The sequence below is a fragment of the Phocoena sinus genome, chromosome 2 (genome assembly GCF_008692025.1).
Source record: "Phocoena sinus isolate mPhoSin1 chromosome 2, mPhoSin1.pri, whole genome shotgun sequence".
NCBI classification, from domain to species: domain Eukaryota; kingdom Metazoa; phylum Chordata; class Mammalia; order Artiodactyla; family Phocoenidae; genus Phocoena; species Phocoena sinus.
In genome coordinates, this window is record NC_045764.1 from 168,238,659 (window position 1) to 168,310,105 (window position 71,447).

The following is a 71,447-nucleotide window of genomic DNA, read 5'->3' on the forward strand; positions in this document are numbered from 1 at the left end:
TGGTCCAGTTCATCTTTCTGAGCTCAGCCACAACTCATGGGCAGCCAACCAATGGACGGGTTACCCTTGAATCAAGTCCCATCCCTCGCTCAGCGGGCCCTGTTCAAGGGCCTTCAGGGATGTCAGATTCCTTGAGATGGGGACATGAGCAGGTACCTCAAAACCTGCCACTTCAGTCCTTGGGGAGGGGGTGGGGTGGACCTACAGAACTTGGGCACTCAGGCACCACAACTCATCATATTGTCTTCTTGGTCTGGAATTCCCAAGGTCCATCCCCACACCCATTCTCCCCTTTGTATCAGTTACCTATACTTCATGACAAACCACTCCAGAAGTTGGCTCATAAATCTTTAGGTCAGCTGAGCAGTTCTGGCCTGGCCCAGGCTTGGCTGGTCTTGGCTGGGCTTGCTTAGCATCTGTGGTCAGCTGGCAGGTCAGCTGGGCCACTGGTTTAGGTTGGCCTCACTCACGGTTTTGCAAGAGATTGGATGTCAGCCACGGTGATGGAGGATCCTGAGCCATGTGTCTCTTATCCTTCAGCAGGCCAGCCTGGATTTGCTCACATGCAAGGGTCCGGAGCTGGCTCTGCCTCACAGATGTCTCTTCTGAGTTCTCTTTTAATCATATTCACTGCTCTTTCTACCCAGACGCCCAGCCAGCCTGCCCTCCAGCTTAATAGACCTTTCCTTTCTTCTGACCCCGTCACAAATATTGAGCATTTATACCCCTCCCTGGATCGCCAGATTTAGCAAATAAAAATATGACAATATTAATTTGAATATTGTATAAACAACAACAACCTTTTTTTTTAAAAAGTATAAGTATGTCCCAAACATAGCATGGGATATACTTAAACTAAAAGATTACTTGTTGAATTTTTTTTTTTTTTCGGTACGTGGGCCTCTCACTGCTGTGGCCTCTCCCGTTGCGGAGCACAGGCTCCGGACGTGCAGGCTCAGCAGCCATGGCTCACAGGCCTACCCACTCCGTGGCATGTGGGATCTTCCCGGACCAGGGCACGAAACCCGTGTCCCCTGCATCAGCAGGCAGACTCTCAACCACGATGCCACCAGGGAAGCCCCTACTTGTTGAAATTTAAGTTTAATTAGGTGTTCTTATTTTGTCTGACAACCCTCCCCTCCCACAAGTCCTCCTTGGCCCAGCCTCAAGGGAGAGGAGAGGGTGCTGGGCTGCTTCTAGGATGCATCAATGATCCTCTATAACCAGCAGGGGGCAGGGCTAGCCTTCGATAATAGGGCAGTGGGTATGGGATCAACATCTTCTCATTCTCTCTCTCCTTGTAAATGGTGGGTGATAAAATGTAGGCTGAGGGGGCTTCCCTGGTGGCGCAGTGGTTGAGAGTCCACCTGCCGATGCAGGGGACGCGGGTTCGTGCCCCGGTCCGGGAAGATCCCACATGCCGCGGAGCGGCTGGGCCCGTGAGCCATGGCCACTGAGCCTGCGCGTCCGGAGGCTGTGCTCCGCAACGGGAGAGGCCACAGCAGTGAGAGGCCCGCGTACCACAGGAAAAAAAAAAAAAAAAAAAAAAAAAATGTAGGCTGAGGGTACCCATTATTTGAGAGATCTCAATTACTTTGAGAATCATTTCCCTCTCAAACATGAAGCCGATCAAGGCATCACCATAGATACACAAGATTCGGTATTGCCTCACTAATCTCACTCTATTTGGTGCTGAAGTCCATGGGCTTCTGGGCCCAGGCTATCCTGATATTATTTAAACATTTAGCAACCTGGATGCTTTATAGGTATTTCAAACTGGTGGCCCACAAGCTGAATTCAGGATTTGGATTTGGGCCTATGGGTGCAGACCCAATCTTATGTCCAGCCCTCTCTCCACATAGGAGAAGGCTCTGCTATGACACTCACTTTCTAACATCTCTGTATAACTACAGTAGCCAGTCCAGGCCAGAGCCCTTCAGGCAGGCTTTCAAGAGGGTCATCCTTTCCTCTAACTTGGGTGGGGAGGGCTTTCTTTCTTGAATGGACCCCTCCCCCATCACACTTGCAGCATGAGGCATTGGGGCAAACATATCCCCTCTCGGTCTGCTCTTTGAGTACATTCTCATCCCACACTCCCTCATCCCACCGTCTACCACAGGCTTTCTATCTTGAACCGTCTTAATGGTAGGATTCCAGGTTTGGGTTTGGGCTTTGGAGGAAACAGTTCTTGTGGGTCTGAGGCAGATGTCACTGGGTCCAGCTCAGCTGACCAGGGTTTTGTGGATGATATTTGTTCAAAGCCATTGCCAACAGTGAAACGAACCTTGGATTTCCATTTGCCTTTTGCGTCTTGTTCAAGCAACACTATCAGGAAACTCTTGGAGAGGTGGGACCGTGAATTGGAGTAGACCATGGGGGTTTCCAGATCCCTGCCCTTTTACAATTTTAATAGCACACTGGTTTCTAACACATTAGTGAACAAAATAAATACAAACCCGCTTCTACAATGTTGAGAGATCCAGAGAAGAGGTAACAAGATTTCTCATTACCAAGGGTCTTCTCACACAGTGGAGTTGTCATTGGATATTGCAGGTGAGTGTGGGGTGGTGTGGTCAAGGTTCCCTAGAGACAAAAGAATCTGAAAAAGAATAGATACATGTATATGTATAACTGAATCACTTTGCTGTACACCTGAAACCAACACCATATTGTTAATCAACTATACGCCAATATAAAATAAAAAGTTAAAAAAATTTAAAACCAGTAAAAAAAAAAAGAAAAGAAACAAATGCCTAGATGCAGTTGCATCTGTTACATGTCTTATGTACTGGTTCGCCGATCTGTCTCTTTTGGCATCAGTGCAATTTTGCTTTAATTAATAAAATAAGATCAAGTTAAAAATCGATCGGTCCATCAGTAAATAGTCTGTATATAATCAGCTACTGTGTTTTTGGCAAATACAAGTTTATTACTATTCTTTTCCATAAAGAATTGCATTTTATTCTTGTTTATTATTACACAATGGTCTTTTCTAAAAAGAAAGAAAAAGTTTCCCTATAGAGAACCAATAAGAGAGATTATTTCTATGTATGTATGTATGTATGTATCTATCATTTTGTTTATTGGAATTGGCTCAAGTGACTATGGAGGCTGGCAAGTCCCAGATCTGCAGAGCTGATGTCCTAGCGTGAGGGCCATCAAGCAAGTGAATTCTCCCTTCCTCAGGGGAGGGTCAGGTTTTTGTTCTATTCAGGCCATCAATGAATTGAATGAGGCCCACTCACATTATGGAGGACAATCTGCTTTACTTAGTTTATTGATTTAAATGTTAATCTCACCCCAAAAACACACAAACACTCAGAATAATGTCTGGACACCAAATGTCTGGGCACTCCATGGACCAGCCAAGTTGACACCTCATATGAGGTTATTTCAGTGGGCATGGAATCGTAGCACGGGCTTCTCTTTGTCAGAATACATCTGGCTTCTGATTATGGGAGAGAGTCTAATATCAGACTCATCCTTCCTCAACTATAAATGCTGAATAAAATTAAAAAATAGATGGTTAAAGGTACTAGAGAACAATGGAGAAGGATGAGATAAGGATGGGGAGAAGATTCCAGAGAGAAAGGAATTGTGTTATAGTGAAGCTAACATTTGCTGCTGCCTTTTCCCTCTGGGACTTTGGCTGATTTGCAATCTGGGGCACAGGACACAGTGGCCTAGAGCCTATAATAGTGTCACTAGGCTGGGGAAACCAAAATGGGAGTTCAGAAGCAACAAGAAGTTAGGACTCGAGGGACCAAGTTCCTAGAGAATAGAGAACCACAAGGAAGTGCATCCAGTGTTCTGCATACAATTTCCCTTCAAAGAGTTTTCTGACTCCTGAGTAGTGAATGTATGGGACGAGATGCTGAAGAGTCATGACAAAGTCACCGGCTGAAATAACACAGATTTTAGTAGGCTCCTAGTACTCAGGGAACAAAAATTGGTGCATGAACATGTGAAGGGGCCAGGGCTCTGGAAAACAGCCACACTTTCAGTGGATACCTCCTCACTGCTACATTACGGGGGAGGCCAAATAAACCTGACCCCAAAAGAGACTGAAACCCAGTCTGTACTCTATCTGCCTGAGAGAAGAAAATCAAATCTCCTCTTGAGGAAGGAAATAGCCACAGCTACATAATTTTTGATATACATTGTTCGGCATCTAATAAAAAATGACCAGGCATAACAAATAACAGAAAAAATAACTGAAAATGAAAAGCAGAGAATAAACACTCACAGGTATCTAGATATTGGAGTCATCAAACACAGACTTTAAAGAGAGCAGAAGTGAGAGATGGGCAAGTAGAAAGTATCCAGATTAAGCCCAGAGGAAAAAAAGAATAGAAAATGCAGGAAAGCACATAAGAGACATATGGGACGTGCCTGGAACATCTAATATATGCATGACTGTGGTCCCAGAAAAAGAAAAAATGGGAAGAGAAGCAATTTTTAAAGAGACAGTTTCTGAGAATTTTTCAAAACAGACATCAAATTGCATTTTCAAGAAGTTATATGAACCCCAAGCCGGATTAATACATGAAAAACTGTACCTAGGGACATCATTTTAAAGCAGTTGAAAGACCAAAAGAAAAGAGAGGAGAGAGAGAATGTAAAGACGCCAGAGGGGGAAAACTTCATTACCTTCAAAGGATTCTAAAAATTATAGATAACTTTTTCAACTAAAAATGTGAAGGTCAAATATAATGGAGTGACATATTTCCAGCACTGAAAGAAAACATCTGCCTACTTAAAGTTCCATACCCAGTAAAATTATCCTTCAAGAATGAAGGCAAAACAAAGGTGCTTTTATCTGAATCCGTCTGGTTCCTTGAACAGGAAAACAGAGGCACTGCAAGTAGTTTTTGTAATAAAGGGTTTTATTATAGGAACTGGGGATCCCATGAGTGTGGGTGGATTGGGGCCGGTATGAAGTTCTGGAAGGCTGCAGCTGGGGGAGCAGAGAAAGTCACCAACTACTTTAGCCTGAACTACTGGAGTGGACAGGATGGCAAACAAACATTGAAAGCAAAACAAATGAAAACAAGCTAACAAGGACTTCTGAAAAACAAAGCTGGAGGGCTTGGCTTAATATCAAGACTTACAGAGCTGCGATAATTAAGATGGTGTAGTACTGACGCAAGAAAAGACAAATAGTTCAACAGAAGAGTAAATAGGAGTCTAGAAAACACCCTCTCATACTTGGACAACTTTAAAGCTCTCAGCTCTGTTCCTGGCTGGAATGAAGGGAGAACATTTATGCCCATTTTCGTGGACTCTGTGATACTCATGGAAACTTGAGGTAGGGTGACAGTGGCTTTAATGCTATTTTCCCCACAGGGTCCTGTGTATTCGTGTAGGTTGTACCTGTTCAGGGGCTTAGTTGAACGTTCAAAGCCTATTTACCTGCTTTGACCCAGGGGCAAAATCAGTGTAGCTGGGACTCTATGGCATGGCAGAAATGGTTCAAGACCCACCAAAGAGAATCACAAGATCTTTAAAAATATACATTTTAGGTAGCTGTTGACTTACCTTGAAAATGATCAGGTTCTTCAGGAACTTAGGTTACCAGGGAGGAAGTGTTGGTGGAGGGGATAGATTGGGAGTTTGGGATTGACATGTATACACTGTTATACTTAAAATAGATAACCAACAAGGACCTACTGTATAGCACAGGGAACTCTGCTCAATATTCTTTTTTTTATTTTTATTTTTTTAAAGAGATGAGGTGGATTTATAACTTTCTTTTTTTTTAGATGTTGGGGATAGGAGTTTATTAATTAATTTATTTATTTTTGCTGTGTTGGGTCTTCGTTTCTGTGCGTAGGGCTTTCTCTAGTTGTGGCAAGCAGGGGCCACTCTTCATCGCGGTGCGCGGGCCTCTCACTATCGCGGCCTCTCTTGTTGCGGAGCACAGGCTCCGGACGCGCAGGCTCAGTAGTCGTGGCTCACGGGCCCAGTTGCTCCGCGGCATGTGGGATCCTCCCAGACCAGGGCTCAAACCCGTGTCCCCTGCGTTAGCAGGCAGATTCTCAACCACTGCGCCACCAGGGAAGCCCCTCAGTATTCTTTAATAACCAACATGGGAAAAGAATTTGAAAAAGAGTAGATACATGCATATGTATAGCTGAATCACTTTGCTGTACACCTGAAACTAACACTACATTTTTAATCAATTATACTCCAATATAAAGTGAAAATTAAAAAAAGAAAATGATCGAGTTCTTCTAGATGGTTAAAAGTTCAGTTTGAAGTATAAATACATATGGAATCTCCACTTGGGGAGAAATTTACTCAATTCACAGATGACTGAAAGTGACAGCTTAAGACGGGAAGGAAGAAACAACTCAGTGAATGATCACTAACAATAATGTTTCTAGAGAAAACCTGCAGGCTGTCATCCGCGTGTGCCTCTGCAGTCTCAGCCCTGATCCCTGGGCCAGCGGCTCCCTCTGGGCGCCACAGTGCTGTTACAGTGAATGTCCCTGTCACAGCAAATGTCCCTCCAGATGGAATCTTTCATGCCTGGGCAAAGTCCCTGAAGGCTCTCCATCTACACCTTTGGGTTCTGAGGATGTGCTACCTATATGGTTTCACCGGGAGGGTTCACATCTGGCACCTGGACCAGTGGCCACTTGGGGGATTTGGACATTCCCTAGAGCTGAGCTATGCTCCGTGAGAATAAAGGACAGCCTTGAGGGCTGGGGCAGCCAAAAGAACAGGGTGGAGATGAACAAATGTTCATTGAGCACCTACGGTTTACCAGGCGATTAATGCTTCACATTCGTGACCTCATTTGATTTTCACAATTCTGTAACTTAGGTTTTATGTTTTCCATTCTTCAGAAGAGACTGAGGCACAGTGGGATCAAGCATCACGTCAGGTTGGCTGACCAGTGGGAGGTGGCAAGAATTCACTAGTGTCCGGAAGTCTGCCTCAACGCCGGCATCCAAAGCCTCCAACCCTTTACCTCCAAATCCCTCTCCAGCATGACCTTCCACTGTGACCCTACATGAACTTTCTGTTGCTGCAAAACTGGTTTTCTCTTCTTAGAACATACATTTTTCTTTCTTTCCCCCGGTGGCCTTTGCCCATAGTGTGTCTCTTCCACCCTCTCTGGGACTATCTTACCCTCTTTCCCTTTATTTAAGGCTTCCCTTGTTTTCAAGACCCAACTTGAGTCTTGCCTCCTTTGGGTGGGCGTGGGGGAGTTCTACCACTTGCAATTTTTGGTACAGCTTCTTCCTAGACATGTACCACACACAGCCACCCTCTAGGCCTCGACACTGACTTCATTGTGGGGATGTATTGTCACATGTATGGTACATACATGCAGTTAAGATGGCACTTCTGAGTTTCCCCACCATTTCCAGATTGATGCCTTTTTACGACTGGAGGGCACACTTGTGGGAGTAGGACTTCTGACCTCTAAACAATGCATCATTGCCTCTGAATATTACCCCAGCATTCATCCCACTGACCAAGATTGTGCCTTAAGCCCACTGTCCTCACCAGGCCATGTCAACCCTTCCACTTTCTTTGATCTTGTCCTTGGGCGTTTTGACCTCCGTTCTGGATTGGCCCATTATTGCATTGGCCTATCCTCACATCCCTTCTTTTCATAGAACATGTGTCTTAGAGCCCCTGCCCCGGCTTCAATCTCCTCTCAAGGTGAACTAACTCCTGACAGCGAGGCAACGACGTTCAGGACGACCTCACTTTGCTGCATAGCCAAGATCGGCCACTATGAAGTGAGAGACTCGCTTATTCCTCCTGATATCCTTTGTGCCTTTTCCTAGGACCCAAAATACACTCAGGAAGGACCAGCAGTGGCGGCAGAAGTGGTGGACGTCTCTGAGGAGACCATAATCGGAGGCTGTCCTCCAATTTGATACTATATTGGAGGAGATTGTAGAGTGAATGACTGACCGCTGCTCTGGTGCTCACCCCCCCACCCCTTGTAAGCATCGCCCCTCACTGTTCACAAAAACCCAGGGCCAACTTTATTAATCATCTTTGCACACTGATTCAATGGTCCTCAGAGCAACCCTGAGATGCAGGCTGGTGCTGGCCTTCCTGTTTTTCAGGGAGGGGACAGGACATCCCCTGGCCTCCTACCACCATCACCCCGCAGCTGGGTTGACGACTTTTCCCAGGAAGAGTAGGCTCTGGGTGGTCACCTCCCAAAACAGCACCAGGAAAGGTCGGTTGAAATGGGCGTGTGGGGCTGACGTTGCATCAGAGACTGGGGCTGGAGAGGAGGCCGGAGGCCACACCTGCCTCCGTTCCCCGCTCACTCACGTCCACTGCCGCCTTGTGTGACACCTAGAAGGAGAGAAGAGGGGCAGAGACAGCATCGGGGCAGGGCGTTTCCAGGGGCTGATGCCACCTCACAAGGCACGAGGGAGATGGAGGCGGAGTCAGCCCGTTCAGGTCCCGCCTTCCCAGGCAGCACTCCAACCTTTATTTCATTTCCCGCCTCGTCCAGGTTTCTCTGCCTCCATCATTTCCTGGGGAGTCACCCTGACCGTGCTGTTTGTTCTTTGAAGGGGAGACAGATGGGCCTGAACAGGGCTGAAGGCTACCTGAGCATGCACCAGGCTGCAAAAACCCAACAGCGACTTTTAGGGGCATTTCCCAAGCACCTGGGTGCACGTGGCACAGACCCAAGTGTCATTTTCTGCTACGAGCTGCATTTGCCCTCTCTCAGCCTCAGTTTTCTCATCTTTAAAATAGCTTGCTCATCTAATTGGCTTATTTATTATTTTTTATTGGAGTATAGTTGCTTTACAATATTGTGTTAGTTTATACCATACAGCAAAGTGAATCAGCCATACGTATACATAGATCCCAATTAGATTAGGAGCTCCAAAACAAAAAGCACTCACATATTAGAGATATGATGAAAGGTGCTCCCAGCTTAAAAAAGATTTGCATTTTAGAATGTTGCAATTGATGGATCAAGGTCCTGATTTGATAGGGCAAGTATGATTATAAATTAAAGAATCTTTTTAAAAATGGTTCTGAAGAACCTAGGGGCAGGACAGGAATAAAGATGCAGACGTAGAGAATGGACTTGAGGACACGGGGAGGGGGGAAGGGTAAGCTGGGATGAAGTGAGAGAGTGGCATGGACATATATACACTACCAAATGTAAAATAGATAGCTAGTGGGAAGCAGCCGCATAGCACAGGGAGATCAGCTCGGTGCTTTGTGACCACCTAGAGGGGTGGGATAGGGAGGGTGGGAGGGAGGGAGATGCAAGAGGGAGGAGATATGGGGCCATGTGTATATGTATAGCTGATTCACTTTGTTACACAGCAGAAACTAACACACCATTGTAAAGCAGTTATACTCCAATAAATATGCTAAAAAATAAAATAAAAAAAAAGAATTTTTTTTAAAAAAACATGAAAAGAAAAATGGACTGCTCAGCCTGAGTCAGTGGTTTTCAAAATAAGCTCAGTGAAACCAGGTTGTCTCATGTGCCAAGCCCTCCACTGGGCTCCATGAAAAGAATTCTGTTTTTTTAAAACCTCATTTTCACACAACTCCTTAGGAAGGATTCTGAGGCTTTAACTAAAAATGTTGAAAAACATTGGTGTTCACAGTCTCTTTCATTTCCATAAAGGTCTATGAAGAGATAAATCTAACATCTGAGGTCACTGTGGAAGAAATTCTGTAAAAAACGAAGCTATTTCTTTTCCTTTTTGTTTACCTTCTCCACAGAGGGCGCACACACACACACACACACACACACACACAAGACCACATCCCTGTTCCTTGGTTTCACATTCCAAATCTCAGCTGGTCTTTCCCAAATAAAAGAGAGTAAACTTTCCTTATGAAATTTCGAATAAAGACCCAACTGATAATGACTCTATCTTAGGAAGATGATGGAAGAACAGAGAAGCGTCTTTTATTGCCTTCCCTCCTGTGGAAAATAGCATTATTATTCTCAAGTATGAACTCTTCCTTCCTGTAGGATCTCATCAGCCCTCGCCCATGCCTTATGGCTTACAGTATCTCCTGCAGGAGAACACGAGCCCACCCCATTGACGGTGGTCTTGACTGTGGGACTTGCTTTAGCCAATGACTTGTGAGTGGCCTTGACAGAGACCACACGTAAGGAGAAGTGTTAAGAGATATAGCACATTATCTCTGCTTTTTTCCCACTGCTATAAGAATGGTATGTCCCAAATAGGAGCTTCTCCTTTGACCTACATTCTAGAAGGAAGAGAACACGAGAAGTAGATCTGTAGCCAGATGGTAGTGACACACCTCTGACATGTCATATGGCCAGGTAATAAATCTCTGTGATGATAAGGCACTGAGATTTGGGGATCATTTGTTACTGCAGCAAAACTGATGGATATACTTCCTGTTCATGCCCACTACTCTCTACAGCTATAACAAAGGCAGATAGAGTCTCACTACCTGCCCTCGGAGGAAGTTTAAGGGATAAAAACAAGGCTAGTCCCACACCTGGGGAAACTCTGGCTCTGTGGATGACCCTGAATGTGTGTCTACTCTATTCAAGACTCTATCCCTGCTTTGAAGAATATAAAGGTCTAGAAGAAGGGGGTGGGGATGGAAAGGGGGATGCTTATGAAAAGAAGCCTCAAAGATTGTGACATTAAAAAGCCAGAATAGAAAAAAGGGGGAACTTGACTTTCAAATGCACCTCATGTCAGAGGAGAAGACACCCCACCTCTGCCAACACACATCCACACTCACCGCCTTACCCTGGAGATAGTTCTGTTGAGTTGCCCAGTGATTCCTGAGAAGTCAGCTTCTAAGTTGAATAAGCTGGTGAGACCAATATGGGGGAGTATCTCTTCCAGGTTATATGTTCCAGAAATGGAAAACCTTGGCAAATGCAAATCCAACAGGCTGGGGAGAGAATCAGACGGAGAAGCACTGCTGTCTCGTTATCTGTGCTGCTTTTGACCTGTCTGGGGGCAGCCTGAGCTTTGGGAAGGAGATGTGCTTCTCAGAGTGTGGGAACCAGTCTTCTCATGACACTACCTGCTATGCCAGAACATTCCACAACCCAGAGCTTCCTTCTCTTCAGACCTCACAGAGAGTCTGTGTCTGGGTCTGAGAAGACTCCTGGCATAGCCATAGGTCTTCATCTTTGTCACATTTCTGGAGGGCTTTCTAGGTGCCAGACATTGGATTACAAGGCTTCACTGATCGAAGCCATGTAATAACCATGGAAGTTAAGTACTGTTAACATTATCCCACCTCCATATCTAAGTCATCAGCAAGCTCTGTTGGCTCAGATTCTGAACTATATCCTAAATCCATCTACTGGCAACCCCCTAATAGAAGGTACACCATCTCTCACCTGCCTGAGCTTCACGGCCTGTTGAAGATCTGATGAGAGATCATGCATGTACAGTGTGGGCACAGATCAATGGAATAACTCTCCCTCCTGTTATTGTCATGCCTTTGCCATCAGATTGCCATATTCCTTGTGCTACATTCACAAGTTTCTTGTGACCCATAGAAAAGCTGTCCCTTTCTTCCTGAGATTATTCTCCTCTGGAATTATTGTCTGACAGTTGCCATGACACCCGCAAGCTTGCTTATTTAATAGCCAGCTTGGAAACTTCTGCCTCAAATGAATTCAGATTAGACATGCTAATTCAGGTTAGAGCATCTTTACCGGTTTAACTCCGGGGCCAATATGAGGGTCCTGATGTCTAACTGAAATGGGAGGTAGTTGGAAGTCAGGGGTTGAATGGTGAAAAAAAGGAAACAAATGTGGACAACAGAAAACAGGGCTTACTTGACATAATTTTTTCACAGGTAGAACTTGGAGAGTAGGCCCTACCATGGAGGGGGCTTTGAGTACAGTCTAGCTGAGGGGTGTCTGTTAGAGGGCCCAACGCAGAGTAGGTGTTCAATCAGTGTAAATGAAGAAATGGAGTTACCAGGAAGCATGATTCCTCTGAAAAAACTAACCTTTCTCACAGCTGAATGGAGAGAAACCTGGCAGCCTGAATTTTCCATGTCTGAAAGCCCATTCAAATGTTGCCATGATATTGTAACTCTCGGGCACAAGAAATGGTATCAGGGAGCAGCATCTAAGTTTAGAAAAATAACTTGGATTGGTTTTGATTTTTGAAGGTCTAAGTGGGAGGTCAAAAGAGACCCTTCCTAAGGGAAAACCTACTGGTCTAGAAGATCCTATAGTATTTCCTCCTGTGATGGGGGAAGGGGCAGGTTCACTCCAAGGGCGCTTAGGAATATGGGGCTGGAATCAGAAACTGACCAGAGCTATGTAGATTCACAGACAACAGGAATAATACTTTAAATCCTGGCTTCTGTTCTTGACCTGTATCTCTTTTATTTGGTACTTGAATCTCTACCCCAAAACAAAACACCCTTTCTCTATCTTTGATACCTCAATGTCACTGGGGTGCTGAGAGAAGGCTCCCGTGGACATGCAGGTGACTGATGCCTACCAGTCGGTGATGGTGGATTAAAGATGGACATCAAGATGTTTAGTCTATACGCCCCGCGTCCCTTGAATCTGGTGGGTTCTGTGAATGATCTGACCAATAGAATATGGCAGAAATGACACTGGCAAATTTCCGAGCCCAGGCCTTAGGAGAGTGGGAGCCTTCACTTCCTGCCTTTTAGAACGCTCCTTCTTGGGGCCCTGAGCTGTCATGTAACAACATCAACTGTGCTGAGCTGCAGAAGCCCAGGCTAGCCTCATGGACGTGCTGCATGGAGAGAGAGAGAGGTGCCTGCTCGGCCCTTAGCTCAGCCAGCCGGCCAGCCCAGCCTCCAGATATCTGAGTGGAGGAGTCTTCAATATTCCCCCCCTGGCCACCATCTGACTCCATCCTTGAGAGACCCAAGTGAGAACCACCCAGCTGAGCCCCGTCCACCACAGAATTGAGAGAGATACCAGATGGGTTTTTCTTCAAGCCATTCCATCTTGGGGTGGTTTGTTATCCAGCAAGAAGTAATTAGAACTTGAGGCCAGATTTTATCCCAGAGTGCCCCATAAAGGAAGATACACTTCAAGAATGGGTAGCTGGAGTATGAAGTCTAGGGAAACCAGAAAAGGCTAAAACCACTGTGAGAAAAACCACAAACCAAAAAGCAAGTGAGATGGAAAGGGGTAGCTAGAGATTCCCCCAAAGTGGCAATTGGCATTTTGATTTTTACAATGTTTTTCTTGGTATTTAATTTTTTAAAGAAATGTTTTAATTAAAACAGAGGCACTCTTAAGAAATACCCACTGTTCTGTAGGGGTCATAATTATTCTTAATAATTGTCCTTGATCTGATTTGTTGCCTACACTTAACTACCTTCTGGTAGTAAATTATTATTTGGAGAAAAAGAGAAGAGCAAAGGCAGAAAGATGTCTGGGAGGGGATAAGAATGATTAATGCCTGGTGAGCACTTCTCCTGCACCAGGTACCAATTTCATATTCTATACATATTAACTCAATTAATCCTCCAACCAACCAATGTGGTGGTTATCATGGCCCTATTTTACATGTGAGGAAATTCAAGGCCTGAAGAGCAAGAATTGCCCAAGACCACACAGTTGGTTAGCTGGTAGGGCAGTGAGCCAAGCCAGGGCTTAGGGTCTTGCAACTGGAGTTGATCAAGGCCTGCTCGAGCTCTTGAACAAAGTCCTTGCACTCTGGCACTTACCTGGGGAGGAGCAGTTGATCCCATTTCCTCAGGGTCTCTGGCTGCAGGGCAGCCTCTACCTGAGCCATCTTTCCCGGGTCAGGGAGGATCAGCAGGGCCAGGGCGTTTCCACTGTATTCCATCTGGAGGATGGTGCAGGCCACCTCCTGGTCGTAGAGGAACCTGTGCATTTCCTTTTGGTGCATCATGGGGATGCGGAGAGAGGTCCTCTCATCCACAAAGAAGCTCTCTTGCTTTGGGGTCTGGTAGCAATTCAAAGGATGCTTCCACTTGGCTTAGAACACAAAACCATGAGAACACACTCTAAGAGAGCAAGTCTAGGCAGACATGCACTAAGCCACGCTGGTTAGAGATGCAGAATCTGTCACAGTCTTGTCCCCGTGTGTAGTATCTCGTCTCTTTCTACTTATAATCTCCACTGCCAACCACCTCCTGACAGCACCGATCTTGGTGACAGGGAGAGGGGGCTGGCTCATCCTGTCCCGCACGCCCACTTCCAAGTGACCAAATACTGCTGATTCTGCCTCCAAAGCCACACTTTGATTTGAGACCGCCGTCTTACCTTGAACCATCTCACTAAGCTAACTTGTCTCTGTTCTTCCACCCTTATTCTCATTTCCCAAATTGTAGCCAGACTGAACTTTCTACAACAGGTATGTCACTGCACTGCTTTGAACGTTTTGGTGATTTGGGGATCCTAAGATAAAGTCTAGGGTTCTCAACACAGCCCCTGATTACTTTTTTTATTACAACTCTCAGCACTCCCACCTAGGCATTCCACTGTTGTGTTCTATGCTCCAGTCCAACTAAATTTGTTTCTTGAAAGTCAACGGTTGCTCTTTTCCTTGGAACTTTCCTCACCTTTGGAGAATCAAAGATGATTCAGACTCAGACCGTAATGGTTGAACCCATGGATGTGAGGGATACACACCAACCCTAGGATAGCGGTTGCCTCTGGGGAGGGATGGAAGGAGGAAAATGGGACCAAGGGATGATTAAAAAGGACTTGAATTGTATCTGCAATATTACATTTTTTTTTAAAAAATAAAAATCTGAAGTAAATAGTAAAAATGTTAATATTTGCTAATTCTTGGTGGGGGGGAGCACATGGTGGATTCTATGTCATTCTCTGCATATTTCTGTAGGTTTGAAATAGGCAATAATATAAAAAATAAAATATTTCTCTAAAAAATGAAGTATTAATAGAAAAGTGAGATTGAGTGTCAGTGGTATTAAAAATCAAGATAAAAGTAGAATAGGAAAAACATGGCAAGAGAAATCAAATATTGATAAATTACGAAGTAGCCCTATAAGAACATTATTTAAATATACAGAGGCAACTTTCAGAAGAAACGGCTACAGGCTTCTGGATAGGTGCCTTTTAGGGGCAGGGCTGGGGATGGAGGAGCCGGAGGCAGCCCTCACCTTTGAAGAACATGTAATTCAAGAGAACCATAAGCGTGTCTTGGGTGAGCTCCTCCAGGAAGTCCACAACCTGCCCATACGTTTGCTTCTTCACGAAGTCATTTATCTGCCTCCTAGTTGTATTAGAGTCCGTGAAATTGACAGAAAAAGCGAAAGCCCGGTACAGCTCCCTGATGTTGCCCAAAAAGTGCTGCTGTGGCTTCAGCTGCTTGTCCAGGAACAGGGAGTTGCCTACTTTCAGTTCAAGTTTGGGGCTGGGCAGGTCAAGGGTGTGGATGAGGCTCTGGAAGCCCCGATGGATGTCAGCTTCTGGGGTCTCCGTGAGGTTGAAGCCGAGGCCTTCCAGGATCTGAGCTGGAGTGTCAGCTTGCGCCGCCAGAGAGAGCAGGGCCAGGGTGCTGGAGATGCTCACCGGGGAGAAGAAGATGTTTCCTGAGGTTTCTGCTGCCAGCTGCTTATATAGACGCAAAGCGAAGTTGGTAATGGTGGGTGTGATTTTGCGGTAGGCCGGGAGGGCTTCCGAGAGCTGGCCACGGGGAGCTTCAGGCACCCCCAGGCTCTTATCTCCGCGGGCAGGAAAAGGTTGCCAGTAGACAGAGGCCAGGATCCCCGCTCCCAGCAGCCACTGCCACGCTGGCCCCATCCTCTAAAAACAAGATGGTGAACACATCATTCTCCTTCATAAGTAGCTTCCCAGTGCTTCACATTTACATTCGTCAGGGAATTTACATTTACATTTACATTCGGCAAACCTCCCATCCAAACTGGATCCCACAGAGGTGTCAGGCGGGGTATTGTAGAGCAGGGGTCCCCAACCCCTGGGCCGCACAGCAAGAGGGGAGCGGCGGACAAGCAAGCAAAACTTCATCTGCCGCTCCCCATTGCCTGCGTTACCGCCTGGACCATCACTCCGCAGCTCCGTCCATGGAAAAATTGTCTTCCACGTAACAGGTACCTGATGCCAAAAAGTTTGGGGACCGCTGCTACGGAGGGTGAGGCGGCGATGAGCCAGCGGGCTCCAGACGCTTTCCCCCAGGCTAGAGTCAGAGCAGCGGCCTCTTGTCTGCTTTACATATTGATTTGCCTGTAAGATTTTGCTGAGAAAAGGACTCTGAGCTATTAAAAAAAGAACTTCTGTGGTCTTTTCTGCCTGCATTCCTCCCTGCATCTATCTTTCCTCCCTCTCTTCCTTCCTTCCTTCCTTCTTTTTCTTTTATCTTTCTCCTTTCCAGTCATTCTTTCAATCACTCGTTAACTTTCAAAGACTGGGGCAACCCTCAATACTAGGGAACAAATGGTCAGGACACTATGACACAAGTGATGTTGGGCTTCCCCTGCACCTAGGTGTTGCCAGTAACTAGAATCTTGCTGACTGGAGGGGAGAGGATGATGTGTGGAACTCCTGGGCCAGGCTCTCCAAGAAAGAGGAGTGCCCTCTACTTTTCTGGTCTCCATTCGCTGGAGTGTGGATGCAACGATCAGCCCTGGGGACCTTGTGGGTGGGCACAGCTCATGAGGAATGAGGGGTGGCAAAGCCACAGGATGGATGGAGCCTGAGGGTGGGGAAGAGACAAGAAAGATCTACTCTGTCTCCATCAAACCTGTTATTTAGATTACCTCTTGTCATGCGCAAGGGCTGAAACCTGTATCTTAGTTGTGGAGAGTTTAAGGAAAGATATCTGTTAAATTGTACCCCCCGCCCCACAAATTCATATGTTGAAGTCCTAATCCCCAGCATGTCAGAATGTGATCTTGTTTGGAAATAGTGTCATTGAGATGTAACTAGTTAATATGAGGTTAATATGGGCCCTAATCTAATATGACTGGTGTTTTTATAAAAAGGGGAAATTGGACACAGACATACACACAGGGAGAAGGAGATGTAAAGATGAAGGCAGAAATCAATCAGGGTGATGCTCTACAAGCCACGGGACACCAAAGATTGCCAGCAAACCCCCAGCAGCCAAGAGAGAGGCCTGGAACAGACTGTCCCTCAGAGCCTCAGAAGGAACCAGCCCTGCCAACGCCTTGATCTTGGACTTCTAGTCCTCAGAGCTGTGAGAATCCGTTCCTGTTGTTTAAGCTGGGTGGAAGTTTGTTATGGCAGCCCCAGGAAACAAATGCAGTAACTCCTGTGCTTTAAGTGATAAAATGTGCCACAAGAGCCTTCGTGTCACCCGAGGGGTTCAAAGTGCTTCAGGGTTGGGAGCGAAGCCCCAGCTCAAGGTGAAGCTGCAGTGTAGACAATGTGCTTGTCACACACACATCCCCACGTGCACACACTCGGACCCCCCCATCCCCCGCCTTGCTGTCCTCCATAAGGAGTCTCGTCCCCTCGCTACCTTCAAAACTGACCCTTCTGTTGTCCCACTTTGAACCCCTCGGGTGACACGAAGGCTCTTGTGGCACATTTTATCACTTAAAGCACAGGAGTTACTGCATTTGTTTCCTGGGGCTGCCATAACAAACTTCCACCCAGCTTAAACAACAGGAACGGATTCTCACAGCTCTGAGGACTAGAAGTCCAAGATCCAGGCGTTGGCAGGGCTGGTTCCTTCTGAGGCTCTGAGGGACAGTCTGTTCCAGGCCTCTCTCTTGGCTGCTGGGGGTTTGCTGGCAATCTTTGGTGTCCCGTGGCTTGTAGAGCATCACCCTGATTGATTTCTGCCTTCATCTTTGCATCTCCTTCTCCCTGTGTGTATGTCTGTGTCCAATTTCCCCTTTTTATAAAAACACCAGTCATATTAGATTAGGGCCCATATTAACCTCATATTAACTAGTTACATCTCAGCGGCTGCCCACAGCTAATCACCCCATCCTTGTTGCTCATCTGTCCTGATAAATTTTGTGTCTTAATCAGCACCTTTAATACCTTTTGCCCAAACCAATGATCTCTGGGTCGCTTACATATTTTTGTAGATGATTTATAGCGCCTGGTGCTCTAAATACCCAACCAAACCCCCAAGGCCAGTTGTCAGGAGGGACGAATCTAGCCGCGTTATCGATTACGTCGAAACACATTTGCTGGTCAAAGTACTGCAGGTAGTTTCCCAACGCCACGTCCCACCCCCTCCAGCACAGCTTGCTGTAGGCCCGCTTAATTTCTGTTCATATTGGGAAGGAGAACAACTTAAAGATTGGTCTGCTCCTGGGGAAAATTAGAAGTACAGCTGTAATAAAACTATTTCCAGTTTATTCTTTTTACCCCAATGAACTCACCACCATTTCTACTTACCGAACCCCCAGGATACCCAAACTTGCAGAGGATCTATTTCCCAGAGGACTGAATTGTAAGTCAGGGGGTCCGGGTTTGAATCAAGCCTCTGCAGTTAAATCACTGGGTGATACTATGTAAAGGAAGCTCTCTGAACTGCAGTGTGTTATTTGTAAAATGCAAATGACAATGCCTACCTCCTGGGGGTGGGGTTGCTTGTGGATTATAAGACGTAATATCATGTATATAGCACGTGGCACATAGGAAGTATGCAGTGTTAATTTTTCACTCCTTTCTACTGAGGCTGGATATAGTTACACCCAATTTATTCCTTTATTCCTTTTCCAGAAAGATCCCAGAGGAAAATTAAGAACTCCATGAATTAATTATAATATCCCTATTTATTATTTCTTTTATGGTAGGGATATTAGCTATATTGTATCATTGGTTCCCAGACAGATTTGTTCTCAAATGCAGGGGGAGGGATGTATGTGAAGCGGGGATAGTATTTGGATCATCTCAAAGCCTGGAGAAGAAGGTACTATTATTGGAGTTTAATGGAAGACAGAAAACTCTCGAAATGCTAGAATAGTCACAGCCAAAGAAGAAGGGTCCATCCCAAATGCCAGCAGTGCCCCAGTGGAGAAAATCTTGCTTAATTTCTTTTAATTGAATCCTTATAAGAACCTTAAGATCTTGGTAATATTATCCCTGGAGAGAAACACCTATTAAGGAGAGAAACACAGAGTAAGTGGCAGGGGCATGATTCAGATTCCAGACCAGGTCCCTGAATCATCACTCTTTCATATAACAGAGTTTCCAGTAAAGTTGCTGCAACAACTTTATCATTTTGTTTTGGGTTGTATTGTTCTGTTTTCTTGTCTAACTTCAAGGAATACTGGGAGTTTCTCAAAAAATTTAAAGGCCAAGTTATCCATAAAATGTTATTTAAAACCTGAAGTTCCTACGTCAAGCCTTAGAAGGAGTACATCATCACGTTTTTCCTTTAGGGGACTCAGTTCTCCCATTTATTCTGCCAAAGTGAGAGAGAGAGAGAGAGAGAGAGAGAGAGAGAGAGAGAGCTGTCACCCCCGCCTTCATTTCAGACACAAGCGTGGTACTCACAGCAAGGTCCCTGGGCTGGGGGCCCTGGGTCTTCAGCGCTGCATCACCTCCTACCCACAGGAAAATAGTGTTTGAAGGTCATGGCAGCCTAGTCAATATTTGTCAGGTCAATTCCTGGAACCGGTATGAAAACAGGAAGTGACCTTTTCTTCAAAGTTTCTGCCCTGCCAGCCTGTCCTACAAAGTGAATTGTGACTCTGGACCCAGCTTGGTTTGAGGATGTTCTCATGTTAGAGATGGCAGCAGGGGGTCGTGATGTGGAAGCTGCTGATCCATTACCTGTGTGTGGTGTATTCCAGGCAGTTTTCTTTAGGAACCACCCTCACAATATTAATGTGAAATGTTAACTATACCTACTGCGATCATTTCACAGTATCTGTAAATCAAACCATTATGCTGTATACCTTTAACTTATACAGTGATGGATGTCAATTATTTCTCAATAAAACTGGGACCATTAAAGAATGCAAGAGGCATGATTCTCTCTACTTTACAAATGGGAAGCTAAGGCCCAGTGAGGTCAGTAACTCGTTCGCTCACAAAGTGGGTGGTGGAGCCATCCTCAGAAGGCAGATCTGACCCGCCGGCTGAGGCCTTCACTACAACACTAAACCATTCCAGTATTTTACTGGTGCTTTAAATAAATATGATCCATGTACAGGAAAAAAAAGACTGGAAGGAAATTCAGAGAATAGAGCAAAATTTTCTCTCCCGCCATATCAAAAGCTTTGTAAAGTGGGATCATTGATTTTTTTTTTTTTTTTTTTTTGCAGTACGCGGGCCTCTCACTGTTGTGGCCCCTCCCGTTGTGGAGCACAGACTCTGGATGCGCAGGCTCAGTGGCCATGGCTCACATGGCTCCCGGACCGGGGCACTGAACCCATGTCCCCTGCATCGGCAGGCGGACTCTCAACCACTGCACCACCAGGGAAGCCCGATCATTGATTTTTGTTTACCTAAGATCTAGAACCAAGCGTGGAACTAAATGAATATTTTTTATGAGTGAGTCTTTTGGTGATGGAATTGGGTAATTTTTATGTTCTTTGTAGATTTTTGTCTTCTCTTAATTTCTCAAAAAGAGCATGTATTTTATTTTTAACAAAAAACAATAAAACATTGTTAAAAAGTAGAATTATTTAATTGTACATGTAAAGCAAAATAAAAGCTCATTCAGGTCGGCACAGTGGTTCCAATCAAAAGGCACTTTAAAACATAAAGGCTCCTAGGATACTGAATCTGATGCTATGATAGGGTGGGGCTGGAGGTACCTCTGGCCTGTCTGGTGTGCTGAAGCCCCAGATGGAGAGCAGAAGGTACTCACAGTAGGACCCAACAGGTGTGTGCTGGAAAGGTGAAAGCCAAGGACACTTTGGCCAGGCACTGATGGAGTCTGGTACACCCACTGATGTTTGAGACGCTACCCCTGGGTCTAGAACAGTGCCAAGAACTTTCTGGGTGCTTTATAAAGACACATTTGCAGTATGAATAAACAAAAAAATTGAAGTACACGGCCAGAGTTCCTTTCTCACCTAAGAGGAATCCAGTTCACTCTTGGCTTGCACATAAATTACTTGGCTCTTTACAGTCGTGTGTCACACGCTAGGGAAGAAGAAACAATCCCGGGAGACTAACATTTTGGAGTCTATTACAGACCCTGCCACAGTAGAGACCCTCACAGAGCTGTGGTGGGAATGAAACGTTTGTACATGGGCAACGTTTATGCAGTGCCTGGCCCAGAGCAAGGAGAGAGAGAGAAAGACAGAGAGAGGGATTTTAAGGAATTGGTTCACACATGTGATTATGGAGGATGGCAAGTCCAAAGTCTACAGAGTAGCCTATCAGCCTGGAGACCCAAGAAGAGTGGACATTGCAGGTCAAGTCCGAAGGCTGCCTGCTGGTAGAATTCCTTCTTGTTCAGGGGATGTCAGTCTTTGTTCTATTAAGGCCTTCAACTTATGGAAGGCAGTCTGCTTTACCCAAAGTCCACCAATTTAAATGTTAATCATCCCCCTAAACACCCTCACCAAAACATCCGGAAGAATGTTCAACCACATATGAGGGCACTGTGGCCCAGGCAAGTTGACACATAAAATTGACTATCACACACGTCATGTGTTAGTAGGAAAGAGGATTGAGTAGCACCTCCTTGGGTTGCTTGGTTTCCTTCCTGGAGTGCAAACCTTTGACCTTGGTGCACAGACACCTCACCTGTGTGTCCAATCTCAGAGGCAAAGGGCAGGAAAATGTGCCCTTGCACATATGAAAGTAAACGCCTCTCACCATCAACCTTGGAGTCACACCAGCTCACTGCTGCAGTCATAGAAAAAGCCTACCCTGGCCTCTAGTGAAGACACCACATTTGTGGCACCAAAGTTTGTGAGATGGCACAGCTCGCCATGAGCTTGGGCAGACGGGCTTGGTTAAGTCTGCAGAGTTGACCTGGGTGCTGACTGCTTCTCAGTCGTTTCCCGGGCTTTTTCCTATATGTGCCAATAATCTTCTTGTTTCACGTGCCACTGCCTACCTCCCTTTAGCGTGTGGGACACTGGACCCTCAATATCCTCTACTAAATGGGTCCAGGCCCCCAACATCCTCACGAGCACCTTCCCCCTCTGCTTCTGCCGTGGATCTGCTTGGAGATAATACATACACGAGCATGGATCTCTAGCCCTTCCTCCCTCTGGTTATGCTGTTGACTCACTTCCTGCGCATTTTCTAGAACAATCCACTTTACTGTTCCTCTCTCGAGCTAGCCTCCTTATTGAGCTACTTCTCCAAGCTGCTCTTGTGGCCCATCCCCAGGCCTCTCCTTTCTTGGATCTTGGGCTATAAGTGCTGATGCAAGTGACAAGCTCCTTTCTTGGGCATTTGAGCATCCTTGTTAAAGGAGTGAAAGTTTTAGCCCTGAAGTGACTCCTTTGGTAGTGGATGGAGTTCCTTCAGGGTCACATCGTTCCCAGAAGAGAATACTTGGGTTGTGTCCTAAACCCCACCACAGAGGGACTTCTGTGGTTTGGGGTGACCAGCCCTCTCTCATCCAGTCCAAGGCTCCCGGGTCTAATTGTGGGCCCCCAGGTAGCTCTGGCTTGGTCATGTCATCGCATGGCTCTGCAGTCAGTCCCCCCTGCCCCATCTTTGGCCTCCAATCTCATTCCTGGCCTTGTGTTTTCAGCACTGAGCCTGGGCTCTCTACCAGAAGAGTTTTATTTCACCCTCTGTCCTAGTCTGCTGCAGTTGCCGCTCTGAGCTAGCCCACCCAGGCAAGGTCCCGCCTCTTGGGTGTCACTCTTGGGTCAGTCTGTTTGGCCAGTGTCTTTGCCAGCTGTGCTCATGGCCTCTGGATCTGACTTCCCTAGTCAAATGTCTGGTTTCCATCAGACTCCATGATCCCTCCCATATGTCCAAGGCAAGTCATGGCCAGCCAGCTAGTTCCCAAGTCCCAGCCTCTCAAACACACACACACACACACACACACACACACACACACACACACACACACACACACACACACACAATCCTGTTTTCCCCTCATCAGTTTTAGTTCGTTTCCAGTAGGGGGCAATAATAACTCCCTCATAGAGGGTTGTTGTAAAGATGAAAAGAGACTAGAGCATGGGGCAGAGAAGATGCTGCCAACATATCTGGGATCCTCTACTTCTCCAGGTATCCCCATTTCCCCCTGGAGCTGGGTGAACACATGGAAGCCCACTGAGGTGTCTGTGGGTACCAACCCTCTTCCCAGCCTCCTCTCTGCGGTGGGACCTGCCTCTGCCCCAAGCCGCCTGGGGGAGTTAGTACAGCTCCTCTTGTACAGATGAGACGACAGGCTCTGATTCCAGCTGGACAGGAAGCAAGGCTAATGAGACAGCCACCGACAGAAACAGCTCCCCCGCACCTGCTCAGCCCCCTCAGAATTGCTTCCCTGCCTATGTCAGCCTTCTTCCGGGACAGAAGGTGCCCCAGCCAGATGTCTCTGGCAGGCCCTCAAGCTGCTTCTTACTTGCTCTGCTCTTGGCCAGAAGACCAGCAGTGGCCCTCCCCACTCTGTTCCCAGACCACACTTGTGAGTCTCGGCATTTTAATGCACAGGGCGGTGAATTGTATTCATTTTATTCATGACCAGCTAAGTTCCTGCAGTACAGCCTGGCCCCTCTACTCAGTTTTGGGGTTTAAGACTTTGCCCACAAAGAGGTCTCTTTGAGTCATCTGATCCTCCACAAACAGCAAGAAGGGTCTATTGAACTTCACGACCACAGGGACCTCCTTCGTGTCCACGGGGACCTTCCACACGTCCGCGTCCTTGGCTGCATCCGTGAGTAAGCCATGCTCGCTCACCTCTATCTCGGCTTGATGCACGGCCTGGGAGAGACAGTTTCCTTCTCAGCTCTGGGAGTGAACTCACCTGGCTGGCTGGAGAGCAAGCCGGGGCGGTGTGCCCAGCTATCTCCTGTGCTCAAGATCAGGGAGGCAGCTTCCCTCCATGGCCGATGGCAGGTGGAGGAAAGCTGACTTCCATTCCTAGAAAACCACCCTCAGCTCCCAGCAGCTGGGTTCACCGTTGAAGGCCAGATGTCCCCGAGTGGGGTTGATACTAGGGTTGGTAATTGTTGAGTTCAGACTTTTTCAGCACAGGGCAGACAGCTCAAGGTGTTAACATGTTCAAAAGGCAGGAAAGGGGAATAAAACACAGAGGAAGGCTGGGTGGTCTGTAGGCTTAGAAAAAAATCCCATAGAACGACTGAGAGATAGTCATTTCCAACACTTTCAAGAAGAATGTGATAAAAACTACTAGGGGGCTAGTTGTTCTTGTCTCCATCCATGCAAGGACAATTTAACCTCCGTGTAAAAGTGTTTGTGCCGGAACATGCATGTTGGCCTCCCTGATCTGCAAGAGGCCCTGCTGGGGAACGTGGCCATGACATTGCTTGCATTACCGGTGATGGATTCAACATCTCTCAAACCCAGCCCAACAACCAGCACTCAGGGCACACCTGCCGGGTGGGTTCTGTTTGAATTGGACACGGTAAGTAGTGCTTACACCCACAGGGCCACGGGAAGCACAGCATCCCCTCGGGGTCCCAACCCTGGGAACTCCATCCAGTGTCTGTGAGTGACAGGTTCATCATCTCCCAACTAAAGAACAGGACCCCTGCCCTGTCCCAACCCCCAAGGTCATTGGGAGACTGGAGCAAGAAAAACCATGAAAAAGTGCTTTGTAATTTGTCAGGTGCTGTATCGCGGGGAGGGATTGTGTTTGCTACTTATGTCCTGGGCAAAGTCCTCAAAGTATCCTTGCCCCTATGGTGCCCACATAGCAGCCAGCCAGTTACTGACCTTGGTGGAGTCATTGGAGGGCAGCCCCTGTACCCACCAGGATGAGTAAAATTATCTCATAAATAAATGTTCCCCGGCATCTGGATGTCTAACTGGCACCTCAAGTTTAGAAAGCCAGTCTCTGTCTGCTCCCCCAAACCACTCCTGCTCCATCTTTCCTGCCTCAGGCGTTGGCTCCATCGTTTCCCAGGCTCCAGCTTACAAGCCCGACTCTTCCCTCCCTGCTCCCCAGCTCTGTCTTCAAAAGGCACACAGAGCCTTCTCACCACAGCTAACCCTCCCTCGAAGGCCCCATCCATCCTCCATTGCCTCTCACCTGGGTTACCCGCCAAACTTCCTAATGGGTCCCCCTCTTCCTCCAGGACCATTGCCTGTTCTCCGCGCGGCAAGAAGTGGTCTTTTGTAAAACATATGTCAGCTCATGTCAGCCTCGGTGGTCTCCCATGTCAGTCAGAATAAACCCCTGTCCTGTCCAGGGCCTGGGACACCTACATGACCTGGTCCTGCCTGACTTCTGCCCTCACCTCCTACCAGGCTCCATCTTACTCAGCACTCTAACTGCCTGGGCCTTCTTGGGGTTCCTCAGAAATTTCAAGTTCACATTCCCTTAGGATACACTTGCTCTCTTTGTCTGGAACACACGTCCCCAGGTACTTGCCCCCTTCTCTCTCCTGCCCTTCATTCAGGCCTTGGCATAAAGGTCAACCCAGGCCTTCTCAAGCCTGCTCACTGCACCCCAGCGTGCCGTTCCCAGTTTCTCTGCTTTCCTTTCTTCACAGGAAGTATCACTGGGGGACGTAATACATATCTGTCTGTTGGCGTGCTCACTGTCTACCCCGCCAATAGAATGGAACGGCTACGAGAGTAAGGTGTTGTCTGGCTGGCTCACGACTTCACCCTCAGTGCCTCCAGTGCTTGATGCAATTACTTTTGAGTGAGTGAATGACGAAAGAACCCCCAAAGCCCAGGGACCCAGTCAGATAAGAGTTATAACTGCTGTATAAAAAAAAAATGTTTCTCAATCAGGACTGTGGTGGATGAAACAGAGACTCTAGAAATTGCCCCACTCACCTCCAAAATAGATAGAGAAGCCTTCTTTGTGATGCTCTGGGTGGTCGCTGTTGTAGTAGGCACATCTTTGACGTCAATCTTGGGAAGCAGATGTTTTAAGTTTATCTTGGAGGAGACCTTGAACTTGGGCAAAACTAAGTGCACCAATCTGTTGAGAATGAAATCGACAAGGAAGCTGAACAATGTCCCTCTCCTGGAGTCTAGGGGAAGCACCTGGCTTAGGCTGAAAGACCTCTTCCGAGTGAAAAGGTAACAGAAGTGTTTGTTTTGAAGTGCTGGGTTGGGGAGAGATTAAAGATGCCAGGGTATGAGCTGCAATGCTGAATTTCCAAGCAAACCACTTACTCAAAATATACCTTGCTATTCAAATGATTCCCTTCACAGGCTCTCTATGCAAGAGAAGATGAGGGTCAGACCAAGAGCATCCAGCCCTGAGTCCCTCCAACCCTTCTTCTGGAAGCAGGGGTTTAAATTGGGCAATGACCCTAAATGTGGTGAGGGAGATGGAGGGCATGAGGTCCCTGTGCTGCAGGTAGAGCAGAGGGAGTTTTCACAGGAGAGGAAGCTCCAGCCTGGATGATAAGCTTTCGAACAGAGAGGACTCCTCCCTCTATAGACCAGCCACTCTATGACTAAGGGAGAGTATCAGAACGCGTAGTGCCAGCCCTCCCACCCGACATTTTAGACTATGTCAGTGCGGTGTTGAGCTTCTGATGGGCTAGCAACCCGTTCAGTTGGGTCTCTCTACTGCTGTACCCCCTCTGTCCCAACCAGGAACGTTGTGGTAGGTACAACCATGGCAGAAGATGGCAGACCCCCTCTGCCGTGGCCCTCAACTGTAGGAGTAAACGCTGTTGAGAGATTTCTTCCCAATCTACACATTTACTGCCTGAAGACTGTCTCCCCAACCCTGCCGCTCAGATCAGTGGGCCATTGAAAATCACGATTTCACTATTTAATTTACCCACATTCGATGGGACCTCGGTGAATATCATACCCAAGCTCGGTTAGTTCAATGCTCCCTTCCAGGAATATGCAGCAGGAACCGAAAGATGCTCAGTTCAGTGTGGGGAGGAGCATTTGATCGAATGAAAGAGAGCCATGCCTGTCTACAGTGGTCTCAGCTTGAAATTTACCTGTTTAGGCTCCTCCCCTGACCGTCATAACTAACTAAGAGCCCTAATTAATACTTCACAATTGAATTCTCTGATGTCACCCTACTCATTATCTCCTTAGTTCTGACTACAGTTTGAAATTGTGTATTTGTTAGTTGACTTTCTACCTCTTCCACCAGACCGAAAATTCCACGATAGTAGGGAAGTGTTTGGCTAACCATTATATTCCCAGCACCAAGCAGTTTCTCGCATACAATAGGTGCTCAGAAAATATTTTTTGGGTGAGTGGATCACGGGCTAACATGTGTGTGAAAAGCTGGTTTGCTGAGCTAGAGAGGTTAGAAGCAAGGACTAGTGACACCAAGAGAGATGGGGCTCTGGGTGCTCTTGTAGTCCCTTGTTCCAATCCCTCATGAGATCTGGCTGTGCTTATTCCCTGGGGTTCCGTGAAATTCCCATGTATCTTCCCAATAAACTCCTCTCTTTACCCATCCTGAGCTTGTATGAAGTGGGTTTCTGATGCTGTACATGTGACAAAAAGAACCATAATTAACAGTTTAAGGGGCTTCTGGCTGGTAAGGGGACTCAGGCTGCTATTCTTTCTGTTTGGTTTGTTTCATTTTCTACAAATATGCTAGGAAATAACCAGATGCCCAACTCCCCACCCCCCGCCACAATAAGGCTTTTACATAGAGGAATTGAGGGCTGAGCAAAAATGCAATGCAATAGAATGTTCCTCCAGAACAGGATACCTGAAGTCACTGGCTTTCTGAAGTCTAGCTCGCTTAGCAGTTATCTCTTTTAGAGCAAAGTGGAACTGCCCTACATCTGGGAGCACAAGAATGATGGACACATTTCCTTTGTAAGGCATCTTAACCATCGTAGCAAGCAGCTCCTCGGAGCGGCTGTAAACCATCCGCTCTGTCTTCCTCATCATGTCCACCTGCACTTTGGTGTTTTCATTCACAAAGAAGTCCTCCTTCTGCGTGAGGTTGCTCTGAAAAGCTCTTTCCCAAATGCCTGGGGAAATCAGGAAGGAAAAAGTCAAAGAGTGATCTGGCGGAAAATCATCACCACCCCCAGGTTCGGGGACCCCAGAGGTCATCAGCTTGGGAAGGAAGCAGTCTATTGTTGGTGATACCTTGACCATAGTGAACAGAATATTTAAAATTCTAGACTGGTGCAAAGGAAAGAAAAGCTAACACATGATTTTCAAAGATATTCACCATAGAATTTCTTTAAATCTGTGTTTCTCAAAGGATGTTTACCAAAATACCTGCCTCTGGAAATATAACACCAAGAAAGGATTCTGTCATCAAATAATTTAGGAAACATTGACCACAGCAACCCTTCTTTGAAAACTCCCACTGCATTTGAGTGTATTAAGAGTTCAAAGAAGTCCTATGGTAAAGAAATCTGTTTAAAATTTATGTAACTTATTCCAGGAGGGAAACTCTTCATCAGAAAGACACACACCTGCGCATACATGCACACCCCTGCGTGAACTCCTACTTTAGCTAATGCACTTCCCCAGTGGATTTTAAAAAAGATTCAAGGTACACACCAGTTAAAAAATGCATGTCACCCAGAGTGACGGCCATCTAGTTTGGTCTGGAAAATCTCTGCAAGTGTTAGCCTTGTTTCTGATTCTATAGCCAGGCTTATGGTCCTCTCCGTTCTGTTTTTACGACTTGCCTTCTAAAGTGTGATATAGATAAAGCTTTTAAGAGGGAATCATACCCGATAGTTCTCTGAAGCATACAGAGACATGATCCCTCCAAGATCATTTGTGGAGCACTTTCTATGTCCTAGGCACCTAGTCTGGAACTGTGAGTCCAAATATGAATAATGGTCCCAGTAGCCTGAGCAAACATCCTGTGCTGGGAAGCATTGTTTTATGAGCATTTCCTTCGCTTATCATGTAAAGAACAAACAATCTGCATGTCCTGGTAGGAACCCTGTTTAATCCACAACAGTTTATCCATTAATTGACTCATTCAAATCTGAAATTTCTTGAACTCAAAAAATGTGCCAGGTACCATACTGAGAACTGAGGTTATAGCAGTGAATAAAACAGAGGACCTGTGTCCTCATGGTGTTTACTTTCTAAGGGGGATACAGAGAGAAAAGCAATCCACCACTGTAAATGGTTAAAAGTGTGATGAGCATTAGGAAAGGTGCAAGTAAAGAGCTGAGTGCTAGCATGAAAGCACTTCCTTTGAAAGACCAGGGAAGGCCTTCTTGAGGAGGGAGCATTGAGGCTGAGGCTTAAAAGAAGAGGGTGCTCCATCTGGCAAAGAAGGGGAGGAAGAACATTCCTAGGGAAGGAACATCATGGACTAAGACAGGAAAAAGCAGGATGCATTTAAGGAAAAAGGGAAGGTCTTTGTTGGCAAAGCATAACAATGAGAGGGATAGTGATGGGGAGACACTGGAGGGATCAGCAGGGCTCAAAGCACGCACAGCTGGGTCTGGGTGGGATTGCATTCCAAGTGCATCAGGACACTATGGAAGGGCTTCAGATGGGGGAATGATGTGATTTATGTTTTAAGAAAATTGTTCTGGTCCTTTAATGGAGAAGGGATTGGAGACAGGCGCGAACGGAAACAGTCATTAGACAGCTGGGGCAAGTCATCTAGGCAAGAGATAGTGGTGGCCTTGGCTACAAATGTGGTAGACCAGATGGTGAGAAGCGAACACACTCCAGATCAGCTCTGCAGGCAGAGGCCATAGGACTTACTGTGTTCTTGAATCTGGAGGCTGGAGGGGAGGTTTTTTCAGGAGAAGGTGGGTGAATGGCATTGTGATTCTCTGAGGCGAGCAGATGCTGGGCATGGTTGGGGGGATTGTGTTCGAGGGTCTGTGAAACGTCCCCAAAGGAATGTCAGTAGGCAGATGAGTATTAGAGTCTGGATCTCAGAAGAGGTGGTCCAGGCTGCATCTAGAGTGTGGGGAATAGTCCGAGAACAGATGATGTTTGAGGTCGTGAGCTCAGGTGAGGCAGGAGACAGTTGTAGAAGTCAGAAGAGGAGAAACCAGCAAAGGAGACAAAAGAGGCATGAGCTATGAGGTAAGAGGAAAGTGGAGGGAGTCCTTGGGCAGGCAGGATGGAAGGGGACCTGCATTGAGGAAGGGGAGGGGACAAGCACTCCTTCACTGTGACCAGAGGGGAGAGTGAGAGGAGAGGTGTGTGAGCCTTGGGCAGCACATGGAGGACATCCTGTCAGAACTGCTTTCTTGTCCCCATTCGGGCAGGAGGCAAGGCCATTGGCTGAGAGTCCATGGCAGAAGGAGACTGGTAATGCTAAGTGGAGGAAGAGGGTATAAATAGATTCCAGTGAGCGGTAACTCTGAGCCCACCTGAAGAAACAAGGGCAACGTCAAGATCTGTGACCCGGAATTTAAACTGCTAGTTTAGACACCTGGTGTGTGAGCCTGAATTCAACAATGGACACAACTTCGAAAAGCATCTCATCTCACGCTGATCTGACCTTACAAAACAAGTGAATTAACCAACGCTCATGCCTCTGCAAAAAGATTTCTTTTTCCCTTTTTTACCAGCAAGAGTCATTGCCTTTTTACTCCAAAATATCTTAAGCACGGCAAACAAGATGACTGAGAAGATTAAGAGGAGAAATACTGAAAAATGTTAGACAACACAATGATATCAAAGTCAATTTAAAAAGTTTTGGATCTACTGGTTTCTGGGAAAATGGGATATACTGACAAAATTTTTTTTTCCTGACTTAAATCTTTTAGGAAACACAAGGGCAAAGTTTACCCCAAATGAGAATTCATGCATTTAATAAACCTCACCTTTGAAGAAAACATAGTTGACAAGACATAGGACAGTCTGAGGGTCCAGGTGGGTGATTAAGTCTTTGATTTTCTTATGTATCTTTTCAGCCACATAGTGATTGATGGCCTTCTTGGTTTTTTCTGTATCTTTAAAGTCAATCGTCTGGATGTCCACTTCATGTACTCTGTCTATCTCCTGCAGAAACATCTGCTTGATCTTCCTGTTGTTATCGATAAAGAGAATGTCCTTGTGCTTCAGTTCCTCTTGCTTCACTAGCTCATTCCACGTCTGGACAAGATGCTTGTCCTTGTCTAACACTTGGATTTTTCTGAGGTCAAGTCCCAGGTCCTCAATGAGGTTGGTGCGCGTTGTGGATTTGATCCCCAGGGAGAGGGTGACCAGGGCGATGGTGATGGCCACAGGGGAGAAGATGATATTCTTTCTGGGATCCTCAATTATCAAAGCCTTGAACAATTCTTGGGCAAGCGCCTTATGGCCAGCTTCCGTCTTCTGGGAGAGAGATGGAATTTTCTTTAATAAGACTAGGTTGATATTCTGTTGGGAGTCTTGTTGCTTTTCACAGAAGATGCTATTAAAAAGGCCACAGAGGATGAGGACCAGAGACAGCACCAGATGTATTTTCCTGTGGGACATTTCTGCAACAATCCAGAGCTGTTATTGGAAGGAAGAGGTATACGGGTGAATCTTCTATGGAACGTGTTCTCAATGCTGAGGGGATTGAAAAAGGCTCGTTCTTACCTGGGTGCAGTTCACCTGGGTGGGGTTGCTATTTGTCCTTAATTGAAGGATCCTAGCTAAGTCTAACAAGGAAAGTCTAATGAGTATTCTGGAACATGACTTCAGACAAATTAAAGGTAAGTGACCTGATTAACAGGGAATCAGTTCTGCCCCTAGCCTACTCTGCAAGGGGGTCTTCTCCATCCACACTGGGGTTTCTTCTATCCTTTTTGCTTGCTCTTCTTCTTTCTTTTTTTTTTTAATACAGAGGTCATGACAAAAATCCTGAAAAGTGTGGAAAGGAAAGAAACAAGAGGAGAGAGAGAGCACAGATTGTAGATTCAAACATCTGGCAGAGATCTGGCCAGAAATACCCACGTGGAAAGACAGCAAGTGTAATGCAATAAGGTGTGCTGGGGACTGTGGAAAATGGGTCATCGTGGCCAGGCTGAAGAGGCAGGTGTCACTCAGCTCCAGCTGTGATTAGTGGCAGTGCTTGGTCAGTGGTGCCGGAATTTTTTTTGTTTCTGAAGCATCTAGAAATCCATATTTTTACATGAAAATTCAATCTTGCCAAAAGCAACTTGCTAGTAGCAGCTTGCCCAGATGCAACCCAGCCAGATCTGGCTTTAGAGCTGCCAGCGTGATTTCTAAAGTAAAGCCCAGGTGGTGCTCAGGCGACTTGGACATCAGCTGAATCAAGGGCCTGGCAAAGGTCATCTCAGGAAATCCTGGTCACCTCACTTAAGCTCTCCCTGTGCTCACAGCTATGGTCCCTCACCCACTGTCAGGGCAAAAACCCTCTCTGCCCCCGTAAGTGCCCCCCATGATTGACTGAGACCAAAAGTCAGGCCTTGCATCTGAAGGGGGCACCAGTGGTGGATTTCTGGCCCCAGTGATGGGAAAGGAGAAGATGAGAACGAGGACCTGAGCTTGCGTTCAAGTTTCACCTCTTTAGGGCAGGGCCAGGTCCTCCCTTCCTTATTTTCCTACAGTAACCAGCTCAGCTCTGGGTACAGGGTCCACTTCCCTGCATCATCACTGCCACCACTGGTGACCTTTTTCATGGCACTAAGGCAGATGCTACTTGAACCATAGCAAAAGAGCAATAAAATACCTACCCATGTGGACCCTCACTGTCCCCAAGAGGAGAAAGATGACTTACCCTCCAGGAGAGCCTGCTGTTGTCTATTGCTGCTGTTCTCTGCATCCATCAGTGACTTATTTATACTGCCACTGGTGTAATGAAATGGATAAACCTGAATTAATATTAACTTGGCCAAAAGATTGTGTTCAAATATTGTCCAGAACAAACAAGAGATGAATCATTTCAGTTCCCAGTGAGACAATAAACAAATTAATGGATTGTTGTACCATTTGAGCTACTGTTCATTAAATTACTCCTGTGTTATTTCAACAAACACTTACTTAGCTCCTACTAAGAGCCATGCTCTGGGCTAGGGACTGGGGGAACACAAGGCTTCAGGCCTGACCTCCACCCTTGAGGAGACTTCACCCTTGAATTCAAGGAGATCTTGGTTTTGAGGAAGAAACAAACATGTAAAAGGACTGTGGGCTACATTTTGACTACTTCATGGAGAGTCCGCATTACCAGTAAGGGGCTGTGCATGGAAAGAGAAGGGCACAGTTAATAATTTAGGACAATTAGGAGAGATTGAGTAACATTTCCTCTAAGTCTTAAAAAAATACACAAGAGTTAATGTATTGTCCAGGAAGCCTGAAGAGGGAATTCTAGATGCTGGGCTGGGGTGAAGTTCCCTGGGGGAGTGGTGGTCAAGGCTGTGTGTGCAGGGTTTCTCCAAGTCTAGGAGAAATTCACTTCTGGCATGGTGGAGTGAGGTGAATGCCAAATGTTCTCTTCAATAGCTACTAAAGAGGTGGACAAAATTGTCAAAAACAACCGTTTCAGTGCTACAGAAAATCCACCAAGGGCCCACAACAAACAGATAAGTGTTCATTCATGAAAAGTACTGAACTCTGTGTAAGAACAGAGTGAGCCTGTGACATGCTTGTCTGGGGCTGCTTCCACCCTAATCCAACTCTGCTGGTGGGTTGTCTAACCAGAGTGGGGTTGCTGTCGCCAGAGCAGACTCACTTGACTTGGAGCATTGTCAGTTAAAGTGATGACATCGGTGGCAAGAAAAGTGTGTGTGAGTGTGGGTGGGGGCAGTTGTTCTGTTAGCCTGGAGTTGTGTTTGGAGCAATAAAGGGACTAATGGATTAGCAGGGGATTAAACAGGGAGTCCCAAGAGGTGTGACAGCTACTGGGGGCTTGATGAGCTCTCTGCATATCCCAAGTTGAAAGGAGGTTCTGCACATGTGCAAACAGAGACTGGAGCAGACCCAAGATACCCACACCTCCCTGGCCCTTGGGGAAGCAAGAGAGAAAGGGGGAAAGTAAAATATGATGGTACTTGAGGTTTGAACGGGCTCATCAGCTTACACACAGATCCATCAGCAGGAAGTAGAACCTTTATTGGCTTGAGGTGTTTGAAAACAATTTCTGGCCAATATGTGGCTGAACAATAAACAATACAGACACAGGGGTGACCTCTAGGAGGCAGGTTTAAAAATAAAGAAAGACTGAGAAGAAACATCATTGGTCATAAATTTCAGGGGAAACACACTTCACAGATTCAGTCCCAGCAAATTACTAAACAAACAAAAACAAAAAATCTCAAGAGGGAAGAGTCAGAATCCAGTTACTGCTATATGTTATCTAAAATGTCCAGCATTCAACCAAAAAAATTGTGAGAAATGAAAAGGAATAAGAAAGTGTGATCCATACTCAGGAAAAAAGAAGTCAATAGAAGTGGTCTCTGAGTGTCCCTAGATGTCGGATTTAGCTACCAAAGACTTCATAGCAGCTGTAATAAACATGTCAAAAGAACTAAAGGAAACCAGTTTAAAGAATGAAAGAAAAATATGAAGACATTGATACAACAGATAGGGAAACTCAGTAAAGAGATAGAAATTATTTTTTAATGGGAATTCTGGATTTGTAAGTACAATAACTGAAATAAAAATTCACTAAAGGGCTCCACAGTAGATCTGAGATGGTGGAAGAAAGAATCAGTGAACTTGAAGCTAGACCAATAGAGATGCTCCAATATGAGCAGAGAAGGGAAAATTGAAAAATTGAAAAATAAGTGAACAGAGCCTCATTGACCAGTGACACAACATCAAGCATACTAACATAACTGTAATGGGAGTCCCAGAGGAGAGGAGAGATAGAAAAGGGCAGAAAAAATATTTGAAGAAATACTGATGGAAAACTCCTTAGATTTGGTGGAAAAACATTAATCTACAAATCCAAGAAGCTCAAAGAGATCCACACCTAGGCACCATAATTAAATTATTGAAAGGCAAAGACAAAGGAAAAAGCATGAAAGCAGCGAAAGAAAAAATAACTTATCACATGCAAGGGAATAACAAAACAATTAGTGGCTGACTTCTAGTTAAAAACAATAGAGGGAGGAATGCAGTTGGATGACATAGTTAAAGTGCTGAATGAAAGAAAAACCTGTCAACAAAGAATTCTATCCAGCAAAACTGGATAGAAAAATGAAGGTGAAATAATAACATTTACAGGTAAACAAATACTCAGAGAATAGTTGCTAGAGAACCTCCTTTACAATAAATACTAAAGCAAGTCCTTCAGACTGAAAGGAAATGACACCAGATGGTAACTTGAATCTACAGGAAGAAATAAACAATGATAAAAATGGTAAATATGTAGGTAAATATAGAGACTCTAAGTATGTTTTCTCATTCTTCTCTTCTCTAAAATAACATAAGATTGTGTAAAGCAATAAATACAACAATGTGTTGCTGCATTTATAACATATATACACACAATATATATACAATAATAGTAAAAAGGAGGAGGAGGAAATGAAGCTATATTGGTCTCAAGTTTTTATATTTTACTGAAATTAATACTATTTTGAAGTAGATTGTGATAAGTTAAGGTGTATATTGTAATCCTTAGAGCCAGCAAGAAGAAAAATATTTTCAAAGAGGAATTAAAGTGATACACTAAAATTTTTTATTTAACCCCAAAGAAGGCAATAAAGGAGGAACAGAAAAGCAAAAAAGGCATGAGGCTGGCAAAATGTGAGACATAATTCAAATATATCAATAAATACATTAGATATGAATGCACTAAACATTGCATTTAAGTGAAACAAACTGTCAGGCTGAATAAAAAAGCAAGATCCACCTACATGCTGTCTACAAGAGACACAGCTTAGATTCAAAGACATAAATAGGTTAAAATGGTGGGAAATGTCATTCAGGATAGTATATAGTCTGGTCAACAAAACAGGTCTAACAATAAACTGAAAAGACAGAAATTATAAGAAGTATGGTGTCTGACTGTGACACGTTTACAGCAGAAAGAAATCTGAAAAAGCCATAAATATTTGGAAAACAAACAAAGCACTTCTATATAACTCATGGTTCAAAGAAAATATCACAGGGGACAGTAAAAATATTTTAAAGTAAATGAAACCAAAAAAAATCAACATTTCAAAATTTATGGGATGCAGCTAAAGCAGCTGTTAGAGGGAAAATTATAGCTTTAAATACATATATCAGAAGAGAAGGTGTCAAGATAATTAAAGGGGGAGAGGGTTAGTCTTTACAACGAATGGTGCTTGGAAAATTGAGAATTCATCTGCAAAAGTAAAACCAAAAAGCTTATAACCTTACCTCTCAACAGATACCAAATTCAACTCAAATGGGACATAGATTAAATTTGTGTTAAAATCATTACATTTCTAGAAGAAAACAGAGGAAATTATCTTTGTGAACTTGGTTTAAGCAAAGTCTTCTTAGACCTGACACCAAAAGCATGAGTCATACAAAAATAAAAAAATTGATGTTAGACTTCATTAAAACTTTGGTGCTTTGGACATAAAGAAAATGGAATATCAAGGCACAGACTGGGAGAAAATTTTTGCAAAACGTATATCTAATTAGGGATTTGTATCCTGAATATGCAAATAACTCTTATAACTTAACAATAAGAAGAAAACCAACCCAATTTAAAAATGGGCTAAAGGGACTTCCCTGGTGGCACAGTGGTTAAGAATCCACCTGCCAATGCAGAGGACATGGGTTCAAGCCCTGGTCCAGGAAGATCCCACATGCCACGGAGCAACTAAGCCCATGCGCCACAGCTACTGAGCCTGCGCTCTAGAGCCCTCGAGCCAGAGCTACTGAAGCCCACGCGCCTAGAGCCTGTGCTCCGCAACAAGAGAAGCCACCACAGTGAGAATCCCGTGCACCACAATGAAGAGTAGCCCCCGCTCGCCGCAACTAGAGAAAGCCCGTGTGCATCAATGAAGACCCAATGCAGCCAAAAATAAATAAATTAATTAATTTTAAAAAATGGGCAAAAGACTCTATAGACATTTTACCAAAGAAGACATATGAATAGCTAATAAGCACGTGAAAATGTGCTCAGCATCATTAGTCATTAGGGAAATGCAAATTTCACACATGATGAGATAACATTACACTCCCATCAGAATAGCTATTGTAAAAAAGAAAATATCAATTGTTGATAAGGATGTGGAGAAACTGGAACCCTCATATTAATACATTATTGCAGGTTGGAATGTAAAATACTGATACCTGCTGCAACATCAATGAACTCCAAAAGCATTTTAGTCTAGTGAAAGAGGCCAGACTCAAAAGACTATGTAAGATACAACTTATATAAGAAATCCAGGAAAGGTAGATTTTTAGCAAGAGACAGCAGATTAATGGTGGCCTGGAGTGGAGAATGAGTACTAGGCTAGGCTGCAAATGGGCTTGAGGACATTTTCTGGTAGTTAAAGTGTTCTAAAACCGGATAGAGGTGATCTGCAGAATGTTACGAATGAATGAGAAATCACTGAATTATACATGAACAATGGGTGAAGTTTTCGGTATGCAAATTATGAACTCAATAAAGCCATTTTAAAAAATAGAAAGGTGGGCAGTGGCGGCAGGCTTTGTGGGAAAGATAACGGGCTGGGGTCACATGGACCTGAAAGTGAATACCAGAGCCCTGACTGTCGTGTGCGGGGCCACCTTGAGCAAGTTATTCATCTTTCTGAGCCTTAGCTTCCTCCTCCGTAATGGAGGAAATAGTATCTATTCTGTAGCTTGTTCTGAGAGCTTGATGACTTAATGTATGTACACAGTAGGCACCCAATACATGATGCTCTCCTGGCTGACATCGGACATTCTATGGGGTTCTGAGTCCCCTGGGAGCCAGGCACTGTTCCTCCTGCCTTGGAACCCTGTCTCCACTCCTCCCCCTTCTCAGGCTAACTCAGCTCCTACCCACTCTTCAGGATTCAGCTCAGATCTCTCCTTGAGAAAGCCTTTCCTGACAGCTACCCTTCTGTCCTTCCACCTGGGCCGGGTTAGGCTCTGTGAGCCCCCATAATACTCCGTGCTCACCTCTCATCACGCTGGCTCACAAAACACTTGGATTCGTTTCCTCCGGTCTGTGAAATCTTTGTTGGAATAATCTGTATGTAATTCATGATTCTCTCCTTTGTGCTGGCACACAGTAGGTGTACAAACATTGAGTAAACGAACAAATGAGTACATTATATTCCTCTGAGGGACCCTGTCTTCACAGAAAAGCCCCCATTCCCTCCCAAGGGCCATCCCTCTCTGCCCATATGAGGTGGGTCCCTTGGGGCATTTCTGAGCTAGAGGAGGTGGGGCTACCAGCCCTCACTCTGCCTAGACCACTGTGTACGTTGAATAGCAACAGTGGTCACCCCTGTGCCGACCGTCACCGAGTGTCACACCTGATCTGCAATATCTCATTTAACCCTCACAACAATCGCACCAAGGCAGGTAGTATTATTACTGTTCCTGTTTTAGAGCTGTGGATCCAGGCTCAGAGAGGTTCAGTAACTCACCCACAGTCACACAGCTAGCAGAGGACAAAGCTGGGATTCACACCCACGTCTACCTGACACCACAGCCGTGCTCCTAACCCAGTCATCTCCTGGCCAGTCATCTCCACTTTTGGTAGTAGATCCTGGACTAAAGTGTAGCGAGCAAACTTTCAGGGATAAGGGCTTTTAAAAATTCTTTAAATGCTTCATCTCATCTTCAGTAATGACATTATTTATCAAGGACGGCAACATCAGCCTCCTTTCTTAAGTAAATTTTATGTAAGTTCCTTGGTACAAAGAGATTTTAATTTTTGTCTTCAACTAATAAATATGCCCCATAGGATTTCATTTAAAAGCTGGGCCTCTGAACACATTTTCTGTGGGATCTGCTGAGCTGGGGGGAATGACGGTAGATTAGTACCAGAGATCAGCCGCACACCGGGGAATGAAAAGGGACCCTTTGGGTTGTAGATGGTCGTGAGGTCTGAGTGGGACAGAGGATGCTGGGCTCACTGTGAGGGATGCTCTGGGACACAACATTCTACACAAATGCTTGCCTTTTCTTCTCAACTCCCAGCTGGGAAAGGAGCAAGAAAGAAACGTCTTTGTTGTTTTAAAATGTTCCTGATATGGAAACAATAAGAACAATGACATTAATGGGTAGGCTTCACTGGACGTGGACAGTTTGCAAGGCATTGTCCTGAGGACTTTCCGTGTTGACTCACATGACCACCCAGTGATGCAGGAGCCCTGGGTTTCCGACCGTGACTGGGAGCTGGAACTGGAGGCTTTTGAAATCCTTTTTCCTGAGCTTCATTGTCCCTTTTGTCCCCGTGCTGTGTAGCTGTCCCGCACAGGGGTGGAGCTGGGGCAGGGGGGTGGTCACGGATGCCACATCCCCAGGCCCAGCTTCTGCCTGCCTCGGCACATGGGCGGCCGCCGTTCCCCAGGGAGCAGTGGTACCACTTGAGGTGACTGTGATGCACTCGGGGGGCTTTCTTAGTGCTTGTGCCCAAGTGGATGCTTTCGAGTCACATCAGTAGCTCCAGATTCTTGTCCTAAAATTTCGTGAAGGGCCGTATTGAACATCACTTACGGTATCTCCCCCTCCTCCGCTCCGGACTGTAAACCCCACGAGGCAGGATTAGTTCCTTGTTGTAGCCTCAGCCTCAGTGCCGTGTCTGGTCCACAGAATGCCTCACCTCAATGCCTGCATGTGGGTCCACTGGGCAGGTGACTGGGAGGTGGAGAAGAAACACTCACCTAGAGAAGCCAGATGTTCCAATGTCCTGAGTGACCATATTTCTATGATGTCCTTGCACAGACATGAGGGAGGTAGCAACTGTTTTTATTTACATTCTAGGGATAGTTAGTTAACAACTGAGGAATCCCATTAGCAATAGACACTGTTGGGGAGTTAGCTTTCAAAAGCGGTGGCTGCCGTGCTCTGGCTAGCTAGCATCAACGCTAGGTTGATCTGGAACGTTGCATCAATTAGAACTTAGATCTCAGTTCCCTCACCAGGGCTCAAACCCACGCCCCTGCAGTGGAAGCGTGGAGTCTTAACCACTGGACCGCCAGGTTTCAGTCCCCGTTTCTTTCTGTGTAAAGAACTTGGAAAAGACAGCGTGAGGCCCCCTAGCACATCTGAGGTGGTGTGGGACACTGGTGCCCTCGGAATCTGAAAAGGAAGGAGCCAGTACAGCCTGTCTGCAGAGGGTTTGGGGATGGGGGAGGGGGGAGGATGATGGAGCGATCTCTGCCTGACACCTGTGGCCCTTGCACCCTCTGCAACGCTGGTCCTGAGGAATCAGAGTAAGGCAGCCGGGCCATCGTCACTACCAACCAGCAGGGAGGAGGACGAACGCAAGGGCTGTGTGTACGTGTGTGTGACAGCGTCAGAGCCAGGAAGGCAGCAGCGCTGATGATGGAAAACCATTGCACAGACTCAGAGAGGTCTTCACAGCCCATACCTTAACCCTTCATTTTCCAGTTTGAGAAACTCAACTGGTTTAATGCCCTCTCCCCACACACCCAGGCTCCTTTCCTTAGCCGATAACACCCTGCGCGGTCTGACCGCCCCTTACCTCTCTGACCTTGGTTCTGCCATTCCAGCCACAAGGGCGTCCTGCTGTCCCTCCGGACTCAGCCTTTGTGCTCACAGAAATAGCCCTCGCCATCTCGTTTCCTTCAAATCATCCTATTCCATACCTTCACAGCACTGATCGTAACCTGCAACAATCACGTTTATTTATAGGTTTGGTTTTACAGTTGTGGTGGTGGCCGTCTGTTGCCCCCATGTAGGCCCAGTTGGCCAGGGACTTGCTTGTCTGGTTGACTCCTAGCACATAGTAGGTGCTCAATATGTTTTCGTTGAATGAATGGATGAATACATGCAGCCCCTGAAATGTCACATATTAACAACCCAGCCACTGCCAGTTAGCAAGATAGACCATCTTCAGGTGAAGACCCTGGAGGTGTGTGGGAACACTGTTGCTGGCTGGATTCACACTTGGGGTCTATTGAATTTATTATTGTAATTCTGCAATAAAGGTGACTGACCTATATGTCACCCTTCCCAGGGGCTCCGAGGACTGGAAATACACCAACCCAGAATTGTTCCATGAAGCTAGTCACCTGGGAGAATTTGTGGAAAAGAAACTGGAGGTTAACGGGCTTTGGCTTGTGACTGGGATCTCTGCTGCCTTTGATGACTGAGTTGAATGCAGCTCTGCCAGGGTCAGGTGGAACCTGAGAGCAGAAGGAGGCATGCCTCCACATCAGGGGCGCCAGGCGGCGTGGATGATCATTTTCTGTGCATGGCAGTGTGTCTTCAGATGACAGGGCTTTTTCCACCTAGAACTTAGTGGGGTTCCCAAATTTCCCAAGGAAGAGTGTGGTCTGTGTGGCTTTGTTTATAATCAGCAGCATGAAGGACCTATTGAAACAGATGGTGGAGTAAGAAGGGACATGGACTGGACTCTGAGTTTGGTGATGGTGGCTGCTGCAGCCTGGGTCCCCTCCTCTCTGACGTCCAGCACAGCCTCGTGAGCCACCTGCCAAGGGAAAAAGAAACATCAGCAGTTCGCATGCAGACACCTTTATTTACTGAGTTGTGGTGTTTCGCCTAGGAAAAGGGACACCCCCTCGAGAGGCTCCAAGGCATTAGGTTTGCCCAACTAACCACAGCTGTTGTGGTCACTGGTCAGCTGGCCCTCAAGCACGGAGTTAAATGAGTCCCAGTTCTGCCACTTACTGTTGCAAAACCTATTTGGGTGCTGTGTGCTTCAGTTTTCATTTCTATTAAACGATGATCGTACCTGCATGCCTCCCACAAGTTTATCCAGTGAGTTAAAGATCTTACAAAGCAGGTGCTCATGAACTGGCTAGCAATTGTAATTGCTACCACGGTTGCACAGGAGACCTAGGTTAGGGTTACTAAATGCTGGATCCCTGCTTGGTCTTCTAGGGAAGAAATTAATGTACTCCCTAACTGCAGGGGGCTGGAGAACTCCCAACAATTACAACCATTGTTTTTCTTTTTCTTTTTTAAAAGTTGAACTTTAATCACTGTTTTTCATATGTGCAGAAAAGCATCTCATGGGAAAGGTTCATTACGGTCATCGTATTCCAGTGAGACCTGTCTGCATTCTTTCCCTGAACACCGGTGACAGAGATCCCCTTCTGTGGCCCAGGACCACTTCTGACCATTATAATCTGTCATAAAAATAAATTTTTAGGTTGGGGATCAGAAACTCATATGTGGACAGAGGCTGGGCAGGTAACCCCCATGAGATGATGAGATGTCTTGTAAGAGCAGGGGGCACATGGGGAACCTGGAGGGCTCCCGTGGGCTGACTGTTTGGGCTCACTGTTGCCATGTGGGAATTGGGCTTGGCACATAGTAAATGCTCAATAAAGAGAATCAGAATCTAAATTTTTAGGTCCAGTATGTTACATTTCAGAAGTCAGCTCCCTTTCCTCCTTTCCTCCCTCTTTCCCTCTTTTTCTTTCCTTCCTTCCTCCCTCCCTCCCTCTCTTTTTTTTCATTTTCTTCCTCCCTTTCTTCTTCTCCTTCTTCCTTTCTTCTGACTGCAGACCAAACACAACACATCTACAGGGTACTCATGGCCTACGAGCGGCTACATTATGACCTCGGTGTGAGCACCTAGGCTTTAGGGAGGTGAGGTCAAAGGCCAGGGGACAGCTACTCATCTGTAGTGGGTTTGGGGCAGCAGAGCTGCCTGCCGAGTAGAGGTCTGATTCTCAGAGCACTGTAGTTGGACCTTAGGAACACTTATTTGAAGAGGGCTAAAAGACGCCTGTGTATCAGTGGTATGACGGCCATAAAGCCACAGACCTGGCAGCCGTGAGATGCAGCCCTCCTGCTACAGAGAAGTCACTTTGCCTCTTGGGGCCTCTGGTTGCTAATCAACCAACTCACTTTGGAAACTTGAAGGAAGTCTTTCTTTGTGATTCCAGAAAAATCAGCATCTTTGTCAAGGGCATCCCAGATGCCCATCTTGGGGAGGATATTTCCAGGTTATAGGAGGAGGAAATGGAAAATTTTGGAATGAACACCTCTAAGCACCTGTGGAAAAGAAGAAAGAACAAGATGTGATCACGAGCCCACGGTGACCATTCCAGGTGGCATTTCAGGAGGCTCCGCTCTTTCTCCAGGCACTGGTTGCTGCTAGAGGGACCAGTACATCCCAGACCACCGACCCAGCTTGCTCTGGAAGTAAGCCTCCTGGATGAGCAAGTCCAGCTTTGGAGATATACGAGATGAAGAATGGGCCCCTTAATGAAGTCGGGGGCAGAGCTGAGAAGGGGGACAAGCAAAGGTGACTATAGCAGAGGCCCAGGGGAGGCACTGGGCAGCGATGGAAGTGTGTCTACCATCCCTGGCCCAGAGTGTGCCTCTCACCACCCTTCCTGAGACAAACCCTGCTAATCCCTGAGAGCAGCAAAGTTCAGTAGAACTTTCTGCAAAGTTAGAAATATTCTCTACCTGTGCTGTTCAATATGGTAGTCATTAGCCAGCCCCATGTGGCTATTAAGCAGCTTAAATGTGGATAGTGCCAAGAAGTAAATTTAAAATCGTACTTCATCTTAAGTAATTTAAATTTAGGTTATAACGTGTGGCTGGTGGCTCCTATATCCAACAGCATAGGCCTAGAGTCTGGTACAGTTTTCTCTCTCTCTGCGACGGTTTTTTCTGATCCAAGAGTGAATAGCTCACGTTTACTGAGCATTTATTATGTGCCAGGCATTGTCCCAGACACATTCATCAACATTACCTCCATGTTAAAGATGGTAAATCTTAGTTTTAGTGCTTTTCCCAAGGCCATGTACTTAGTCACAGAAGTGAAAGTACAAAAGTGTTGGATGAACATTTAAATTCCTCATTGGGGGACTTCTTGGGACATCTAGCACAATGGACAGCTCTCTCGCCCCTGTTACTGTCTCCTGCACTGGCTTGGCCATCTCCATCTTCTCTCTGCTCTGTCCGCTGCTCTTTAGAGAGCCCTCCCCCACCCCAGTCTCCGTGCTGCCTCCTCTTTCTCTATCCATCCCTGGTTGCAGTCTAGAAAAGAAGGAACCTGAAACATCCTACAGTGTCCCTTGATCCCCGCTTTGCCTTTGTCATCAAAATGCCCTTCCCAAGCCCCTATGTCCTTTCCATACCTGTGGCTCAAATGTGCCACCTCACTGAGGCCTTCCCTCAATCCCAGCTTCAGCTGTGATCTCTCTTTGCTCAGAAGTGCCTCAGGACTCTGCCCACCCATTGACCTTTGTCTTTCTCGAATTACAGCTATCCCTAAAACTGTCTTTTCTCTCCTCCTAGACTATGAGCACCTGGGAATGGTGCTAATGATGCCAAGAAAATATTGCTAAGAGACTGCATTAGACTTTGACATGCCTTTTCATCTTACGATTAACATCCTTTTGATACTCTCCATAATAGCCACAGAACTAATAAGAATATTACTACTGAGTAACATTTATTGAACACTTACCATCCCTCAGACATTCTCCTAAGCACTTTAAAAATAGTAACTTATTCTATCCTTTCAACAACCTGTGAGTTTGATAATATTATTATCCTCACTTTACAGGTGAATAGCAAGTTGTGTGTGTGTGTGTTTATGCAATAATTCTACAGAATTCAATATTGAATTGGCTGATAGAGTGAGCTCTGCTAACACAGAATAGCTACCGTGACGTAATACTTTTGCAGCGATCTATTAGCTACATGACCCGGGGCAATCCACTTCTCCTTTTGGAGCCTCTATTTCCTTATCTGTGAATGGGGGTGGTAACACTTCTCATCTGTCAGGTATTCGTGAAGTTCAAGGGAGAACATGTCTGCGGTCCCAAGCTCACTGTCCAGCATGTAGTTGGCGCTCAATTTGCAGGAGTGATTATGCAACAGCTGTTATCATGACCTTTTCCTCATCCTTGGGTGTGCACCAACACCTGCCTCAGGCCACAGCAAATTGGCATACATACCCACCTCTTCTGGAGTGAGCGGCTCCACTTCAGTGTCCTGGCTGACAAGGCGTGTTCCAGCTGCCTCATCTTGCCCTCGCCAGGGAGGACAAAGAAGACCACAGTGTCTCTGCTGTAGTCCACCTGCAGCACAGAGGAGTTCAGCTCTGGATCCACCCCAAAACCAACTTGTTCCGCCTGGTGCATCATTGGAACATGTACAGTGGTCCTCTTGCCCACCAGGAATGGGAAGCTTTTACTTGTGTATGCAGGGTTAAAGCGCTTCTCCTACTTGGCTAGCACAAAGAGAGAAGAGACGTCTTTATGTCAAAGTACAACTAGTGAGGTGAAGACAGCGAGAATGGTGAAGTAAGGACCTCTGAAAACTCCTTCCTCCATAAAAACAATGAGGAAACTGCAACAATGGTCAGAATTAACTTTTTTAGAACTCTGGAAATTAACCAAATGCTTTCAGAAAATCAGGGAACAATTTGTTAAAGAAAAACAACAAAATCTTGGTAAGAACAGTGAGCTTTGTGGTACTTTAACTTGCCCTAGTTCCATTCTCCACTTCCCAGCTCTTTTGTAGCCTGAAAATATAATGGTCTGAATTTGCAGTGAGATATAGCAGTCTGGCAGTCACTGAAGGGAAAACATAGGGCTGGAACCCTAGAACAAAGTGAGAGGACTGACTAGCCAACTTCAGTACTTACTACAAAGCTACAGTAATCAAGACAGTGTGTTATTGATAAAAGGACAGACAAATGGATCAATAGAACAGAATAGGGAGCCCCCAACTTGACCCACATAAATACAGTCAACTGAACTTTGACAAAGAAGCAAAGGTAATACAATGGAGCAAAAAGTCTTTTCAACAAATGGTGCTGGAAGAACAGACATTGATATGCAAAAAAAAAAAAAAAAAAAAAAGAATCTAGACATAGACACAGACCTTATACCCTTCATAAAAATTAACTTGAATCACAGACCCAAATTTAAAATACGAAACTATAAAACACCTAGAAGATAATATAGAAGAAAACCTAGATGATCTCAGGTATGGCAATAACTTTTTAGATACAGCACCAAAAACATTATACATGAAAGAAAGAATTGATGAACTTCATTAAAATTAAAAACTTCTGCTCTGTGAAACACAATGACAAGTGAATGAGAAGACAAGCCAGACTAGGAGAAAATATTTGCAAAAGACACATCTGATAAAGGACTGTTATCCAAAATATACAAAGAACTCCTAAAACTTAACAACAGGAAAACAAACTACTTGATTAAAAAAATGGGCCAAAGACCCTGATAGATACTGCAGCAGAGAAGATATACAGATGGCAAATAAACATATGAAAAGATGCTTCACATCATATGTCATCATGGAATTGCCAATTAAAACAACAGTGAGATACCATTACACACCTATTCAAATGGCCAAAATCTGGAACACAGACAACTCCAAATGCTAGCTAGGATGTGGGGCTATGAACTCTAATACATTGCTGGTAGAAATGTAAAATGGTACAGCCACTTGGGGAGACAGTTTGGTGGGTTCTTTCAAAAACAAATATACTCTTGCCATATGATCCCACAACCATGTTCTCTGATATTTATTCAAAGGAATAAAAAATTATGTCTACACAAAAACCTGCACATGTCTTTTATAGCATTTATTTATAAATGCCAAAACTTGGAAACAACAAAGTTGTCCTTTAGTAGATGAATGGATGAAAAAACTATGGTACAAGGAGGCAATGGAATATTATTCAGAGATAAAAATAACTGAGCTATCAAGACATGAAAAGACAAATAGGAAGCTTAAATGCATATTACTAAGTGAAAGAAGCCAATCGGAAAAGGCTACATACAGTATGATTCCAACAGTACGATATTCTGGAAAAGCCAAAACTTTGGAGACAGTAAAAAGGTCAGTGGTGGGAGGCAGAGCACAGAGGTTTTTAGGGCAGTGAAAACACTCTGTATGATACCATGATAATGGATACATATTATTATACATTTGTTCAAAAATATAGAATGTAAAACTCTAAGAGTGAAAATAAAGTACGGACTTTGGGTGATTATGATGTGTAGGTTCATCAAATGTAACAAACATACTTCTCTGGTGGGGGATGTTTGTAATGGAGGGGGCTCTGCATGTTGGGGGGTAGATGGGAAATCTGCACTTTCCCTCAATGTTTCTGTGAAACTAAAACTGCTCTTAAAAAATAAAGTCAACTTAAAAAGGCAATCAGGGCCTCCCTGGTGGTATAGTGGTTAAGAATCCGCCTGCCAAGGCAGGGGACACGTGTTCCAGCCCTGGTCTGGGAAGAGCCCACATGCCGCGGAGCAACTAAGCCCGTGCGCCACAGCTACCGAGCCTGCACTCTGGAGCCCGTGAGCCACAACTACTGAGCCAGTGAGCCACAGCTATGGAGCCTGCATGCTTAGAGCCTGTGCTCCACAATAAGAGAAGCCACTGCAATGAGAAGCCCGCGCACTGCAATGAAGAGTAGCACCTGCTTGCCGCAACTAGAGAAAGCCTGTGCGCAGCAATGAAGAACAAATGCAGCCCGCCCCCCCACAAAAAAAAGAAAGAAATCAATAGAAATTTTCCTGAGGAAGTTCAGGCAAAGACTTTAAATCAGCTATTTTAAACATGTTCATACAACTAAAAGAAACCATGTTTAAATAACTAAAGGAAAGTATGAGGATGACGTCTCACCCAATAAAGAGCATGAATAATAAGATAGAAATTATTTTTGAAAAGAAACAAATAGAAATCCTGGAGTTGAAAAGCACAGTAACTGAAATAAAAAATTCTCTAGAGGACTTCCCTGGTGGTCCAGTGGCTAAGACTCCACGCTCCCAATGCAGGGGACCCAGGTTCAATCCCTGGTCAGGCAACTAGGTCCTGCATGCCGCAGCTAAAGATCCCACGTGCCGCAACTAAGACCCAGTGCAGCCAAATAAATAAATAAATATTTAAAAAAATTCTCTAGAGAAGCTCAATGGCAGCTTAGACTAGGCAGAAGGGAAAAAAAAAACCCAAAAACTGGTGCACCAGAAGATACAGAAATTGAGATTATATAGTCAGAGGAACAGAGAGAAAAAAGAATGAAGACAAATGAATAGAGCCTCAGAGACCTGTGACAGTCTGTAACGCATACCAATATAGGCATAATGGGATCCCAAAAAGAGACGAGAGAAAGAAGGGAGAAAGATTATGGGAAGGAATAATGTCCAAAAACTTCTGAAATTTGATGAAAAACATTCATGTACAACATTCAAAAATCTCAACAGTATCTGAATAGTATAAACTTAGAGATCCAGAGCCTAGACACATCATAATCAAGCTGTCAAAAGCAAAGGCTAAAGAAAGAATCTTGAAAACAGCAAGAGAAAAGTGATTCATCATGTACAAGATAGCCTCAGTAAGATTCACAGCTGATTTCTCATCAGAAACCAGGGAGGCTAGAAGGTAGTTGGACTGTACATTCAAAGCACCAAAAGAAAAAAAACCCTGTCAACCAGGGGAATTCTACATTTGGCAAAACTACCCTTCAAAAGTGAAGGAGAGATCAGGACATTTTCCAATAATAAACAAAAACAGAGGTTTTGTCACTAGCACACCTGCCTTATAAGAATACTAAAATTCCTGCTCCCTCCACGGGCCTCATCCAGCAAGACTAGCGCCAGGAGGATTTTAGACTAAGTGACCCGACAGCAGTTGGAAACTCCAGCAGTTTTGGAGTAAGTCAGTGTTGGGCTTGTATCAGCTCTGACGTTCATGATGGGCGAGTATTTTTTTGTTTTTTTTTTTGCGGTACGAGGGCCTCTCACTGTTGTGGCCTCTCCCGCTGCGGAGCACAGGTTCCGGACGCGCAGACTCAGCGGCCATGGCTCACGGGCCCAGCCGCTCCGCGGCATGTGGGATCCTCCCGGACCGGGGCACGAACCCGTGTCCCCTGCATCGGCAGGCGGACTCTCAACCACTGTGCCACCAGGGAAGCCCCACGATGGGCAAATTTTTAACCTCTCTGGACTTCAGTTTTCTTTCTCCGCTCTGTGACATAGGGGTAATTACCTGTACCCTGTAGAGTTGTTCAGAGAGGATGGAGAGCAATAGGGCGCTTGCCTATGTCAGGCCAGTCCCAACGTGATAGCCACGTTCCCAACAGCCTCTTTGTTGAAACTAAATTTATGTAAATTGGATAACACTTTATTGTACCAAATATGACTAAAATTAGAGGAAAGTATACGAGGAATCTTTTTGCTGAATGAGTAATTCCTTTAGGAAACTGCAAATTTCTCTCCATTTCCATTTATTTGATTCACCAATTTTTTGTTTTGTAGCTTTGTGTCTGTTTGACTAAGCGGGGCTCACATAGATCCACCCACCTACTGGACTCTTTATCCACACGTTCCAAGCTGAGCCCCTAAGCCATCCCCACCCTGGGCCCAGGGGGCATAGATCAAAGCCGCTTCTCCTTCATGGCTCTGGAGCTTTTCCATTCTTCACTTGGGAGCGGGGTGGAGAGACGGGCTTGTGGCTGGATATTTGCGACTATGAGGGGGGAGAGGCTGTAGTCCGGGCCCAGAGGGAGGGGAGTTGCTGCCAGGTTCAGGGATGAGGCACCAGGGAGCACGAGGCCATCCTACCAGGGGCCAGAGTCCCATCCTGGAGAGGTCTTGGTGGGGTGGGACACCCGTTAACACCCTGTGCCTCCCCGGGAGCCCACATCCCCATCAGCAGACATGGCTTTGCTGGAGGACTTCGGACTCCATGCCCCCAGTCCTGCTGAGTGGGGATCTGGGCTGAGCAGGGGGCACCCTCTGAACTAGTAGCCTCTCGTGAGTGTTGGCTGGTAGGAGTCCCGGCCCCGTCAATGGCGCTGGCCTCCACGTGACCTTAGGCAAGTTGCTGCTTCTCTCTGAGCCTCAGGGAGGAGGCCTCAAAGGGCTCCTTACTCGACAGCCTGGGCTCCACGTCCACAGGCCTCAAGAGGCAGGTCTTTATGCTCTTGGGGGAAAAGCACCAGGAAAAAATTCTGTCGGCTCTTCAAATCCAACCTCCTGAGACTTCCCTGGCGGTCCAGTGGTTAAGACTTGGCGCTTCCACTGCAGGGGGTGTGGGTTCGATCCCTGGTCGGGGAACTAAGATCCCACACGCCTCACAGTGCAACCAAAAAAAAAAAAAAAAAAATCCAACCTCTTTCCCCGCTTGTCCTCTCTCCTCCCAAACTCCTGTCCACCCGAGGCCACTCCTTCTCTCCCCCAGCCCCATGAAGACCCTCACCCCTCTCTCCGTGGTGACGACTGTTGCCTGGAGGTATGTGTGCAGCCTGCTGGGGGCTCTGCCTGACGGGGTGACAGGGACACTCCATCCTCTCTGTGCTCGCCCCGTCTGGGGTCCTCCTTCCCAGACCCCACTGCCTTCATCTCACCCTCCACAGGCTCACACCCCCTCAATCCCTGACAGTCTTCCAGCCCCAGTCACTAACCACACTGCAGACAGCCTGAGCTTCTCCCAGATGCAAATCTCGGGGGTCACCCACCTGCTCAGATCCCTCCATGGCTCCCCACCAACCTGGGGAGGGATGCCCAACTCCTGGCATTCAAGGTCTTTCTCCATTGGGCCCCAACTTACCTGCCCCCCAGCTTTATCCTGGAGCACACAGCTGGTCCTGTTTCCTGGACAGCTGGTCCCATTTCCCTTAGTCCACCCACCCTCTCCTGTCTTCATTCGCCTCCTTATCTAGCTTGGCTGTCAAAGAGCTTCATTTCATTCCCAAACCCTATGCTCCCCGGGGCCGCTGTGTCTGTGACACTCACTTTTGGTGAGTCCCCACACCTGGAATGAGCCACCGCTCTGCTCTTTCTCTGCCAGTGCTGCCAGGAAGGAGGCTCAGTAAGGCAGGCTGGTCCACTGTGAATTCCCAACCAGCCACCTCTATTTGCCTGGCAACAGAGCTCTCATCAACGCACTCGCGCACGGACTTTGGGGAATCTCTCAACCTTTTTCCTTTTCCTTGAGATGGACTCCTCACCCTGCCACAAACACATGTACCCACGCATGCGTGCACACACATACACACAGCAGACAACCTTGCCTCCTACCTCACATTAAAGAGAGACCCTCAGAAAAGGAACTGCCTCGCCTCCCCCATCCGACATACCCCTGCTTTTCCCAGCACTCCTCCTCTCCCCCATTACTTCTAAGGTCCACCTCCCTCCCCAAACTCTAGAAACCTTCCTTTATCTCCATCGCAGGACCCTTATATCTCTCTTCTGTGTTTAAACACTACTCAACTGGATCCTTGCCACTGGCTTTTTAAAATAATTAATTAATTATTTTTTATTGAAGTACAGTTAGTTTACAACTAAACTTGAGTTAGTTTCAGGCGTACAGCAAAGTGATTCAGTTATACATACATATATATCTATTCTTTTTCATATTCTTTTCCCTTACAGGTTATTACAAGATATTGAGTATACTTCCTGTGCTATTCAGTAGGTCCTTGCTGGTTATCTATTTTATGTATGGTAGTGTGTATGTGTTAATCCAAAACTCTTGATCTATCCACCCCTCTTTCCCCTTCGGTACCCATAAGTTTGTTTTTATTTATTTATAAATACGTTCAAGTCTTGTCCGTTAAGACAAACCACCACCACTACCAACAACACATTGCCTTCTAGCTATTGCTCTATCTCCATCCTCTCCATCACGGCTCAAATCTGAAAGAGCTGTGTATTCATGGCCTCACCTTCCACTCACCCCCTGGTCCACTCTAGCCTGGCTTCTGGGTCCACAGAACCAGGACCAGGCCATGAACATATCTAAGTTCTCATCTTACCTGACTTCCCAGGAGCCTCTGACGCTGGAGACCACACTCAGCCCCAAGCATTCCCTCCCCTTGGCTCTGGGACACCGCGTCCTCCTAGATTTATCGTATCTCTCTACTCCTCCCTCTTGTCTCCTCTGCTGGTTCCTCTTCTCCCAGTCCTCACGTGTTGGCGAGCCTGCCAGCATCTGTACTTGGCTGTGTTGCCCTCTTCATTTTAATCTCTCCGTTCTCTCCAGCTGACCTCATCACGCCCACGGTTTCATTACTAAGAGACGCAAATCATTCATTACTTTCAAGCTCCAGCCCAGACCTTTCTTCTGAACTTCATGTATTTAACCACCTACTTGATATCTCCTTCTGATGTCACAAATGAACCTTAAGCTCAATGTGACCCAAATGGGACTGAGACTCTTTCCCAAGCCCCATCTCCCAACCAAAGTTACAACCGAAACTTCCTTTCAACATCTCCTTACACGGCACCACCGCTCACCCAGTTATTCAAACCTAGGACTCATTCTTGCACCTCCTTCTTCCTCACTCCCCTTGTCAACGTATCACTTACGTAGCTTAAATGTTCCAACAGCCTCCTATTTCCCAGAGTGGGCGCTGATATTTAATCCAACCCACAGAGCCTGTGCTCTGCTGGCCTCTCTAACTTCATCACACATCTGAAAGCCAATGCTCAGACTGCTATGTCCAGCCATTCTGCCCATTTTCATGATCTTCACAGGTGATGCTTGTTGGACCCTACTCCTAGAATGTTACCCACACTCCCCTCACTGACCTTCCCCCTAATTAATTCATATTCATTGTTTAGATCTTAGGTCATGCTGCTTCCTCAAGGAAGATCTCTTTGACTACCCAGATAAGAAAAATTCCTCCTATGAAATGTTTCCATAGCACCATTAACCTCTTAGTGAAATACCTACCATTGTCACAATTTTGCTTTTATTTCTGTGGCTGGAAATTTAATGAATCAGGAAGTTGTCTATACTGTTCTCCCTGTACAGCACCGTTTGGTCAATAATAAGTGCTCAATAATTGAAATAAAATTAAATGAGCAATTTATCTCTGAGGGGTGATACTGACTGGAAAGGAGCAAAAGAGACTTTTTTAGGGTCTTAATTAGGGTGATCATTCCACAGGTATATACGTATATAAAATGTGAATTGACTTAACACTTCTGGCCAAGATAAGTCTGACATTGGACTTGCAGTTAGAAAACTGGACAAAATATATGAAACAATTGAGACACAAAAAATATGAAACAATTCAGACACTGAACAACAGGCAGAGAAGGGAAACAAATGAGGTAAGTCTTATAATTGTTTCAATTTTCTGCCTATTGGCACGTTCTGTACACAGGGAGGGGAGCCCAAGGAGAACACGGTAGATTTGCTTAGAAGATGGGTATCAGAGTTTGGGAAAGCTGAAGAAGCTACAGTTTGTGCAGCAAAAATGTACATTAGCTTAAATCCAAAGCTAAGTGCTCAGCTCTGCACACACAAAGTGAAATTCCACAAAGTTGGTCAAAAACAAAAATAAACAAACAAAAAACCCTGCTGTTAAGATGTAAGCAGAACAATTCCTAGGATTCACATAGCATGGGGAGGTATTTAGGTTATAACCAGCCAGAGTGAAGAGACCTCATGGAACACCTGGGGCACTCAGTAAAGACCCTGGAAGTTTTGCATCTTGACATTAGGCTAAATTAATTTTGGTTTAAAGCTGTTCTAGGCACCCTAACAAAACCTGAAAATAAGCATTGACAGAATAAAGCAGTTTTGTAGGTAATTTAGTTCACTGTCAAAACCAATGTCAACACACCATAGAGGAAGACAACAAAACCCAGATCAAAAAATTGTAATGCCACAATGTCCAGCATCCAATCAAAAATTGTTAAATATTGTAAGAAATGGGAACATGTGATCCATGTCCAGAAGAAAAAAATCAGTCAGTGGAAACAGACACAGACATGACTGAAATTATGGAATTAACAGACAAGGACTTTAAAATAGCTATTTAAATATGCTTAAACAATAAAACATTGATATAATGTGAGAAAAATCAAACGTATAAAAAAGAATCCAATTGACCTTTGGGAGATGAAAAATTCAGTAACCAAAATGAAAAATTCACTGGCTAGGCTCGTAAGAAAATCTAAATTGTAGAAGAGGTCAGTAAGCTTGAAAGTAGAGCAATAGGAGCTCTCCAAACTGAAGAGAGCAAACTGGGGGGAAAAAAATAACTGTGTCCCAGTGACCTGTGGGACAAAATCAAGTGGCCTAACATATGTGTAATTGGAGTCTAGGCAAAAAGTGGGTAGGGGAGGACAGAAGAAGCTTTGAAGAAAAAATGGCCTGAAATATTTGTGTAATTTACACTATACAAACTATATCTAAGTAAAATAGACTAAATAAAATAAAATGAAATGAATTCAGCCCTGCCATTTCTTTCCCTATGCGGTATGATCACACATGATTTTCAGTCTGTCTAGATTGCCCTTGCCACTCTCTCACCTGACAAACTCCTTTCCACCTGCCAGCTCCAGTTCCAAATCACCCACTCACCAAGTATTCCTGGATCCCATATAAAGTCTGTGCCTCCCTTTAGAAACACCTGAAGCAAACCAGAGCAATTTACATTCCCACGCATCTGTCTTCCTGGTCAGACAGTCTGGACCTTGTGTGGCTTTCTCCAGGACAGGGACTATGATCAGGGAGTGATGGGGAGAAGAATAAAGGGAAATATAATGATGGTGGAGGCAGTGGGAGGAAAGGTGGGAGCCCCGAGGGCCAGGCTTTGCTGATTCACCCACGCCCAGGGACTTTTGTAAAGACCTACAGTTGGCGAAACACAAGTTGGCAACCTGAAGGAGTATGGGGTTTTCCAAGCTTGGCTAATTGTCAGGAGAGCCTGTAGTCTTGTAAAAATTCAGATTCCCAGGCCCAACCTAGAACTGCAGAGTCAGACTTTCCAGGGAAATATGAGAAGGTTTGGGAGTGGAGAAAGCTGGGCGCTCCCTCCCCACACAGCTTGTGCCCTGGCCCCAGAGAGAAGCTCTCCAAGATTACTTTTGGCTCTGAGATCCTCAGCTGCTGAGGTCTTGGACTTCCTGGAAAGCAAAGGCCTGTTTCTCCCCAGATCATAAGACCAATCTGGCTGGCTCAGCAACAAAGCAGGAGCGGACCCCCATCCACGGTCCCATCAAGATGGAATCTTTCTCCCAAGTCCATCCTCCAACATGGAGCCTCTCCTGCTGTGTCCGGGCCACTCTAGACTCTTCCTTTCTGGGCTATAGGATCTCCTGCCTGCCTCACATATCTTTATGCTTTGGTCCCATTCCTGGTTTATGAAGATCTTCATATCACCTCATATACTTTTCTCTTTATATGTATATATTTAATGTATTTTTGCTATTAACTGTGGAGCAGATTGGGTGCCTCAGGGCTGACCTTGCAATGCCATCTTAACCAGAAGTGACCCTTCAGAGCCTCCCAACAAGGACCCAACATTACCCACTGTGGACCTGTGCACCTGTCTCAAGGGGAAGGGCTACCCAGAGCTCCTGGCAGCCTCTTTTGCTGCAACATTGCTCATTTCTTAGCCTGCCTGGATGGTCACCTGACTTTTAGGCATCTGAGTCAAGCTGAGGGTGGAGATGTGGAAGGGGGATAGATCTAGACAGATGCCCAAGCCCTGAGGAGGTTTTTTTTCCTGACTGTTCATCTGTTTCTGGTTGGTTTTGGAAAGGAGGTCTCTATTTCAACGTTATGAAACACACAGGCTTCCCGCTCCAGAAGGGATCTTTCTCCTGGGGGGCCCCTTTCCTCAGCCTATTCCAGGAATCTGTGAGTCTTTTGTTTACATCATGCCAAGAAAAACAAGAGCCAAACTGTTACCTGTGCTGGAAGGACAAGCGGCTTTCATGGACGCGCACACAGTACACTTCCCTCCCCAGCCTGGATGCCTTTAACAGCCATCACAGATACGGATGGATGTTTACCACATGCAACGTAGATTCACACGCATTACATCATGGAAGTTCCCTCAAATACCCTGTGAGACGTCTCTGACGATCCCCACTTCACAGAGAGGAAAAACTAAGGATTGGGCCCAATTAAGTGCCTTGCCTAGTGTCACAAACCAAATGCAAGACAGAGCTGGAATTTGAAGTTCAGCCTATCTGACACCAGGGCCTCCTGCCAACCTCCAGCGCCTTGAAGCCCCTGCCAAAGTCCTTAAAGTGAAAGGCCATTAAATGCAACACAGTATCTTGGGTTTGAGCCTGGAACAGACAAAAGGATATTAGTGAAAAAAACCTGTTGAAATCCAAATAAAGTGCAGTTGATAGTAATATACCAACATTAGCTCCTTAACAGTGTCAGATGCCTCATGGTTACGTAAGACGCTAACATTGAGGAAATCGGGGCCAGGGGAAGCAGAAACTCTGCACTATCTTCACAACTTTTCTGTAAATCTAAAGTGATTCAAAAGCTTAAATTTTATTTTAAGAAAGAAGAATGGCCAATCAGGCACATAAGTCATGAACACTTTCCAGACTTGGCCTGAGACTCCAGGGCAGGGGATGGGGAAGGTGACTTCCATGAAACAACCTCAAGTGCTTTCCGCCTGTGACGTGGACCCATGCAGGAGCAATATCCTTCCTTTACCAGCTCTCCTTCCTGATCTCCTCAAGGAGGAAGTCTCTCCTTGGTGCCAGCATGTCTCTACAGCCATTGGGTGGCTGCTAACTTTCCTTTTTAACAAGGTAGAGCAGGCTTCAGGCTCAGAGGCTGCAGGAGAAAACGGTCTCGGTGGAATATAATCACCACCTTGGTTGTGTTGTATATTTTTACAATTAATTTTTATTTGTGTCAAGTCTTTATTTTTCGTTTTCTATATTTGGTTGTGATGTTAATTTTTCTGCTTAAACTTTTTTTTTTAAGACGTGCATTGATTTAAAGATCAATCAAGGTAAATAATGGAATGAAAGAGATGGGGGTTCAGCCACAATCGTAAAAGTGGTTCAGGAGTGGATGAAAGTTGGGAAATTAAGTTGGAAATGGAAAGCACGTTTCACAAAGAAAAAGGGTGCCTTGGCCTTGGACTCTTATTGCCACACCTGATCACTGATGTGGTGACCCAGGAGGGTGGGAAACGCTCTCTTGGCTGGGCCTGAGCCAGAGGAAGCCAGCCACGGGACCCTAAGCTCTCGCCTGGCTTTCCCACACTGGCACCCTGTCTGGCACAGACTCAAATGCTCAAAAAATATTTGTTGGCTCAATGAATGCGTGGAAGAATGAACATGCAGATAAAACTCTGGAGTCAGTTCTGTCATTTCCAATATGAGTGTCAAAGTATTGTCTGAGATAGAAGGGCCTTGGGGGACCATCCAGGGCCACCCCATCATGGCACAAATGGGAAATGGAGGCCCGGGAAGAAGAAGGTGTTTGCCCGAGCCACACAGTTTGCAGGAAAAGCAGGGCCAGGAAGGAGGGCTTCCCACCTGTGATTATCCTCTCGCCAGCACACCAGCCTGTCACTTCCGGCGTGTGACCACACGAACGACCTCAGCCCAGGCAGACAGGAAACCAGCCTCCTGGCACCCTGCGTGTGCTTGAGAAGCCGTCTGCTCGGAAGCCACATAAAGACTTTCTGCATTACTGGAAGGTCAAGTTGGATCACATCCCAGGGGCCTTCCTACCCTGGGATTGTGATGCTGGGCACTTCCGTCCTTGGCCGAGGCTAGCCTCTCTCCTCTCATCAAGTACACCCATTCGTGGGCATCTCCTGGGTCAGAAGTCTCCAGACACCGATCATACCTCAGAGACCACGGAAAGCAGCATCTCAGGGTTGCCACCTTCCCAAAGAGGTCGCCCTGACCACCAGCAGTCCCTCCAATCACCCTGACCTGCGCTATGCAACGTTCTTATTTAGTTATCGCTCCTGTTTGTCATCTGTCTCCCAGCCTGGAAGCCCCACGAGGGGAAGGAGTTTGATATGTTTTGTTTACTGATGAGCCTCAGCCCCTGGAACAGTCCCTGGCACAGAGTGGACTCTCGGCAAACATCTGTTGGATGGATGGATGGATGGACAGATGTTCCAGAGTCCTAGCTCTGTGGCTTTCTAGCTGCGGGGATTTGGGCAAATTACATGATCTTCCTGAGCCTCAGTTTTCTCATCCGTAGAATGGAATGGCCACACTAACTTGAAGGGTTGGGGTGTCAGGGGTTTGGGGAAAGGCCCTAGGCAGTGCCGGGCTCCTGAGACACATATAGTCAGTGTTGGTTACATCAAAGTCAAAACACATTCATCCGCTCATGAGGTCTGTCAGTCCCCAAACGTGTGGCCTGGTAAGGTTTCTTCGAAGAAGTAGGAGCCAGCCTTTTCTGGATGGATGAGTGACACGTTGAAAGGAACTGGTGGGAGGGGGAGAGTATGGGGAACAAGGAGAGCATCCGGGCGGGGTGGGAGGGCAGGAGCAGGGCAGGGAGGTGGCGATGCAGAGGGTGTGTTGAAGAAGCAGGCATGGCTGAGCCCCACGGCAGGCCTGCCAGGCAAAGGCACGTGGCCTTCCCTCCTTGAGGAGAGGAGAGCTCTGGATGGGGCTGGCCGTGTCCGGAACATGGGTGATTTCTGGGACAGTCTTTCTTTTCAGCAAACACGTACTGAGCATGTTCTCCATGTGACCTGGCTCTGGGCCCTGGGGACACAGGGACACCCAGTCTGCAGCCATCGGGACACTTAACAACGCACGAGTTTGTCTGGGTCACCCTCCAACTAAATGCCTGCTAAAGCTGTCCACAGTCCTTCATTTAAAGACCAGCATTCTCCCCGTGGCCCGCGAGGTCCCAGCCTACCTCTCCAGCCTCACCGCCCACTTCCTCCTGCCTTATTTTGTTGCTCTGGCATGTTCATCTCATTTCAGTTTTTTGTCCACACCACCATCCCACCTCAGGGCCTTTGCACATACTGTTCCCTCTGCTTGGTACGGTTTCCCTCTGCTCCCCATCCCAGCTGCTTCCACCTCTTTTTTGCCCAGGTAGAATTTATTTCTGTAGTGAAGAATGAAAATATGGCTGTGAAAGTAGGAAATCATATAGAAAAATATTGAAGAGGTGCAACAGTCCTTTTTAGAATAAAGTTAGTTAAAAGAAAGATGAATAAAGCACTAGATATTAAGCTTCATTTCCATTTGAAAGACCAACCAGTGTTTTACATATTATTAACTACATGAGGAAAAATACACCCATAGGCAGTTTTAATTAATAGCTATGGTTCAAAAACAGATATGCTCCCAGCATTCAGAGCTTTTCCCAATTGTCATGTTCCCAGGGCCTGATCCCCCACACTGGGTCAGACCCTCCCATTACAAACTCTCAAAGCACCCCATGACCGCCTTTCATCATGTTCACTAGAGCTCATGATCATACATTTATGTGTTGTTACTCGATTCATGGCTGCTTCTTTCACAGGACATTAACTCCATGAAGGCAGGGGCCAGGTCTGTTTGTATCAGCTTCTAGCCCAGGGATTGCTGCCCCATAAGTCACTGTTTCATGCAGGATTTGATTGTAGCCCACGTTGGGGTGGAGGGAAAATTCAGACCCAGGAGCCATCACAATGCGTGGAGGTGAGTACTTTACTGAAGGGCTTCTTGGTAGAGAAAATTCCATAAAGAGGTCATAAAGGATTGGGCATTGAAGGATGAGTAGGAGCTCATTAGGCAGGAGGTGAGCATGCCCAGTAGAGGGGACAGCACCTTTCAACAAAGGAGGGGGTGCTGAGGCTCAGAGGCTTTAAATGACATGCCCAAGTCACCCAGCTACTAAGTGGCTTACCCTCCTGTCCCATGTCCCCAGTGGCATACGTCATGGACCTGAGACGACTCATGGGGGTTCTGGTGTTCATCTGGTGTCCTCCTACCTCCATCCCCAGGCTGGTGCCAGGGAAACGGTGACTGTCAGCAAAGTACTCCATGGGGGTCCTTTTGCTCCCACATCTGTGTCCTGGGTGCAGGATCTCAACCTTCTTGCCCTCCCCACCCTCTCAGAGAGAGGCTGCTTACTCTGGTGCTCCCCAATCTTGACACGTAACACCCTAAACCAGCTCTATCCCTCTCCAGGCTGCCTTCCTTACCGTCTTTTGTGGGGGGTAGATCTCCAGGGCCCTGCGGGTACCCAGGACAGAGGAGAAGGTGCTTATTGAATACACACAGGTGCACACACACACACACACACACACACACGCTAACCGGGACGGGGCAGCTCTCTTACCTTGGACTGGAGCTGAGGAATGACTAGCCGGACCCCCAGGTCTATGGGGAGCCCCTCCCTTCCTGCCCAAACCAGATGACACAGCTGTTTGCTGCCTGCGCCTAGCCACTAGGACAAAGGGAAGTCACTTCACCTCTCTGAGCCTCACTTTCCACATCTGGCCTATGAATGTCGGAGGGGTAGCTGAGACCAGAACACAAAAGGCACTGTGAGCTGTGAATGCTCACAGCAGTTGGCAACCGCTTCCAGCTCAGGCTCCTTAGGGTCAAGCCAGCGAGGTTCCCCTCCTCCCAAAACACCTTCAGCGTTGGCGTTGGGAATTCACAGCAGGAAACAACGGAATCAAGTGCTTAAAGAAACCTGATACTCATATTCTTAGCCCTGTGAACGCTGGTGCCTCCTAGTGGTCACACGCAGACCCTGCAGGGGCATGCTTTCCAGCGGCGGTGCATGGACCCCATTCACTCTTCCGCTGAGCTTGCTGACAGATTCAAGCCCCAGGGCTCTTCGCTTTGGGCCGAAATAGTGGCTCTGGAGTCAGACAAACCTGGCATTGAGTCCTGACTGCGGCTACTCTAGGTTGCATGTACTCTAACGCTGGACCAGCCCCACTCCTGTTTTGCCGGGCTGAGTCCAGAGCTCCCGTGTGGACCCTGTTGGGGAGATATCTGTGTAGGTCACATGCCAAACACTCAAAGCCAAGGGCTCTCAAAGGGGAATTAACCGCTCTGAAGCAGTGCGCTAGTTTCCTCAGAGCCCTAGAGGGGATTATCATTTGTCCTCAATCATTGTCTATTTCTATAGGGAAACAGGGGCACAGAGAGGGTATGGCTTTCCCAAAGACACTTTGTTTCTAAGATTAGAACCCGGGTCTCACTCATTCCGAACCCCAGGTACTCGTCTTGGCTCACAGCTTCCCCATATTGTCCACCAACAGTCAGCAGACCTTGGGGGTGTTGTTTATTGAATCACAAAACCCCTCCACCGGCCAGGGGGGGAGAAGATCACTGTCAAGTGGTTGTGGGTGGGGCATCTAATCCTGACATTTGAATGGGGAGAAAACTGACGGCCTCAAGTCAGTGGTGTGGTCTGTTTGGACAGTGGTTTGGGGAGCGCATGACAGTGTGAGATTAGGTGAGAAAGTCCCTGTGGTCTCAATCCCAGGGAGACAAAACACATTCAACCCCAGAACATAGTTGGGGTCTGTAGCAAGTCGGATTTCCCCCTTATATCCCAGAAGGATTAACAGTCTTTCCAAGGAAGAGCAGGTTATTCATTCCATTCTCCCTAAGCATCAGCAGAAAGCGTTTGTTTATCTTGACCTTAAACGGTGTCTCCACGGGCAGTGTCTGTGCTCCGGAGCCCGCGGCCCCCTCTGTGCCCTCCTCATCCATCTTCAGCGCGGCCCCCTCTGTGCCCTCCTCATCCATCTTCAGGGTAGCCTTGTGCACCGCCTGAGGGAAACAGGAGCGAAGTCAGTGCTTGCGAGGTCCTGGATGGGCAAAGGCCGGCAAGAGGCCCAGAGAGGGAGAGGCCTCTGCAAGAGTCACCCAGCACAGCAGTAACTTGGCTGGTGCCAGCTGCCCCAGGGCTCCTGGCTTTTCTGCTGTCATCACTGAAGGATGCTCAACAAGTAGATGCAGCATGAAGGAAAGAAATGATGCAGGGGGAGCATCAGCTACAGGGAGGGGGACAGAGTGGGGTTTGCTATGACTCCCATGACTTACAGGGCAGCATCAATGGTAATAATGGCAGAAAGGCTATCCTGAACTTTAGCTAGATGGAAGGGAGATGGTGGCATCCCAGGCCCAAAGCCTCCAGCCCGCTTCACACTCGTTTCATCCTGGTGGAACGTTAAGAAGGAGTCAGATTCCAGGGACTGATGACTCAGACCCCAGATCCACCTGAAAGGCATCAACATCTGTCACTAAGTCATTGACACTGGGAAATTGATGGGCTTCTGTGAAATACTGATACATTTCATTCCATTCTACAAAATGCTAACAATTTTACTGGCAAGCCGAGAGCTGATGTTTACATATAGAATCGCAGCTATCAACACATTTGACTTCGGAAAAGAAAAGGGCCATTGAACTCAACGAAGGCCTATAGGAAAGGGGCAGGTGGTATTGAAGGTTTATGCAAAGTCTGCAGCAGGAAAACTTTTAAAAGCAATGAAGTTTTATTAACTGTCTTTCTCCCTGTTGCAAGCTAGAAAATACAGCTGAGTGAGCCACCTACTGTCCGCTCATCTTGGCAACTCAGATCCTTCCTAGATTGGCTTGAATTTAGCCCCAGCCAATCCCCACCCACTTGGGCTCCACCGCCTTCCCACTTCCTGTCCTTAGGCCATGCTGCTCCCCCTACAGGAAGATCTTGCCCGCACCCTTCTCTGCTTGCTGAAATCTTCCCCTTTCTCAGTGCCCTTTAAGCCTAAAAGTAGGGTTCCCAGATAAAATACAGGAGGTCCAGTTAAATTTGAATTTCAGATAAACGATGAAATTTTTAGCACAAGTATATCCCATGCAATATTCAGGATATACTTATACAAAAAAAAACCATTCATCACTTACCTGAAATTTGAATTTCACTGGTGTCCTGTGTTCTACCTGCTGAATCTGGGCACCCTACCCCGAGTGGTCCTCTCTGACTGCCGCCAATAGGCAGGTGCTCAGCCTTGCTGGAGACCACGGAGTCCTCTGCTTGCTTATCTCTACATCACGTAGAACATGTTCACGACTTAATCCTCACAAGCCTGGGTCAGTTCTAGGCCTGATGAATGTTCCAAGCCTCCATCCATTGTTTGTTGCATTGAATCAACTTCCAAAGTAGGACCAGGAGATGGATGGTTCAGATTTTAAAAACTAGAAACACGAGGCTTGGGAGGTTATGTGATTTGCTCAGGATCATACGGCTGGTTAGAGGCGGAGCTGGATTCGAGCCCTGCCTGACTGGAGGGTGAACTCTTGGCTCGTATGGCTGCTGTGACAGTGGCTCTGGCCCGGGGCTGTATGAAGGCTCCCTGTGCTGGAGGGGGCAGTGTCGGGCCAGGCAGGCTTACCTCACCCACTTTCAGGCTTCGATGACGGGAGATTCTGGTGAGATCACCGTGTTCCTCAAGATTCTGGTGATACCCAGGTAGGAAAGAGTCTTCTTCAGGTGGAGGTTTCCGGTGATGAAGCAACCGGGGCACAAACACCATCTGTGACCCTAGGGAGTAGAAGGTGACAGAGATGAGCAGAAGGACCCTGCCGCTTTTCCAGGCAGCTTTAGGAGAGGTGATGATGAGGCATTTGTCCTCCCAGCCCCTGAGGTCTCAGAACTCCTCTCTGTCCACAGAATGAGGAGAGGCTCCGTAAGCCTGGGATGGGGTTTTAAACATCCATGCTCTCTGAACTGTGTTCCTATTTCCCATCAAAACTGCCCGTGCCCTCACCCACAGAAATGTCCTCGAGTCCCCATGTCTCAGGACGCCTTCAGCGCAGCCATTGAGGGTCTCCCCACTGTAGCCTCAAGCCATGCCAAGCCCTGAGCTAATCGTGACCCCAGCGATCTGGTGCTAGAAGCAGCAGAGCCCTGAGATGAGAAGCCAGGCAGAACTGAGTTCAAATCCACTCTGCCTTCCATGAGCTCTGTGACTCGGAGCAGATGATTTCACCTCTCTAAGCCACTTGTATGAAAATGACGATGGTAGCCACCACGGGGCCAGAAGAGGGCTAAAGCGAATGCGTCGAAGGTTCTCAGCAGGCGTCAGTGATCAGCAAGTGTTCTCTCCCTTGGCCTTGAAGGAGGCAGCTTCACGTCCTCCGTGGGTGGGACCTGGGTTGGCCTCCCTGCCCTGGGCCTGGGGTCAGATGTCCTGAGGCACCTGTGGACCCTGGACTCCTGTCCACCTGGTCGTGGACCCCATTTCTTCTTGCCTCTGCAAGGACCTCATTCCTGCCTTCATTTCCTTTTTCTCCTGCACCGTCCATAAATGACATCTACCGGATCACCTCCGGGGCAGACTGCAGCTCTAACAACCCCCATCCTCAAATCAAAAGCAAAACATCTCCCTTGGCCCCTAGTCACGCCTCCAGCTTCCAGCCCATGTCTTTTCTTTCTTTCAGGGCAGAGAAGCTGTCTCTAACCATCTCCACGTTCTCCCATTATTTGCCTCAACCCATTTCTCCAGAGTTGCCGCTGACCTTGCCTTGCTAAAGCCAGCAGTCAAATCTCCGAGAGCGGCACTAGACAGTCAATGCTTTGTTCCATTTCGAAGCGCTCCCCACCCAAGTCCATGCCCTCCTGCTCTCCCCGTCCTTCACCGGCCACTCCTCTCATCCTCTGCGGCTCCGCCTCCTTGCCTATCTCTCATCGCCATCGTGCTCCCAGGCTCCCCACTGCTCCTCTTCTCTTGTATATCTTTTCTTCCTCCTGAGGGATCTCATTCTGTGTCATGGATTTAAACACCAACAGTAGGCCCGGTGACTCTCAAACTTACCTTTCCACTCATCCATTCATTCAACACATTTTTTTTTTTTGGTACGCGGGCCTCTCACTATTGTGGCCTCTCCCGTTGCGGAGCACAGGACAGGCTCCGGACGCGCAGGGCTCAGCGGCCATGGCTCAAGGGCCCAGCCGCTCCGCGGCACGTGGGATCCTCCCGGACCGGGGTATGAACCCACGTCTCCTGAATTGGCAGGCGGATTCCCAACCACTGCGCCACCAGGGAAGCCCTAAACATTTATTTTTAAAGCAATTTCCAACAAGACTTTAGGTCACACCAAAGAGGTTTCAGTACAAAATGTTGAAACTCTTTCCTAAAAAAAAAATCTAGGCAGGTAAGAAAAAAAAAAAAAAAAAGAAGAGAGGTATAAATACAAGTCATAAGAAATTTAGGAAGTATTCTGTAAATAATAAAACTTGTTGCATCCAAGATGGCATTTTGAAACAATGGAGACAAGGTAATCAATTCTACAAATATTGGGAAATGAACACATCATTTAAAAATTAAATTAAATTAAAGGAAAATCTGTTAGAGTAAACTTCCTAAGCACTATACATACAAAAGCCAGAAACCATGAAGGAAAGATGGATATAAAGTAATATAACGTCTTAAAACTCTGCAACAGCATACACAAATAAGGACCAATCACAAACAGGAACATGTGTGCATGGTAGAGACCTAATGGTCTTCACATGGAGACTTCTTATGCATCAGTAATAACCATATATGCTCCCTAATGGGCAGGTAAGGAATGTGGGGAAACATGCATTGAGCATTGTGAATGGGGTCTGGCTCTGCTTTTCTTCATCTCATTCTCTTTATCTTACTTTCTTCGTTAACCCTTATCTCGTCAGAACCAGACACTTTCATACATACTGTTGACAAAAATTCAATTAACTTTCAAGTTAAGAAGAAAAAAAAGGAAATTTTGTTCACAACCAAACTGAGGATTATCGCCCAGGAAGCAGATCCTCAGAAAGCTCTGAGAACTGTTCCACCTGTTAGAAGTCGAGGGCGCAGTCATATACGTTTTCAAGACAAAGGATCATACATCGAAATATACACCGGATATTTCACATAAGGTCACCAAGGATCCATAGTCCGGGGTTATGCACGTGTACAAAGCAAGCAGGAGTCACCGTGATCCCCTACAGAGCTGAGAAAGCGATTCCTTTAAGGAGTTACATTGGTAGCATCAGAAGAAAGAAAAACAACCTGATCTTTACCGAGGGGGGCAGGGGCGCTCCCGTCTTTGAGGAGCTCTGGTGATGCGTAATGCACACTGCACGTTGAGGAAGGAGGGAGGAGGTCCAAACAAACACATGAGAGAATTTTATGTTTAATTTTTCTTGTCCTGCCTTAAAAGATAATTTTATTTCATCAACCTTATTAGTAGATACATTTACTGATAGGTATTGCGTATTTTTTATGTCAACTTTGTCAGTTAGATGCTGTTAGACTCATTTCACAAACTGAGGTTCTTATAGCCAGATAATGAACAGACCCAGGACTCAAAAATCAGATCTTCTGGTTCCAAATCCCTTGTTCTAGGGACATCTCTGGAAGGCCATAAATGAAGTCAACAGCCATAGTATTTTGGCAGCCAGCACTGATCCCTGAAGCCCCTGTCCAGAATGGTGCTCTAGCCCCTACAGCAAGGCATGGGAAAGGATGCAGGATGCCTATTTGAGTGGTCACCTTGGCCCTTGGCTCTCTCCCCTAAGACAGACACACACACACACACACACACACACACACACACACACACACACACACACGCCTGGGTTAACCTCCGCAGCCCCTCCTTTTCCTTGGTCAGTCTTTTGTGGCCTTCCCCAGGTCTTGCTGCTCCCAGCCTCCTGGCCCTTTGTCTCCAGTTCTGCAGCCTCCCAGCAAGCGTTCACGCCAAGAGAGCGACAAGTCTGGTTCCCTTTCTCAGCCCTCAGAACAGCTCAGGCCTGCTTTTCCTTCCCCTTCCCAAATAGCACCTAGCACTGTGCTAGGCACACCCATGGGGGCTTGGCAGATGGCACCACGTGGGCCTGGCTTGCTAGGACCGAGTGTCTGACACCCAGTAAACCTCAGAGAAAAAGGGGAGTAGAACCATCCATCCCAGATTCCTCCCCTGGGGCAGAAAAACAGGGGTGTTGGCGCCCTAGCACTGCTGTAGGGTACCAGTCACATGACACGGACGTTGGCTCCTGCCCCACTTCGAAGGTGCAGGCTGGAAGCAGGCAGTCTGGGAGGTCTGGAAGCACGAGCTTGGGCCTGTGTTCTGGGTTCCAGACATAGGTGACCCATAACGTACTGGGTGACTGGGGAAGCCATCCCTTGTCCTGGCTCTCAGTTTATCCACGTGTTCAGTGGGGGCCAGGGGGTTGCACTGGGTCTATGGTTACCGGAGGGGGCCAATCTCTTGCTAGTCATCCTGAAACCATGCCTCACAGGCACAGAAGCTGGTGCCTTAACAGAAATCCTTGAGTGTGCAGGACTGAGTGTTCGGTGCCGTTACAGAACAGCAGACAAGGGAACAGCCTGTTAAAAACCCCTCTGCCCGTAACCCGCCTTTACTGATTAAGCCGCTTTCTTTTTTTTCCCTTTAATTGCGTACCCTCCAAGCTTCATGTAGCCAAGGTAACATCACAAGACTTCTTAACCACCTCTATAGGTAACACCTCTGATGTTTGGGGCACTAAAGTAACGGGGGGCTTTAGTTGTTTTCCAGAAACCTGGAGTCAGCGCCTGCCCAGTTCAAGGTGGCCAAGACTGGTTGGGACCACCGACTTCCAGACTGGGCCAGCACAGGTGTCTGACGGATGACCTTTTGATGTTGGAGGGCTGAAAACTCCGCCCTCTTATTATACTAAGCCCTTCCATTTTCGAACATGTTTCCCATGAAGAAGCATGTAACCCAGATGTACCTGCGAAGAACACTGATTCCCTCACTTTCTCCTTCCTGCCAACCCACTTTCCCCCCATCTAAGACCACCCAGTTTACTTATCCTATGAATATCTCAAGTCTCTCGCCTTTGGTGGACGTTTGTTCTTCTGTTTCCTCACTTGGCTGCCTTGACAATAAACTTTCTCTGCTGCAGACCTCGGCATCTCAGCGCATGGCTTGCTGTGCGTCAGGCATACAAGCCTGGTTTGGTAACAATGCTGTCAATCAGTTCCCCTTTAAATAACACAGACCTAAGTCTAGCCAGGACCAGAGTCTAGTGCAACAGCAGAACAACAGAATATACAGGAACAGAACGTTCCAGAAAAATCTTCATGGGAGGAACTTTGTAAATTGCAGCCCCTCCCCCCTCCCCTGCCCCCCAAAGCCCCTAATTTAAGGTTTTATTACCCTTTAGGATAAGCCCACTAAAAGTGTCCAGATCCCAATTCTAATAGGGGGATGGGTAGTTTACCTCCCCCCAAGCAATTCTCTGGACACCGACTGAGTGCCCCACAATTTAACTCCATTCTGACACTATCTACCCAGAGATCACATCAGATCCCACAGGTTAAGTGTTCAGCGTCCCCTCTCCCCCAACTTCAGATGCCAGTCACAAGTCCAGGTTGTTACCTGTGCTTCTGATCAAATGACTACAAGTCAGAGGTTCCCAAGACACCCTCTTTGGGTTTGATTAATTTGCTAGAGTGGCTCACAGAACTCAGGAAACCCATTTACTGTGTAGAGTACTGGTTTATTGTAAAAGGAGATAACTCAGGAACAGCCAGATGGAAGAGATGCATAGGGAAAGGTAGGGGGAAAGGTCATGGAACTTCCATGTCCTCTCCAAGCCCCACTCTCCCCAGATCTCCCTGTGTTCACCAACTCAGAAGCTCTTTGAAACATGTCCTTTTGTGTTTCATGGAGACTTCATTAGATATTCGTGATTGATTAAACCATTGGCCTTTGGCAGCCATTCACCCTCCAGCCTCTCTCCTCTCCCCAGAGGACAGAAGGGTGGGATGGAAAGTTCCAGTCCTCTAATCTCACAGTTGGTTCTCCTGGCAACCAGCCCCCTCAACCTTAGGTTACCTAAGGGCTTTCCAAAAGTCACCTCATTAACATAACAAAAGGCATCTTTATTGATCTCATCACAGGAAATTCCAAGGGTTTTCGGAGCTCAATGCTGGAAATTGAAAAAAACCAAACACATATTTCTTATTATATCACAATACTACACCCGCCAATTTGATTCCAGCAGTGTGTGCACATCCACACACACATATACACGCACACAAACACACACACACGTATATAAATTTAATTCTTTCTATGAGGGAAGGGCTGCTATAACTCCCACTATACAGATTAGAAAATTGAGGTTCGGGATAGTGAGCAATCTGTCGAATATCATATTGTTAGTAAGTGGATGTACATCCTCCTAAGAATATCTTGATATAATGGAAAGAAAAAAATTAAATGTAGAAACTATTAGCGGAAAAAGTTTGGGAGAAATTGAGGAAAAACTGGGACTCTCTCCACAGCTCCACTTAAGGTCACTGCTATTAAGTGCTGAGCTCTTGGGGACAGCCTGCAGCATATTTGTCAAACTCTCCCATCACGCTGGGCGCGGGGCCAGAGAGAAGAGAAGGGCAGGGCTGAGCAGGCTAGGAGAAAGGAAGTGGGCAGACGGGATGAGGCAGGAGGTAGATGGGCCCCAGGCTGAGTAGCTGCAGTTTGTCCCCTGAAGACAGACACTTCAAGATCAATATAATGGCAGGAGCAGAGAGGACCTGAGCCCTGCTTGGGTAAAATGATAAGGAGGCTACATATTCCTCATTCTTGAGGTCAAGGAGACCTCCCAAACTACACCTTCGCAGAAAGGTCCCTCAGGGGTCAGAGAAGGGAGAGGTCACTAGCCCATAATATGTCCTGCTGACATCCGAGAGACCCTCGCACTGGAATCCTTCTTGGCTAAAAGATGTCATGCACATCTGGAAGGGCCCTGAGTCAGACCAAATATGGACATTGAGCCAGACAACGCGAGATGTTTGGCCAGAGGGAACCTGGAAAACTGCCCCCCGTATAAATGTTTAAACCATCCCAAGGCGGCCGACACTCTCTGAACCCACCCGTGTGTCTTTCTGCACATAATTTGCTTCTAATAAATGCTCTATCTGCTTTACGGATTTCCGTCTCTTTGCTGAAGTTCTCTCTCTGAAGAAGGCAAGAGCCAGGGCCCTGCTTCCAGCCACTGGAAGTGGCTCTGTGGTCCAGTGGTTAGGATTCAGCACTTGCACCGCCGCGGCCTGATTTGATTCCCAGTCAGGGAACCGAGATCCTGCTTCAAGCCGCAGCACACTGTGGCCACCCCAAGTCAAGGACAGGCAGAGACTTGGGTGGGGTGGGCTCACCGTTGCATGCGGCCATCACAGGTGCACACTGAACGAAGTCAAGGCCTCCAAACAACCCAGCAGCATCTGGCTTCCCTCATCCACTCTCAGCCCCACTCTCAGGGAGGCATTGTGGTCCCGAGGTGCAGCACAGGTCCTAAAGCCAGGGAGACCTGCATTCTAATCCCGGTCAATCACGCATCAGCCGGGCCACCTGGCCCAGGTCACCTCGCCTCTCTCTGCCTCACTGTTTCCATCTGTCCAATGGGATCACAGAAGTACCTGCTTTGCCCACTCCAACAAGATGTTAGCAATGCTATCAAATGCAACAGGCAATGTGAAGGTGGCAATTTAATAATAATTAGTAATAATAGCAGTAATTAATAATAATAGTAGTAGTAGTAACAGACATGAGGAACAGCTGATTCTGGTCTTCCAAGTCACGTACTGCTCATCATTTTCATCCTCTGGCATCTAGAGAGAGTGTGTTGGGGACTTAATGCTGCTGGAGGCCCAGGAGCGGGGCAGTTCTTCCCCATCAGATAGAAAATGCTATAATAATGGATCAGGCAGTGAGAACAGAGTTTTAAGGAAGGCTGAGGTCTGTAGGTAATTTAGTTAGCACAGGAAAAGAAGTCCGTCTTTGGGTAACTACTGGGTGTTTTATGTGCTACAATGCAGTCAAGGATGGGAAATATTCATTTCTGAGTTTTTAGAAATTGAGGAAAACAGAATGGCTGTCTACCTGAGACCAAGGAAAGGGCCAAAGGCTGGGGAAGCCGAGCTATGTGGGTGAAGAAGTGATGTGGAAACCCCCAAGGCTATATATCATTTTCCAGCATTGCTGCACACAATCCCACACGGGGTCCAGGACAAGCCACAAGCCACAAGTGCAGAAATGAGGAATGACAGAGCTCTGGCAGTTGTCGTCACAGGCTTACCCTGCGGATTGGAAGGAGGCACCAGGCATATCAGGAAAATGGGAAGGAAGGTTCCTTTCATTCATCCATGTTTCCAGCACTCCTTCCAAGATGAAAGAAAGCAGTCTGGTGAAAACCATGCATGGGCTGGTAAGAAGGTGCCCTTTACTTGCAAGGGTATGCTCTCAGCTGACATCGCCTGTTTGCTTATACCAGATTGTCCTTTTACAGAGGATTGGCTCTACAATCCAGAATAAAACGAAGGACAATTGCTTTTGGAGAAAGAATATATTGATTGAGACTTACTCATACTAAGATGTAAATGACTGCTATCTGATACCATTAATGGGGGCAAGCAGAGCCCTGGGAATCTGAAGCAGGAGAGAAAGACCTCTGAGTCGGGAGAGATCAGAGAACGGGGAAAAAGAAGGGCAGGGGTTGAAGGATTCGATCTGGGGCAGAAAATCTGGGTCTGGGCTCCATATCTGCCACTGTCCAACTGCACCACCTCCTCAAGATACTTCATCTCTCATGATCTTGATTTCCTCACCCATAAAATTGGGGAGGAATGCTTGAGAAATCCACTGGGAGGATTCATTGAACTAGTGCCTGTAATAGGGGCGGTATAAACCATCACTGCCTC

The 71,447-nt window shown here is 46.5% G+C and overlaps 2 protein-coding genes across 2 annotated transcripts; both read right to left on the bottom strand.

Annotated features, from left to right (window-relative positions):
* Positions 1–7,986: 7,986 nt before the first annotated feature.
* On the bottom strand, positions 7,987–19,608 carry SERPINA11 (serpin family A member 11). The gene is made up of 5 exons (XM_032623642.1): positions 19,454–19,608; positions 15,115–15,760; positions 13,690–13,963; positions 10,752–10,899; positions 7,987–8,331 (listed from the first exon to the last, which is right to left on the bottom strand). Exons 2-5 carry the CDS (start codon positions 15,755–15,757, stop codon positions 8,245–8,247), a joined length of 1,152 nt encoding a protein of 383 aa, XP_032479533.1. The 5' UTR covers positions 15,758–15,760; positions 19,454–19,608; the 3' UTR covers positions 7,987–8,244.
* A 3,939-nt stretch (positions 19,609–23,547) lies between these two features.
* LOC116749274 (uterine milk protein-like) lies at positions 23,548–32,699 on the bottom strand. The gene is made up of 5 exons (XM_032623492.1): positions 32,676–32,699; positions 30,790–31,444; positions 27,726–27,993; positions 25,859–26,006; positions 23,548–23,812 (listed from the first exon to the last, which is right to left on the bottom strand). Exons 2-5 carry the CDS (start codon positions 31,424–31,426, stop codon positions 23,606–23,608), a joined length of 1,260 nt encoding a protein of 419 aa, XP_032479383.1. The 5' UTR covers positions 31,427–31,444; positions 32,676–32,699; the 3' UTR covers positions 23,548–23,605.
* Positions 32,700–71,447: the final 38,748 nt, after the last annotated feature.

Bases quoted from the DNA above. Each gene is read 5' to 3' on its own strand.
- SERPINA11 (XM_032623642.1), bottom strand. From the start codon at position 15,757: ATGGGGCCAGCGTGGCAGTGGCTGCTGGGAGCGGGGATCCTGGCCTCT. The intron at 10,900-13,689 runs GTAAGTGCCAGA...TTCTCTCCCCAG, and splicing joins GATCAACTGCTCCTCCCCAG to CCTGTTGGATTTGCATTTGC. The intron at 8,332-10,751 runs GTAAGGCGGTGA...CTCTCCTTCTAG, and splicing joins TCAACAGAACTATCTCCAGG to GTGTCACACAAGGCGGCAGT.
- LOC116749274 (XM_032623492.1), bottom strand. From the start codon at position 31,426: ATGTCCCACAGGAAAATACATCTGGTGCTGTCTCTGGTCCTCATCCTC. The intron at 26,007-27,725 runs GTATCCTGTTCT...CATTCTCAACAG, and splicing joins CAGAAAGCCAGTGACTTCAG to ATTGGTGCACTTAGTTTTGC. The intron at 23,813-25,858 runs GTGAGTGGGGCA...TGTCTCTCCCAG, and splicing joins CTTCTCTATCTATTTTGGAG to GCCGTGCATCAAGCCGAGAT.